The 72,089-nt window shown below is 37.6% G+C and overlaps 1 protein-coding gene and 3 pseudogenes across 1 annotated transcript; 1 reads left to right on the forward strand and 3 right to left on the reverse strand.

Annotated features, from left to right (window-relative positions):
- Nucleotides 1-3,657: 3,657 nt before the first annotated feature.
- LOC147486848 (26S proteasome non-ATPase regulatory subunit 13 homolog B-like) lies at nt 3,658-11,019 on the reverse strand (annotated as a pseudogene).
- Nucleotides 11,020-23,131: 12,112 nt separating this feature from the next.
- LOC147486849 (26S proteasome non-ATPase regulatory subunit 13 homolog B pseudogene) lies at nt 23,132-23,813 on the reverse strand (annotated as a pseudogene).
- A 7,817-nt stretch (nt 23,814-31,630) lies between these two features.
- On the reverse strand, nt 31,631-33,510 carry LOC147486850 (S-locus-specific glycoprotein S6 pseudogene; annotated as a pseudogene).
- Nucleotides 33,511-58,457: 24,947 nt separating this feature from the next.
- On the forward strand, nt 58,458-59,060 carry LOC147486851 (uncharacterized). The gene has a single exon (XM_086573869.1). It carries the CDS (start codon nt 58,458-58,460, stop codon nt 59,058-59,060), a length of 603 nt encoding a protein of 200 aa, XP_086429995.1.
- Nucleotides 59,061-72,089: the final 13,029 nt, after the last annotated feature.

Genomic DNA, 72,089 nt, shown 5'->3' on the forward strand with positions numbered 1-72,089 from the left:
ATATCACCGAGCTATTTGCTCGGGTTAGGACATTCCATGTCTTGCACAGTAAATCCCCTAACTTGCATAGCTGAAGCTCTATCTGTCTAGATTAGATTCACCACAAAGCTGACACGAAAGTTGCCTAAGATTATCTGTTATGATTTGTTTTCAAGTAGTACCATCTAGAATCACAGCTTTTGAGTACGCGTTTCTTAAAATATCTCTCCATAGTTTTCAAAACCAGAAGATATAAAAATAAAAGTTATACACCGGAGTAACCAAAATGATATCGGATTAACGTATAATTTTATCTTCTTGGCAAAACCTTAATATGGATAGAGATATATTTTGAATGAGAAAACTAACTAAAAAAAATATGAGGTGTCTCCAAATGAGAATTAAACAAATAGAGTAACCCAAAGTGATACTATTCTCTATTCAATTCTATCTTTTTGCCTCCACCTCTCTATTTTGTCTCGAGAATCTGACGTTAAAATACTTAAAAAATTTCAATATTTTCAAAAAAAATCTTTCTTAAAAAAAATTCCCCTCTCGTTTAAATCTTTTCCTCTTCTAGATCTCTCTCATTTCTGAAAAACTTTTCAAAAATGTCTTCTGTAGCAAACAAAAACCCTCTACCTAACAAAACAAGATGGATCAGTTTCAATGATTGTGTGTAAGCATTTCTTAGAGAACTGCAGCTTAAGATACACACACATATACCGAAAATCATTCCTGGTTTAGGTAAGAGTTCATACGCACGTAAGAGACGAGCTAAGAGAGAAGGCTAATGCTTGAATTGTCAAACACCAACTTGCCCCGGTCTTCAACCTCATAATAATTATGTTTATAAAGTCTACATGTGTTATCCCCCAGTGCATTACGCTTGGTCTAACAGAGTAATCCAGCCATCTGGTTGGGATTAACTCGAGTTTTCAAAAACTTCCATGTCTTTGGGATTTGACTTATAATAACCCACCATTTTAAAATTTCTGTCAAACTTATTCAAAACCCAAAAAAAATTAATTAAAATTTTCTTTCTATTATCTGTACTAATTTCCATAAAGTTCCTGTACAATTCTTTCCATCAACTATTTTTCATCCACTGTTGGATGGGAGTGTACCCTATACCGTTACATTGCAATTTCGATGCTGATCGTTTTGGTACCTCACGGGTCAAGATCGGACCAGTAACGAAGCGCAGATCGTCTCTTGAAGTTGGCAAAGCATTGAGGACAAGATTGGAATTTCCTAATTTCATTTGGGCTTGGGCCAAAAATTCATTTTCTTTACAGAGGAAAGTGCAAGGAACAGGCCATCAAACCATTAAGCCCACACAACCGCCCACTTCCCTTCTTCTCCATCATGAAATCCCCAGCCCTAGCCGCCCCTCTCGACTCGCGACTGCCCTATCCAACTCGCAACCGCCCGTAAATCTCAACACACCTCCATCCAATTTTTTTTACTACCTACCCCATTTTCATCCCCCATTCCAACAATAAACCCCAATTTCATCAATTCCTACTCTAAATGGCTCGAGTTCTTAAAATTGTGCCGGAGCAAAATTTTCAAGACCTCTTCTATTCCGATCTGTTTGAAGTGCACTTCAGGGCTGAGATTAGAAGAAGAGGGTGAGAACCCTTGGTTTTGTTGGAGGGTGTGGCTTATTCTCCCTCTCTTACTCTTTCATTTTATAACTACATATTTAGAGGGGAGGATGACCGCATTACGATTGTTAAGGATGGCCGCTCACTAGAGCTCACCAAGGAGGTGGTGAGTGGAGTTCTGGGGATTTTTCTGAAGGTTTATGTTCAAACATAACAGTCCCCAATGGTAAGACCATTAACGTGATGATGGTAGAGACACTTCTCGAGGGGGTTAAAAACCCCAAGTCTCACTGCGCTTTTCAGAGTTAGTTATGAAGGAATTAGTTAGCAGTATCTCAGTGGATAGCCTACAACCTGCTAGGCTCGGCCAAACCTTCGGATATAGGTAAGGCGATGCTTCAACTTTTATGGATTCTTCAAGAGTAGAAGAATAGCTTCTGCATCGTCTATTTTATCTTCGAGCAACTCTGTAAACCAAAGAAGTCAGCCGCTCCTCTACTAGTGCTGGTCACCAAGATCATGCAGCATTGGGGGTTCCAAGCCACAGACGCCCTAGTGAAGGTCAAGGACGCTACCACATGTCCTATATATGCCCATTGCGTCCAGAAGTTATGGCTTCCACCTGCCGCTAAAGCCGCTGAGCAAGCACACCCGACCAAGAAGGTGGATTACTTCGTTGAAGATGTTACTCGACAGTTCACTCAGCCCATGGATGGAATTCACTTCCTCCAAGGAGGCTAGAGGATTCTGCATTCGTATCTCCACTAGCTCAGGGAAACCCAAGGGAACATTATAGCGGAACAGCAGACTATCAGAGGGGAACATCATACCCTCATAGAGGAGTAGTAGACATTCCAGCAGGATCGGAGCAGGTACATTTTCAACACAGCTAGTGTCACTAGAACACTGCAGAGCATCAGAGACGCGCTCTTGCATAGTGATAGGCATGCCAGGCCTCGACGTCAGCAAGGAGAAAGATCTTCTAGACGTCGAGACGAGTCACGCACGGATTCTAACTAGGATTCCTAGTGTCCGTATAATTGGATCTATTTCTTTTTCTATTTCTTTTTCATGTATATGACGTAGTATAAGTTTAACTTTATGCTTAATATTATCTGCTTGTTTTATTTTGTTTTGTTTTTCTTGTGGAATTTGGTTTATGAGTAAAAGGTAAAACAGATACATCATGCCAAAATGTTCCATTTTTTTTTCTTTCATGCATTTCATATATGTTTTCAAAAATAAAAAAACCCAAAAAGATTTTATTGTAGAATAAATATCTCTAGTATAATAAACCATGTATTTCTCATTCTATATCAAACAACCCATGCCCCAAACTTATTTGGGGGTGTCGTATTTTCATCATGAAGAATAGAATATAGGTGTATCGCCGTTTTTGCTCATGTTTCTATGGTAATCTCTTTCCTTATATTTTCATACTTTGACGACAAAGCATAGTTCTATTTGGGGGTGGTATAGTAATATTTTACAAAAACTAGGCATTTTCTATATAGTAGATATAATAGTATATTTCTTCCTTTCTAAAAAAATTTTCGAAAAAAGACCAAAAATGTTTTTTCCATTTAGTATTAAAAAGTCTTGTTTCTTTTTTCTATGATGAATAAAAAGTTTAGAAGTCTCACTATAGCAATAGAGTAAAGACTTCTTCTTCGTACTTAGATTAATATACGTACAATAGTTTTTGCATCTTTTCATGAATGTCATGCATAAGCATTTGTTTGTATATAGCAGTGAGTTTCTGAAGCCAAGGTTAGAACAATTAAGTTTCATATCCTGTGATAATCTAGCAAAAAGCTTCATCTGAATGATTATTGAGTGATGACACAAAGGATGTCCGGATAGAAAGATCACACGTCCACTTGCTTGATCACCACACCATATCCTAAAAGAGAATTTAGGCCCTTTTTGGATCGATATAGCCAAATAAACGTTAAAAACCTAAAAAGGTAGTTTTCATTTAGTTACCCCTCTTGAGCCTTCACCCTTTCTAAAAACTTTTTTATTCTTCACTAAAAATTCTAATCCGTTACAACACACAATAAAAAGGTTATCCAACTGATGAGTTGAGAACTGGATGGATATTAGAAAAAGAGAAGAGAAGACCTTGTACAAAAATAGAATAGTTATTTGCTTCAAAAAGAAAAAGAAAAGAAAGACCCATAAAAAACCAAAACTCCAAAAAACTCAAAAGAGTCAAAAAAATCGAATCTCCCAAAAGTTCAAAATAAAAAAGAGACGATATCAGAAACAAAAAGAATCAAAAGCAAAGTTAGAACTCCCAAAATTCAAAATCATATAGAGTCACAAAGCCAAAGGGCTAAAAGAATGTATCACAATTCGGAAGCAAAATAACAAAACAGCAAGGTTCTCTTTGGTTACAAGTATCTTGAAGACCTAATTTCTCGACTTATCAGATTTTGTTTTTCTCTTCCTTGTTTTTTCTAAACCATCACCCTTACCCCGTAACTCATAATAAAATACCTCTAGCTCGATTAGGAATAGGATGGTGTGATAGTAAGTGGCAAGCGTGATCAATCAACCACAGTTTCTTTGGACGTCATTTGAGTATGCGAAGAATATAAGTGCCTGATGCACTTGAGAGAATGAATCTTGAGTGAATCTATCAAAGAGTTGTGATTGCAACACACCTCTGTGAGAACCCACCTTAAGGAAGCTCTCCAAAAGCCTCGGAAACAACTCTGCTTTTGCATTTCTTTGCTCATGTTTTGTACATTTATCTTTAGATGATTAAATTACTGTATATATGTTATTCTAAGTTCAAATGAGCTTGTCCTTATTCACCGCTAATGAGATGTATGAATTTCTGAGAATAAATAAGGAAACAAGACCCTTTGTACTAAATAGAAGAAGTTTGTGAGTACCTTCACTGGAAAACTCTCACGAGGCTTAAAGCTCATCCACTAGGGAATTCCTAGTGGTTTAAGGCTTTGTTGCATAAGTCAATGAAATCGCACTCTACAAAACGAGATTAGTATAACTTATAAATCACTCATTTGTGATCTTAGTTTTTTCTCTCATCCTTGCTTGAGGACAAACAAGATGCTATTTGGGGGTGGTGATCAGCTCCCAAATGTGCATTTTATTACCTGTATATTGTTGTATTACAGTCCCTCTTATGCTTAATGAAAAAATAATTCATAGTTTTATTTTTTTTCAGGTTAAGAAGTATTTCAGACCACTTATCATAAAAGATGCGTCTTGGCACCAAAAGGAGCCTTAATCACACTTATTATGAAGACCGGTAGCTGCTAGCTATGGAAAAGTGGTGAAAAAGTCAAAGTCAACCGGTCAAAGTCAACGGTCTAAGACTAAAGTCAAAGCCCTCAAATTAAAAGACTAAAGATGGAGGCATTATCTCAAAATATGATGACTTTCTCCCTAAACCTACCTTGGTCAAGAAGAAACCAAAAAGCAAAAGTGAAGTATGAGGTGTCTAGTTTGTAATGGAGAAGAGCAAATCTGTAAAGGGCAAAAGTAGGGGTATATAAACTAAAAGCAAGGGAGAGAGAAACCATCCATTGTCTTAGGATCCAAACCAATTGGTTTATTTAATTTCTTGTCTAGTTTTTCAATTTATATTTTTATTTTCTTGTTATTTTATTTTGTTTCAATCAACTTGTTATTTACTTGTTCTTGCTTCAATCTTATTTACTTGTTCTTGTTTCAAGTTTCAATCTTCAATCTTGTTCACTTGTTCTTGTTTCAAATTTTAATCAATCTTTACTTCCATATTGGGTTATTTAGACTTTGGTCCTACTATTAATAACGAAATTAGGCTTTGGTCCTACTTTTAAAATTTATTAGGCTTTGGTCCTACTTCTGTTTGTTGAATGTGAGTCAAAATAGTTGACCTTGGTCAATCTGCTTCAATCTGTTTGTATTTTTAAAATGGCAATATTACCCTTCAGTGTAGGACCAAAGCCTAATTTCGCTATTAATAGTAGTACCAAAGCCTAAATAACCCTAACTTTTTGGGTTTATTCGCTTTTGGCCCCACTTTTAATAGGGTATTCAGCGTTTATTTGGCTCCTGTGAGTTGCTTAATTCGTTTTTGGCCCTAGTTCTGTCAGTTGACTGAGTCAACTTTAACTGTACCGTATCATATTTTCAAAATGGTAATTTTACCCTCACGTGACTTGCACATGGAATTTGTAAATATCAGTTTCGATTTATTTCGATTTTGAATTCCAGTACAATTTCATTTCATTGATTTCAATTTAAATGACCATCTAAATTAAAAAAATTGATGGCTTGGATGTTAGTTTTTACATATCACGAGAAGTCAAGAAGGAGTTAGTTTATAATTAGAGTACTAAAATGACTAATTAACAATTACCCTAACAATTACGGTTTAAGGTTACTTACAAAATGTGGGGTTTTTTTTTCCAATTATAATTTATTTGTCAAATTGAACAAAAATTGGCCAAAATTATACTATATAAATTGGGGCTTTTGTCAAATTAGACATCTATTGTGCATATTGTACATAAATTGGCCCCAATTACATGTACACAAATAGGGGCATTTGTCAAATTAGAGTTATATGGTGTATATTATTGAATATAAATTGGCCCTAATTACACGTAACAAATTAGGGGTTTTATCCAATTAGGGTTCTATTTTGCAAATTGAACACTATGATGAAGTCTATTGGATTGTGGGATTTTAGTATATTTAAAAAAAAAACCATTTAAATATATTTTTATTTTTGGCCCCTCTTTTAACAAAACTTTTAAGATTTTAGCCCCTCCTCTATTAAGGACTATGGGAGCAACATTCAAAACTCCAACGGCTAGTAGCTAATGGCCCTTGGATGCCAACCGTATGATTTCGACACATGTCATTTTGTTTTGTTTCAAAAAAAAAGTCACGTGTGGCACATGTGAGAGGTATGTAGACCATTTTGAAATTATGAAGAGCAAAACATACTGTACCATTAAAGTTAACTCAGTCAACTGAAATGGGGCAAAAAATGAATTAAGCAACTTACAGGAGCCAAACGCTGAATACCCTATTAAAAGTAGGGCCAAAATCGAATAAACCCTAACTTTTTTAGTCTATTATTGACAAGATGTTATTCAATCTATCTTCAGATTCAGAAAACCTTCATCTTTCTCATTTTTTTTTTATTGTACAAATCTTGTTCAAAAATCTTCTGACACAATCAATTTAATCGAATTACATAATGTAAATACAAACATAACAACTTAGCAGACTTCAACACCGAATTGTCCCATATTTTTTTTTGTAGGAAATTGTCCCATATTTATAGCACACATTTAATCATCAATCAATAACCCATAATCTACTAGTTGAAACAAAAGAAGGATGGGTGGTAACCGAAAGACAAGTTACTCAGCGAATTCAAATGATTACAAATTATTAGAAGAGGTTGGATACGGTGACAGTGCTGCTACTGTTTTCAGAACGATCTATATCCCTTCTAATCAACTCGTTGATGTCAAGTGCTTGGACCTCGAACGATGTCGCACCAATATGGTCTCCTTTTACTCTCACCCATTTATTACTAAATTTTTAATATCAAACGCTGTCAATCAAGTGCCTGTTTGATTTGATCATTGACTGAGGGGTTATTTAGGCTTTGGTCCTACTATTAATAGCAAAATTAGGCTTTGGTCCTACTTTTCAAATTTACCCTCCTTATTCACTAACTCCTCGAGATGCGCACAACAACAAATTGACGGTCTAATTTTTTAGTTCTCTATAACCAAACACTATATCGATAGGTGGCGAACTAAAAATGTCAACATAAAAACACGTGACATGCACAAGGAGGGGTATTCTGGCCATTTTGAAATAACAAGCAACTTGACCACGGTCAACTATATTGACTCACAGTCAAGGAAAAAAAATGACCAAAGCCTAATAAATTTGAAAAGTAGGACCAAAGTCTAATTTCGCTATTAATAGTAGGACCAAAGCCTAAATAACCCTTCCATATTTTCAAGTCATTTCAATACAACAATTAAAGCTTTCAAGTTTTCATTAGATTAGAACCATTCCAATCCATACAAGAGTCAACCTTTCTTCTTGACATCTCCCTCACTCAAACTCTAAACAATTTAGGATGAACCTCACAAAATAACTTTTTGAAGTTACACACCACTATCTAAAGTAACAAGAAACAACCCTGTTCTACGGCAGTTGGATAGGTGCTCTAGCTATTCAATATCTACAAGTGCTCCCCCCTCCCCCTCCCCCAGTTTTAAGTTGTATATAAAATATAGGTGAAACTTGAGCTTTGTTGTAATATCGACTTTTCGATATTTCTTCAATTTTCTTCAAGGACAAATCTTTGACCATGTCTTTAATTTGCTTGTTGGTGTAGGCAAGTTAGGTTGTGCTAACATTTTACACGATATTGAAAAACTTTCAGACGTTGATTACTTGTGGTCGCCTCCAGATCTGCATTATTGTCAGATTGCTAGTTTCGAGGCAAGGCTATCGACTAGTCCTTGTAAAAATCAGTCAATCGTAATAGTTGATTTTAGTGATATTCAATACGAGTATTTGATAACTAATAACGTCCTTTGAGACTTGAGCACTTGTTAAGAATCCATTGCGTGTTCACCATAGTTGGTAATTGAAACTTTCTTCTTAGATATGAGATATGAATGTATTGGCCGAGAAAAAAAGAATGAAAGTTTTGTTGATGTTGTCCAGCATCTTTACTTACTGCTACGTCTCTAGCATTTTTCAGCTACATCAATATTATTCACTATTTTCTTTAATGATGTATTTAGTCTGCTGCTTAATATAAGTTATTTTTGCATCTGCCTGGCGCCTGACGACTTGGTGGAACTTCTTGACTTTATGTCACATGTTGTGCTCGCCCCCAGTTGTTGCTTAGATTTGGAATTTTTTGGTGACTGCACGATCTGTGACGGTAATCCAGATTATGTTCACACACTGGTGAATAAATTTTATGACAATGTGACAAATAAATTTTATGACGACATTGCACTCAGTACTTGTTTTCAAGATATCTTTTGTATCGACCCTTTGCATTCAAGCCACGTGTCATCTTCCTCCATTATACGTCATTATTCCTATGCAATAGGTAGTCTAGACATTATGACGTGCATAAAATCTAAATGCTCTCTGTGTTGTCCATCTTCTTCGTCGTCATTTTTATTGTTGCTTATGAAAAGTGCTTGTTTGTCGTAGCGCCTCTTTGTTAGGTAGTTAACTTCTTCCTCTACGAGTTGCTTTGAGACTGTAAACTTTTGTTTCTGGAATGACGTGGATAGTAATTTGCTTGAGTAAGCATTATTCCATCGCTAAAGCCTAAGGATAAAAAACTAAAAAACAAAACAAAAAAATAAATAAAAGAAATGGAACTTAAGACTGTAAAAGTCTAGATATGCATTGCGACGCCGGAGGATGTAAAAGTTGTGTCTCTTAACTTATAGTCTCTTGATCCAACGAGTTATTAGGTTAGACTTATAAACTCTAGTTTGCCTGTTTGTCTGAGATCGAGTAACAACCATTGATTGAACTTGAAAGCTGTAGATCAGTTGGGAGAGAAATAAATACCCTTTCCTTAAATTACGTAAAGTCTTAATATGGAACCCTTCGCCACTCTATTCATATTAAAATCCCCCTTATCACCTCATCTCCTCTTCAAGTTATAATTCCTCTCCATTAAACAAATATTTTCAATACTGTCAAAAAAATAGAATAGTATCAAATTAACCCTTCTCTCAAAAGCAAAGATGAATTTCTTTGCAGAATTATAAGATCTACACATGGTTTACGGTCTCGCGATCACTTACTGAGATCCAAATCCTAATATACATTCCTTAAAAACAACAAAACCTTACTGTACACATTGCAACATATTTTTTTGTGATAAGACTGAATAAAACAATAAAAGGTGTGAACGTGGATAGAAACATACCTTACTGCACAAGTAAAACAAGAACATGAAGAAGAAAATTGGAACTTTTATTTCTTCTCTTCTCAAACCTAACTATTTCTATCTTTTAAGTCTGATAATTATTCTGCTACCACAAGTTCTCCTTTTATAGATATTCTAACTCCAGAGTCGTAAACCAATAGGACTAGATTTTCAATACTGACCCAACAATCAGTTTTCTAATTCGCTTATATAACAATCATATATATTAGTTTTCTAATTCGCTTAAGCTTCGCGTTCTATTAGTTTATCTTCAATTGACCTTGCTATATATGTTACCTTTTTTAGATCTTTTCATTCTATCCGCTACTAATTTGAACCAAGTTCCCAATCTATTCTAATGTGTCCAACCCAATCAATTAACAACCCAACAATAATATAGCATTTTGCCGACCCTATTCAACAATAAATGACAAGAAAATCTGTTCTAGCCTTTGAATTACCGATGGAAAGAAATGCCACTCACGTTACCGATCATTTGAATTGCTACTCGAGTTGCCGATCGCAATCACATAAATGTCGCTCGCATTGCCGAGCCCATAAATGCCGCATCGCTCGCATTGCTAATCCCAAAAAAATCGCTCGCATTGTCGAGCCCATAAAAGTCGCTCGCATCACTTGCATTGCCGATCCCATAATGTCGCTCGCATCGCTCGCATTGACAATCCCAAAAATTCCACTCGCATTGCCGATCCCATAATGCCGCTCGCATGGCTCGCATTGCCGATCCCATAAATGCCAATCCAATTGTCGATCCTTCTCTATCCAACTAAACCAAATTAAATCTTTGACTTAATCTGTGTTTTTCTTTATCTCCCAGTAAAGTAGAAAGAGATAAATCAAATGCCAAGTCCAGCTTAAATGTTTCTAAAAGAGAATCCACTGACATGTACGCCAAATAAAGAAGTGCACTCCATAAGAATTCAGAAAATTCTCGACGACATTTATGGTATTGAGATGAAACCCAGTAGTAGCTTGCATAAACAGATGGATCAATATCAGTCATGCTATCAAGGGTAGTCTTCCCATCATCCAAGAGGTTTTTGCAGTCTTTTTGGTCCCCTTTCTCAAGTCGAAACGCAGTTTCTGCAACTTGGAGTACAGTATTGGCTCCTGAATTCGTAGTTCCTTTGTATCTTGAAACTTTTCAATAACAGCTTTAAGAAAAGTAATAACTTCTAGTCTTTCAGGAAACCGGCGAGACACTAAGACAGCAAAGTGCGAGAGCTTAAGCGGATTGATCTTACTCTCAAATTCCGTAATGAAGTTGTTATAAAGGTCAATCAAAGCATTCCCAACCTAAAAGACGGGGAGTGAGATGAACTGATCGAGCTTAAGAGCGAGTTGATGCCAGAGCTTCCTTTCATACAAATCAGCTAACTCGGTGTACCATTCCGCTAGTTCTGGGTGCGATTCACGCTACGAATCTAAATATTGCAAACCCGCCATGCTTTTTTAAGTTTAAGTTTGATCCCCATAACACCTATCAAAAGCCCGTGGGCTATAAGTCTATAACCTTTCATCTTTAACCATTTTAAGTGTATTTACCAAACTGCCATTACATATTTTTACCATTATACAATAAATTCAACTATATCAAACTCCAAATTAATACCGAACTCAATATAAATTATATCAAGAAAGAAATTTCTATTTGCCTTTAACTCCCATCATTTTAATTTTTACTGATTTACAAACCTACCAAGTACCTTAAAAATTATTACTTCTTTGCCACACGGGCCTTGGCCATCTAACAAAGAGAGGGTGATGTTCCGGCCTCCACAAATGTGGCCCAATAAAAGCTCAATTTAGTACAAAGTCACACTCATAGCTTATTTATAATAAAGCCCATGCTCAGAGCTTATCTACAAAAAAGCCCACCCTCAGAGCCCACGCTCAGAGCTTATCTACAAAAAAGCCCACGCTCAGAGCCCATGCTCAGAGCTTATCTACAATAAAACCACCCACACTTAGAGCCCATGTTTAAAGCCTATGCTCAAAGCCTACATACATACACGTAAAATCAATATCAATTGCGCACATGTTTTGTGAGTCAAACAACTTCTACAACTTCATCCACAACTTCGTCCACATTCAAGATTCACTTCCATTAATTTCATATCGTGTGACAATTCTCCCGCCAGTTCTCCAACTTCATCCCACAGTTTGACAGTTCTCCCACCCAGTTCTCCACTTCATCCCACGATTAGACAGTTCTCCTGCAAGTTCTCTAACTTTATCCCACGATTGGACAGTTCTCCTGCCAGTTCTCCAACTTCATCCCACAATTGGACAGTTCTCCCGCCAATTCTCCAACTTCATCCCACAATTGGAATATTGGAGAATGAGGAAGTAACTATCACCAATCCTACTTATAAAATCCAACCTTCGTCATTTTTACAGAACTACGCAATTGAGACTTGATCTCAAGCAATATCTTTGGGTACGTAGGCAACTTCAAAACCGAAGTCCAGCATCAACTCTCCCCAACAACCATCTCCTTCGCAATCTCCTCCGAAAAAGACCACTTCCGACCCAACTGGTGTGTTTTGGCAAATCTTGCTGAAACATATTTGGCACCGTTTATGCTCCTACCCTTAACCACAAAACAAAAGTTACATCAATGGCTTCTCGAAAAACAAACAATGGTGAAAATTTCCCTCTTGCAACACAAGTTCAGCATTCACCTTCTGCTGGGAATTCACTTTCCAAGTTCGATGGTCCTCTGCCATCTACAACTGAGAGAGTGGGTATTCATGTATCCGATCCATCAACTCAGGTCGACCGTCGTCTCCGACAATTAGAGAGCAAGAATAACAATCTGAAGAAATAGCTGCGTCAACTTCTCGAAGATGATTCAGGGTCCACTACAAAAAGTGTTTGGGATCATTTGAACACTGAAGCATTTCTATCAAAGACTCTAAGTACAAACTCCCACACCAAGAGAAACCATGCGAGTCACTTACGAAAGGCTTCGCGCAAACAAAATGTGCAACGCCGAAAAGCCAACACTTTCCAGTGTAATTGTAAGTAAATCTACAAACTCCTCTACCGACCTTGATGTCGGCCACCCTGTGAGGGATCACCAACTCACAAAAGATCTCATGATGAAAACTAGTTTAGTCGATTTGAACCGTACTAAGGGAGATCTGCAAAATATCCATATAGGTCACCAACATGGATTGGTCGACGAGAACTCACTCCACCTCCTCCGAAGAAATCTTGGCCAAAACGTCCACAGTTCAGCCGTGACCATCGTCGAGAGAATGTTCCATTTTCTAAACGACGTCTCCATGAGATGATACTAAAGGCTATTAATGATAAGGAGTCACGAGAAAACAAAATTTGAAATCTCACTATAGAGAGTGGTATTGATTCTCCCTTCTCTCTCTGAATCCACCCAACCGTTCATCACAAGGACTTCAAGCAGCTAGAATTCGAGAAGTATGATGAGATTGATGGAGATCCTTTGATGCATCTTGTTAATTACAGAAACAAGATGATCTTATGGACTTTTGACGATGCTCTTCTTTGCAAGTTATTCCCATCCACACTCATTGGAATTGAGTCGATGAGATGGTTTAACATGCTTCCAGAAAGATCCATCCACAATTTTACTGATCTTGCTTACAAGTTTGCCGAGTATTTTCGTCACAACTGGAAAGAACCGAAAAATATTGATTCTCTATTCAGTATTAAACAACAAAAGGACGAAAAGCTCAGTAAGTTTGTTGCAAGATTTCGGAAAGCGGCTGTTGAAATTCCAGATGTATCTGATATTCTTGTCATTTATGCTTTCAAGGAAGGCATTAATTATGATAGGGACGGCGTTTACAACTCTATAGTAAAAGACGTCCCAACAACTCGTTATGAACTTTTTGCTCGAACTCAACAGTTTATTCGAGTTGAAGATGATGCATCGGCACGAGTTCACAGAGATAGGGATCAAATAAGCAAGCCGCAGGAACAAAGTCAAAAATCAAAGTTTCAACAAATAACCGATCAAAAGTCCAAGAGTGATGGTAGGCCACAACAATGGAATGGCAAAGAACAAAAGAAACTTCCCAAGTTAAAGCTTACCACCCTCAACGAGAAGTATGTTGTTATCTATAAGAAGATTAAGGAAAAGAATATCTTATCTCCACCTTTTCCTCTCTCCAAAGATACCAAGGCTACACGTGACAAATCACTGTGGTACAAATTCCAGGATGATTTTGGTCATGAAACTGAACAATGCCGATCTCTAAGGGGTAGAATCCAAGGTTTGATCGAGAAGGGTATACTCCAGGATTACGTGCTGGGTAAAACGAAACAAGCTTTAGTCGTGACCGCACACAATGTAATTAAAGTCGGTTATGCCAAAGTTTATTCAATGTCTAACACCCAGCGCAAGAATTTCAATCACTCCAAGATCACTGATCTCAGCCACCACTATGTTTATAGTGGATACAATTTTCTCCACGGTATGGGTACTGAGACTTATGAAGAAGGACCTCTCTGTTGAATTGACAATGATCTGATAGGAGTGCATCATCCTCATTATGATGTTGTTGTAATACAAGCTTTTGTTGGAATTCATCGTGTGCAGAAAATCATGATCGATACAGGTAGTTCGGCAAGTGTGATCTACAAGCATTGTTACAAAGGACTCAATCTCCCTGAGAAAATGATAGTTCCCGATCCAAATCATATTATTGGCTTCGATGGGACAGCAGCAAAATCAATTGGTAGATGCTCTCTTCCGGTGACATTAATGAACAAGGAAGTTACAATTGATTTTCTTCTCATGGATTGTAACTCCTCCTACAATGTCATTCTAGGAAGAGATTGGATCCACTCAATGGGAGTTGTCATTTCTACTTTCCATCAGGCTATCAAGTTCTGGTGTGATGGTATGGTATGCAAAGTTTGAAGTGATCAGATAGCAGCTTTGAAGTGCCATGAGTCTATACTCGAAGATTATAAAGATTCAGAAGTCAAGGGCAACACCATCCTAAATGTCGATGGGGTAAAATAGCAATTACAGAATTCCATTGACCGGGCAAATGCTATGGAGCAGCATTTAGGTGGCCCCCCGACAATCGACAGGCTCCTCGAAGTACAGATCAGGAACAAGAAAGAAGAAACCACATTTATTTCTGCAGAAATTTTCGAGAAGGAATAGGATGAACTCATTGAGCTTTTGAAGAAAAATTGCACAGTGTTTGCGTGGACGGTTAAACAAATGTCTGGAATTGATCCTTCACTTGCATGTCACATGCTAGATATCGACAAAACACAAAAGCCAGTACGTCAGAAGCCTCGCCGAATGGCTCCCAATCGAAAACTCAAAATGAAAGAAGAGATCGACAAACTTCTAAATGTTAATTTTATTAGGCATGTACTATATCTGAAATGGATATCCAATGTAGTAGCAGTCCCTAAGAAAAATGGGAAACTTAGAATCTGTGTTGATTTTACTGATGTCAATAAAAAATGTCCTGTTCACCCGTATCCCTTGCCTCGTATTTCTAAAATGGTTATTGCCACTTCAGGGTTTAAACGAATTTCTTTTATGGATGCCTCAATGGGATTTTATCAAATTGCATTAGCCAAAGATGAACAAGAACTTACAACTTCCATAACAGACCAAGGCTTATTTTGCTATAAGGTAATGTCTTCCGGTCTAAAAAATGCATCGACAACATATCAGAAATTCATAAATACATCATTTTCATATTCTTAGGCAAGTTTATGAAAGCTTATATTGATGATAAGGTCATCAAGTCGCATGAAGAGTCTTCACACCTTCATCACTTGCAAAAATATTTTGATCGGCTGGTGCATATTTGAATGCGTCTAAATCCATCAAAATGCACATTTAGGTTAGCATCGGGTAAATTTCTTAGATATCGTATGACCAAACGAGGCATTGAAGCTAATCCTGATCAAATCCGTGCAATTACCGAAATACCCTCGCCAAAAACCAAGAAGCAAATCCAGTAACTTACGGGTAGGATAGCTGCTTTGGGTAGATTTATCTCAAAATATTCAGATCGACTCCACCCCTTTTTTCAAGCCATTAAGGGATTCCCACAATGGACAGATGAGTGTGACGTAACTTTTCAAAAAATGAAAGAATACCTAGTACAGCCGTCAATTCTTGCTAGTCTGACTACTGGACAAACAATTGGCATCTATTTGGTAGCATCAGAAATAGCTGTGAGTGCCATCTTATTCATTGATGATGAAAATGAACAACCAATTTTCTTCATAAGTAAGACCCTTACAGCTCCAGAAGCAAGGTATTCACAGATTGAGAAAATAGCTCTCTCACTTGTCCATAGTGCACGAAGATTGAAGTCTTATTTCCAAGGGCGTATCATCAATGTCTACACTAAATACCCTTGAGAAAAGTTCTTCGAAATGCTGATTTGAGCCGATTCGCAGAATGGGAAACATATTTGAGTGCCTACGAAATTATCTACAAAGCCCGATCATCTGAGAAAGACCACGCAATGGCATCATTTATGGCCGATTTCCTCGTCGATGACATGCTGACCATGAAAGAGTAGTTTGAGGAACCTCCTCTTAATCCACAACAAGGATTGGTCGATCCTTCCACAAGTTCCGACCCTTCTTTATGGATTTTACACACGGACGGTTCCAAGAACAAATCAGGTTCAGGCCTTGGTTGTGTTTTGATCCGACCTGATGGCGAGAAAATTGAAAAATTTGTTCACCTCGAATTTTGTGCATCAAACAATGAAGCTGAATATGAAGCGGTTCTTTGTGCAATGCGAACAACACTTGACCTGGGGGCGACAAAGATCGATTTATTCACTGACTCAAAGCTTGTTGCGAATTAATTTGGCAGATCTTTTGTTGCTCGAAATGATAGGATGGCTGCATATGTCCAAAAAATGCATGAGCTATCCATTCATTTCAAATCCATTGCAGTTCACCAGCACTCTCGCAATGATAATCGTCACGCTGATGCCTCAGTCTCTCTCTACCGCAGTTGATGTTAACAAGGAAAGAAAAATCTATATTGATTTCCAACCTTTTCCAAGCATAACTGTCATAGAAGAACATGTTCAAAACTTATATATTGCTCATCTATGCTATTTCCAGATGACATCTCGAAATTGCGAATTTGAGCAAGTCAATGTAACAACAAGGAAAAGAAAGAGAGAAGAGCTAGCTCAATCGGCGGGCACAAGTTCAGAATCTCACTCAGAGGAAGCAGCTCAAGAAGATTTAGCCGACCATCAAGGTTTGGCCGATCATCGTGTTGAGAGTGATTCTCCACTCACACATGATGCCGACCAAAGCAATGTTGATATGGAAGATGAGTCCCACGAAGCAGATAATTCTCCAGAAGTACCACATTTGGATCTCCAATCTATCGACGGTGATTCTTCACCAGATGATTGGAGACTTACTTATTTAGAATTTCTGCAACATGGAACTCTACCTGAGGATTCGTCGATTTCCTACAAAATTAAGAGAGATGCCTGGAAATTTGTCATAATTCCAAATTCTAAAGGAAATCTCCTACTTTATAGGAAAGCAAATAATTTCAATCCTCTTCTCAGATGTTTTTCCAAATATCAAGGTCATCTAGTTCTCGAAGAGATACACTCCGGACTTTGTGGAAACCATTCTGGGGGACATAGTCTTGCACATAAAGCCATGACTCAAGGATATTGGTGGCCTAGCATGCAAAGACACTCAGCAGAAGTTGCCCAAAAATGCATACCATGTCAAAAACATGCAAATATGGGCAACTTCCAGCAACGGAACTCCACCCAATTCTAAGCCATTAGCCTTTTGCGAAATGGGGCTTGGATATTGTGGGACCCCTACCAAAGGCTCCTAGAAGTGTACGATTCTTATTGGTTACGACTGATTATTTCACTAAATAGATAGAAGCTCAACCGCTTGTCAACATCTCAGCAACAGATGTACGCCGTTTCTTATGGAAAGACATTGTTTGTCGCTTTGGAATTCCATCTAACATCGTCTCTGACAACGGTAAACAATTTGATGCGGACGAAATTCACAAATTTTGCACAGCACTAAAAATTCAGCATAATTTTTCCGCACCATATTATCCACAGGCAAATGGACAAGCAGAAGCAACCAATAAGACGATTCTCTCAACTTTGAAGAAGAAGCTTCATGAAGCAAAAGGAAATTGGGTTAAAGAGTTGCCAGCAGTGTTTTGGGCTTATCGCACCACTCCAAAGCATTCTACCAATCTTTCCCCTTTCAACCTAGCCTATGGCATGGATGTTGTCTTCCCGACAGAATTAATTGCACCAACTACAAGGACAGAAGCAGTACAAACTGGAAACAATGATGCTGCTCTAACTTTGGTGACATACTCAATTGATAAAACTAGAGAAGAAGCTTTACTGTGTCTAATCAAATATCAGGCAGACATTAAACGCAAATATGATAGAAAGCTTTGCCTCAAGAGTTTTGAACCAGAAGATTGGGTACTTAGCCGCAAACAGAGTCCATAGAATCTGGGAAGCTGTAAGAGAATTGGGAAGGACCGTTCATTATTGATAAACCAGCATCTAAAGGGTTTTATTTCCTTCGTCGAATCACCAGAGAAAAATTTGCTAAGCCATGGAATGCTTTTCATTTGAAAAAGTTTTATCGTTGAATGTTTGTTTTTCATTCATTGTAATCATTTCATAATTCAATAAAATTCGATCCATCTTTCGTTTTAACTAGGGATCAAATATCCCAAATTTTATTTTTATTACACTATGGGGGCGGCGACACCCCAAATTTCATTACGTTATCATTACACTTTGGGGGCGGCAACACCCCAAATTTTATTATGTTATCATTACACTATGGGGGCAGCAACACCCCAAATTTCATTACGTTATTATTACATTATGGGGGCGGCGACACCCCATATTTCATTATGTTATCATTAAACTATGGGGGCAGCGACACCCCAAATTTGATTACGTTATCATTACACTTTGGGAGCGGCGACATCCCAAATTTCATTACGTTATCATTACACTTTGGGGGTGGCGACACCCCAAATTTCATTATGTTATCATTACACTTTGGGGGCGGTGACACCCCAAATTTCATTATGTTATCATTAAACTATGGGGGCGGCGACACCCCAAATTTTATCATGTTATCATTACACTTTGGGGGCGGCAACACCCCAAATTTCATTACGTTATCATTATATTATAGGGGCGGCGACACCCCAATTATGTTATCGTTAATAATTATATTTATTTTGCTGGCCTACCTCAAGGCTAGATTACCCAACTCTTATATATTTTGACCGACCCCTTATATTTCGATCTACTCTGATTACCAATCTAATAAAAAATAGATAAAATCCAAATATCATGAATATAGTGGAAAAAATAAACATAATCAAGAAAGAAAAAACCGTAACCTAACCTCACATCATCCTAACAATAAAAAACAAAAACTTCACTCAAGAAGTTGCGGCATAATGCTATCCTCCACTAGAACTGGAACACCTTTTAGATCCGATGGTGATACATCTTTCAACTTCCTATAACACATAGTATAATAATCTGACAGCTGTTGCAATTTTTCTCGTTTCTCAGAATCTCTCGATTCCAAAGTTCAACACTTGCCGATGCTTCACGCAACAACGCCCCAGATTTCTTAGTTTCAACTGCATGCTTCTCAATCATATCATCCTTCTCTTCACACCCAACCCTAAAATATTCCACCCTCTCATGATATTCATCTAACTCCTTCTTCAAAAATGCATTCTCTTCCAATAGTACCTTGTAGTCTCCTCTAATTCCCTCGGCCTCGCAAACTCGTTTAGCCAATTCCAATTTCTCACATTTTTAAATCTCAACTTCATCACTCAAAACCTTCTGCTCCCTGAGAACAACAACTTCTTGATTCTATTTTAACAATTCAGCTTTCATGATATTCATTTTCATCTCATAGTCGTGCAAAACTACTTCATTTCTCATAAGTACTCCTCTCATACGTTCATTCTCCTGAAAGATGAGCTCTCTCTCCTTCCAAATATTTCTCAATCTCGCATATTCACTGGTTTTAATCTTATAATTTTCTTTTGCTTCTAAGATTTTTTTAGCACAATCCCCAAGCTTTGACGCCTATGAGAACAAAAATAATGTGTTTACTAAAAAAAATTAAAAAAAAAAAAAAAAAAAAAAAAAAAAAAACACACACAAACACACACACACAAAATTTTGAATTTGAATTCAACATATTAACGGTTTTTACAAAATCTACACTTCGTTGCTAATCCAAACACAATAACTCTGGATCTAAAATATTAGGCAAAATGATTTAAAATAATAATATATAATAATAAGTAAATACTATAAAATAACTATTTAACATCTAACCTTCAATTGCCGAGGCCTGCATGTCTGAAGTGATGAGCACAGGCGTTGCAGAACTGCCGATCATCCCTGGCTGCAATGAAGAAAGTACAGTTGAGCCAACAATGATGTTGGTACTAACCACATTTGACACTTACGACACACACCCGCGATCGTGTCAACAATGAAGTCAACAATCCAGCATTAGTGCCAACAATAGTAGACACTTCAGAATTTGTACCAACAATCGTTGACACTTCTGTTGACACACCTGTATCAGTGTCAACAGTAGAAGTCGGTAATCCAGCATTAGTGCCAACAATAGTAGACACTTCAGAATTTGTACCAACAATCGTTGACGCTTCTGTTAAAACACCTGCATCGGTGTCAACAGCAGAAGTCGGCAATCCAGCATTAGTGCCAACAATAGTAGACATTTCGGAATTTGTACCAACAATCGTTGACACACCTGCATCGGTGTCAACAGCAGAAGTCGGCAATCCAGCATTAGTGCAAACAATAGTTGATACTAAACTCGACACACCAGCAATGGTGCCATCGGCAGAAGTTGCTACACCAGCATTGGTGCCAACAACAGGTGTTGGAACTCCAAAACTACTTCCACCAAAAGGAGTTGGCACTCCAAAATTGATCCTGACAACAGAAGTTGAACCCATTATATCTCCACCATCGTCAACTTTTTCCATCTACATTACAAAAAGAACCATTAAACAATCAATAACAAATATAAATCTAAATTACAGAAACAAGATCAACACTAACATCAAGTTCAGATATACTGTTAGTCATCGCTTCCCCACCGATACCATCATCATCATCAATATCATGCACATCAGTAGTTTTATTTGCATGAAGACAAAAAACCTGTCATAATGAAACGTCATTCCAAATATATTATAGGTATTATATGATATTTTAAAAGAAATATTATATATATAACATAACATTTCTCGACTCTCAATCCATTCCTCAATTTTACTTGAGTTATCCCCTGTTTTTTTTCCCTTCTTTTTTGGACGTACGCTTCTTTTCTTCTTTCTAATATTTTCTTGTCCACTATCCTCAGAGTCATCTCCTTCTACTTCTTCGTCTTCTTCACTACTATCATCTATAATAACATTTTTTCTCTTCTTTGAGCCACAATAAAGTGCTAATTCCCTAGTCTCATTAAGCAGCCCAGTTTCTATATCATGATAATAATCAACAATATCGTCTGGAAACGGCAGATCATAGACATCTGCATTATGACTAAACAATCTAACAAATTTCTTTTTTATCTTCTCACTGCTAAACAATGATATATTTGGAAACTTCATAATATCCCCTGTAAAAAAAGAACAAGATAATCATAATGTGATGCTAACTATTTAAAATAATAATTATAAGAATATTGAGTTAACATCTTACCTGATATATTGTAAGGATAATCAATATTTTCGAACCTCCGATTTCCTTTGATCTTAGAACCATACAATTTCGCATTCTTGTAGTTCGAAGGCATCAAATAAAACCGATAATTTTGGTTGTGATGGTTATGATATCCCAACGCATAACTTTTAAAAGAAGCCTTGTTTTGCTACAGAGGGTTCAATAACTCAAACAAAAGGTCTGAAGACATACTCCTTTGATAAACCTTATAAATCCTCGCTACACGGGCAAAGATAGCCCAATAGCCAGGAGATAATTGTAAAGGATGTAATCTCCATTGAGCTATTAACTCGGAAACTGATTTTCGAAATGGAACACTACAACCAAGCCAAAAATGTGAAAACAATAAAATTATCTCATCATTTTCACACTTTTGGTCGATATCGCTTCCAACATACTCAATAGAAACATCATCTCCAATATCATACTTCGCTCTCAAACTATCTGCATCAATACCCTTCGCCACTCTATTCATATTAAAATCCCCCTTATCACCTCATCTCCTCTTCAAGTTATAATTCCTCTCCATTAAACAAATATTTTCAATACTGTCAAAAAAATATAATAGTATCAAATTAACCCTTCTCTCAAAAGCAAAGATGAATTTCTTTGCAAAATTATAAGATCTAAACATGGTTTACTGTCTCGCGATCACTTACTGAGATCCAAATCCTAATATACATTCCTCAAAAACAACAAAACCTTACTGTACACATTGCAACATATTTTTTGTGATAAGAATGAATAAAACAATAAAAGGTGTGAATGTGGATAGAAACATACCTTACTACACAAGTAAAACAAGAACATAAAGAAGATAATTGGAACTTTTATTTCTTCTCTTCTCAAACCTAACTATTTCTATCTTTTAAGTTTGATAATTATTCTGCTACCGCAAGTTCTCCTTTTATAGATATTCTAACTCCAGAGTCGTAAACCAATAGGACTAGATTTTCAATACTGACCCAACAATAAGTTTTCTAATTCGCTTATATATCAATTATATATATTATTTTTCTAATTCGCTTAAGCTTCGTAAACAATCAGTTTTCTAATTCGCTTAAGCTTTGCCTTCTATTAGTTTATCTTCAATTGATCTTATTATATATGTTACCTTTTTTAGATCTTTTCATTCTATCCACTACTAATTTGAACCAAGTTCCCAATCTATTCTAATGTGTCCAACCCAATCAATTAACAACCCAACAATAATAATATAGCATTTTGCCGACCCTATTCAACAATAAAAGAATAAGAAAATCTGTTCTAACCTTTGAATTACCGCTGGAAAGAAATGCCGCTCAAGTTGATGATCATTTGAATTGCCGCCGAGTTGTCGATCGCAATCACATAATTGCCGCTTGCATTGCTGATCCCATAATGCCGCTTGCATTGCCGAGCCCATAAAAGCCGCTTGCATCGCTTGCATTGCCGATCCCATAATACCACTCGCATCGCTCGCATTGCCGAGCCCATAAATGCCGCTCACATCGCTCACATTGCCAATCCCAAAAATGTCGCTCGCATTGTCGAGCCCATAAAAGCCGCTCGCATCGCTTGCATAGCCGATCCCATAATGCCACTCGCATCGCTCACATTGCCAAGCCCATAAATGCCGCTCGCATCGCTCGCATTTGCCAATCCCAAAAATGCCGCTCGCATTGCCGATCCCATAATGTCGCTCGCATGGCTCGCATTGCCGATCCCATAAATGCCAATCCAATTGTCGATCCTTCTCTATCCAACTAAACCAAATTAAATCTTTGACTTAATCTGTGTTTTTCTTTATCTCCCAGTAAAGCAGAAAGAGATAAATCAAATGCCAAGTCTAGCTTAAATGTTTCTGAAAGAGAATCCACTGACGTGTACACCAAATAAAGAAGTGCACTCCATAAGAATTCAGAAAATTCTCGACGACATTTATGGTATTGAGATGAAACCCAGTAGTAGCTTGCATAAACAAATGGATCAATATCAGTCATGCTATCAAGGGTAGTCTTCCCATCATCCAAGAGGTTTTTGCAGTCTTTTTGGTCACCTTTCTCAAGTCGAAAAGCAATTTCTGCAATTTGGAGTAGAGTATTGGCTCCTGAATTCGCAATTCCTTTGTATCTTGAAGCTTTTCAATAACAGCTTTAAGAAAAGTAATAGCTTCTAGTCTTTCAGGAAATTGGCGAGACACTAAGACAGCAAAGTGCGGGAGCTAAAGTAGATTGATCTTACTCTCAAATTCCGTAATGAAGTTGTTATAAAGGTCAATCAAAACATTCCCAGCCTGAAAGATGGGGAGTGAGATTAATTGATCGAGCTTAAGAGCGAGTTGATGCCAGAGCTTCCTTTCATACAAATCAGCTAACTCAGTGTACCATTCCGCTAGTTCTGGGTGTGATTCACGCTGCGAATCTAAATATTGCAAACCCGCCATGCTTTTTTAAGTTTAAGTTTGATCCCCATAACACCTATCAAAAAGCCCGTGGGCTATAAGTCTATAACCTTTCATCTTTAACCATTTTAAGTGTATTTACCAAACTGCCATTACATATTTTTACCATTATACAATAAATTCAACTATATCAAACTCCAAATTTATATCGAACTCAATATAAATTATATCAAGAAAGAAATTTATATTTGCCTTCAACTCCCATCATTTTTATTTTTACTGATTTACAAACCTACCAAGTACCTTAAAAATTATTACTTCTTTGCCACACGGGCCTTGCCCATGTAACAAAGAGAGGGCGATGTTCCAGCCCCTACAAATGTGGCCCAATAAAAGCTCAATTCAGTACAAACTCACACTTAGAGCTTATTTATAATAAAGCTCATGCTCAGAGCTTATCTACAAAAAAAGCCCACGCTCAGAGCCCATGCTCAGAGCTTATCTACCAAAAAGCCCACGCTCAGAGCTTATCTACAATAAAACCACCCACACTCAGAGCCCATGTTCAAAGCCTATACTCAAAGCCTACATACTTACATGTAAAATCAATATCAATTGTGCACATGTTTTGTGAGTCAAACAACTTCCACAACTTCATCCACAACTTCTACAACTTCATCCACATTCAAGATTCACTTCCATCAACTTCATATCATGTGACAGTTCTCCCGCCAGTTCTCTAACTTCATCACACAGTTGGACAGTTCTCCCACCCAGTTCTCCAACTTCATCCAACGATTGGATAGTTCTCCCGCCAGTTCTCTAACTTCATCCCACAATTGGATAGTTCTCCCGCCAGTTCTCCAACTTCATCCCATGATTGAACAGTTCTCCCACCAGTTCTCTAACTTCATCCCACGATTGGACAGTTCTCATGACAGTTCTCAAACTTCATCCCACGATTGGAATATTGGAGAATGAGGAAGTAACAATCAACCAATCCTACGCAATCGAGGCTTGATCCCAAGCAATATCTTTGGGTACGTAGGCAAGTTCAAAACCGAAGTCCAATCTCAACTCTCCCCAACAACCATCTCCTTCGCAATCTCCTCCGAAAAAGACCACTTCCGACCCAACTGGTGTGTTTTGGCAAATCTTGCTGAAACAAAAATCACTCACAAAACCAGTGTTTTTTTTAAGTCACTCTCAAGGACAATTTTCGGGTGTAAATAACCCTGAAAACTAATTTTCGAGTGAAAATAACTCGTAAGGACAAATAGTCCGGATTTAAAATAATTATTTTTTGATTTTACCCTTTCAGTCGTTTTGCTATGAACAATAAGTGTTCATACCTTATGTTGATGTATGAACATTGATTGTTCATACCTAAATAGGTTAACGTACCTCATGCAATATGTTGAGGTATGAACAATGATTGTTCATAACTCATGTTGAGGTATAAACAATAATTGTTCATACTCCAATATGTGTTCTTATTGATCATACATTATGTTGAGGTATAAACATTGATTGTTCATATCCCAAATAGGTATGAACAATGATTGTTCATATCCCAAATAAGTATAAACAATGATTATCCATATATACTTCAATAGGTATTCTTACTGATCATATATTACGTTGAGGTGTGAACAGTGATTGTTCATACTCCAATAAGTGTTCTTACATTATATTGAAGTATGAACATTAATTGTTCATACCCCAAATAGGTATGAACAATGAGTGTTCATAGCTCATGTTAAGGTATGAACAATGATTATTCATACTCCAATAAGTCTTTATACTGTTCATACATCACATAATGTATAATCAGTGAGAATAATGATTGTTCGTATGAACAATGAGTGTTCATAGCTCATGTTGGGATATGAACTCAAATAGGTGTTCTTTTTAATCATACATTATATTGAGGTATGAACATTGATTGTTCATACCCCAAATAGATATGAACAATAAGTGTTCATAGCTCATATTAAGGTATGAACAGTGATTGTTCATATCCCAAATATGTATGAACAATGAATGTTCATACTCCAATAAGTGTTCTTACTGATCATACATTATTTTGAGGTATGAACAGTATGAACAATAATTGTTCATACTTCAATAGGTGTTCTTACTGATCATATATTATATTGAGGTATGAACATTGATTGTTCATACCCCAAATAGGTATGAACAATGAGTGTTCATAGCTCATGTTGAGATATGAACAATGATGATTCATACTCTAATAAGTGTTCTTACTGATCATACATTATGTTGAGGTATAAACAGTATGAACAATAATTGTTCATACTCCAATAGGTGTTCTTACTGATCATATATTATATTGAGGTATGAACATTGATTGTTTATACCCCAAATAGATATGAACAATGAGTGTTCATAGCTCATGTTGAGATATGAACAATGATTGTTCATACCCCTAAATAGATATGAACAATAATTGTTCATACTCCAATAGGTATTCTTACTGATCATACATTATATTGAGATATAAACATTGATTGTTCATACCCCAAATAGATATGAACAATGAGTGTTCATAGCTTATATTGAGGTATGAACAGTGATTATTCATACTCCAATAGGTGTTCTTACTGATCATACATTATATTGAGGTGATTGTTCATACTCCAATAGGTGTTATTATTGATCATACATTATATTGAGGTATGAACAGTGATTGTTCAAACCCCAAATAGGTATGAATAATGATTGTTCATATCTCATGATGAGGTATGAACAATGATTGTTTACTTGTATACCGGGTCCATTGTCCATTGTCACCAAATTCGGTGTTTTTTTTGAAAAAAAACGCGTTTAAAACCCGAGATATTGGCAAGGCGTCTTGTTCCAGTTTAAAACCCGGGTTTAAAAAAAACGCGTTTTAAACTTAAATACCATTTAAAACCCGAGATTTTGAAAATCTCTGGTTCATTTTTATTTTTATTTTAAATAATAATCTAAAAGAAAACTCGAGAAGAAAAAAGGGTTTTGGAGTTTACCTTTTTGAAGAGTGGGCTAACGATTGACTTATTGAGATAGTTCTATTTTGCTTTGGACTATTAATAATTGGAAATTTTAAGGTTATTAACTTATTTGTAGTACTTGATTATGCCATTATGGTTGGTAATTAGTAGTATCTTCTTCAGAGTCATGTTTTGGTACTGAATCTAAAACTTCTAGTATTTGGATGAGTAATTATAATTTGATACTTTCATGTATTTGAATTTTCTTTCATTTGTATTATTATTATTTTTATTTTATGTGCCTAATTTTTTTTCCACTCTTATAAAAAATCAAACTCCTTGTCTATTATATTCTTTATCATCAGTTTTTACCGATTCTTTTACGTATTATACGTTTTAAACCCGTTTTACCATTTTAAACACGTTTTATGCCTTACGTGTTTTTACGTTTTTTTTTCCCGTTTTTTCCCCGATACGTTCCGTTTAAAACACGAACTAAGTTTTTTTCAAATACACCATTTTAAACCCGTACTGTACTTGGTGACAATGGTTGGGTCGGGCCGTTTATTATTTCGTTTTAGGGGTATACTTGACGTTTCATCTACCCGAGCCGTTTTTAATTTCGTGTCAAGAGTATACTTGACCTTTCATCTACCCCACCATGTGAGTGATTAAAAAAAATGGTGTCGTCCTTACGAGTTACTTTCTCCCCAAATCTGTCCTAGAGAGTTTCTCCCTGGAGTTTCAAAGTATGAATTAATTTTAAAGAGTAATGACTAGTATTTGAGAATGAAAAAGAAATAAAACAAGTGAAAGAATCACATAGATTAGAACTAGAGCACATACCAAGTTCTGATGCCGCCACTCTCACATAGACCTCTTGGCTGCCTCCAGTGAACTCTCTAAGATCAATCAAGTCACCAATTCAAACAATGCAACCACTTCCTCCATTTATCATAGGATTTGCATAAGCTGTACATGAACAATTTTTTTCACACACTTTCTTACATTCCTTGAGATTCATACTGGTATCGACAAACGTTTTCGAAGTATCGGGCAGTTTCATACCCTTCAATTTTAAAAACCCATCGTATTTCCCACATACGAAATTCTTTTTTCGAACACATCCACCAGATCCATCTCTCAAATTCCACTCCCTTAGATTCCTAGGCTGAAAACCCTGTGTACATTTACAAATTGGTGACTCGGTTGCATCACATATACCATAAACGCCACAATTCTTATACTTGTCACATTGGTCTTTTGGCGTACCCCAATATCGTTTCCAACCTTCTTTATCGCCTAACCATGTTAGGGGCCATTTGTTTTTGCCTCTTATAAGACCTTGAGGTCTTATAACCTCTTATAAGATGTGGCCCAGTGATTTTGGACATTTTTTTGGTTTGTTTTTTGCCTCTTATAAGAGGCATTCTACTAGAAATGTCTTATAAGAGGCATGATTTCTGTAAGTACTAAAATTGGATCTACTACAATTTTGTAGGTCTTGTAAACTGGAAAAAGACACAAACGCCCCAAAGCTCTCGTTCTCTCTTCTGCCTTCTCTAAAAACTCATTTCTTCCCAACCAAAGCCGCCACACCCATTGCCTCCATTTTTGCTCCACCGTCGCGGCGTCTTCTTTGCTGCTCCACCCACTCGCATCTTGCTCTTCTTCATTCCACCACGTCTTGTGGCTTCTGCCGCCACCAATCACGAGCTCATTTCTGTTGTTGCTGCCACCGTAAGTATCTCTAGATCACCACTTGTTTTCTTTTCGTGGTGTTAAGATTAATTTTAATCTTCAAATAAGATTAATTTTTGTCTAATAATTTGTACTCTATTATATTGGAGATGGGAGCATTCTTTACATCTTGCTGAATATTTCATGTTTATGAAATCGAAACTAAAATGTTTAATCATCAATAAAGTGGGAACCATGGAAGTTCATAAAAAATGCAAATAGTAAAAGTGAAGAAGTTCATCGTGAAAGAGATGTGAAAAGAACAATCCCAGGTACATTGGTATCAAAACTTTGAAACAAGACATACTGATAAAAAAAATGTAAACTTTCTTTGTAACTATTGTTTGTATGTGTACAACCACTAATCAATGGAAAAAAAATACAAAGAATGAATAGGAAAAACATACATGAATGACAGCCGTGGGGTATCAGCCTCCCCATCATGTAGTATGTAGGATAACCCACCCATCATAATCAGAATGTACTCACCGTGTAGTTGTGTTCTGCCAAAACCATTTCCCGTTATTCATCTTGCTATATATCTCAGCTTTTGCAAGTTAAATCAAGAACAACCCCGCAAAAAATATTGCAAGAATAAGCATCACAAAGACACTGTTCCATCCCCCGCTTGATATATACCCGGTTAATAGGGGAACCCAAAGCGGCTCCTACGGACCCAAAGTTACCATCTATAATTGCTGTAATAAAGAGCCAAAGCTCTAGAATTCCCTTTGATCACACTCGTGTACCAAGATCTGCTTTTTTAATGACCATTGTAATAAGTGAGTAAGGACCATTCACAAACAATCCAGAAAGAAGAGTTGAAACATGATGCTTTTGGTTGAAACAAAATGCGCTGTGTTGAAATAGTATGAGTTTATCCACTTCAGTGAGGTTGGGTTTTGGTTCTTTTTGGAAATGGTAATTTGGGTACTATTTATTTGATGTGTATTGAAGATAAATAATTGTTGGCTTGCATTAAATGTGTCCTGTAAGTTTCTGCAATTGTTGGCTTGCATTGGTGTACTCATTTTCCTACATTCTGTTATCCAGTCATAGCCATTTTTTTAACAGGGAGGAACAACAATATTTCGGTTTGATTTCATGAGTCATCTTATCTTCTCAAATGTGTAGAGAAGTTTGAACTTTGAACTACTTAAGACCTATTCACAGATAAAAAGCTTAAGCCTGCAACATTTTACTGATATAAACAGACAATAGCTTTGTAGCTTTAGCATCATTTTGACTTGAGAAGTCCCTGATGAACTGATTGTTTATCCTAAGTGCCTTTACCCTAAGAAGCTGGTTTAGGGAATGATAGATATTGAGTTGAATATTCCTCAAATTATTGCCTAGCCAAATTATGCCATTATCCTAGACGTGTACTTCTTTTGCTACTGCGTGAATTGGACATTTGACAAATACTTATCTACTTATCTTCACATTTGACAAATACTTATCTACTTATCTTCACATTTGACAAATACTTAGCTAATTACTTGTGTAATTGAGTGTCTGTGTAATTTTTCACTATTGGTTTTGTTGTGGAAAAGTATAATGTTAAGGAAATGACTTGTATAGTTTTTATGTGATGGATACATTGAAATGGTTATTCTTTTTATATGTAGGTCTATATGGATTCTTTTAAGTTATCATTGTTGGTGAGTCTTATAGCATTAGTGCTATTGCTCAAACGTGCAAGAAGAAATACACTCCCTAGGAGAGTCCGTCAAAAGATGTGCATTTCCAAACGTAGTGGAGAAAATTAGTTAGGGAGACTTTGAATGGTCCATCAAAACAAATTTTCCAATCTTTTAGGATGGAAAAAGAATCTTTTCAAGCATTGTGTAGTCATTTTCGAGAGAGGGTACTTGGCCAATAGTAAACACCTACTTTTGGAAGAGAAGATGATGATGTTCTTGTTAACACTTAGTCATAACACTCGTATGGCACATGTAAGTTGGTTATTTCAACATTCTGGAGAAACAATTCACAAGTACTTTCATGAAGTCTTGAAAGCTATGATTTTGTTTTCCAAAGAGATGATTGTACCACCATCTTGGGATGCCCCAGTTGGAGAACTTAGAAGTTATAAGGAACTTAGAGAAGGAGCATTCAAAGGGGCTGTTGGAGCATTAGATGGCACTCTCATTCATGCAGTTATTCCTCCTAGTAAACAGACCCCTTACAAAGGAAGAGGTGGAAAAGATTGTTGGCAAAATGTGTTGGCAATTTGTGACTTTGACATGAAATTCATATATGCTGTGGCTGGATGGGAGGGGACTGCCCATGATGCTAGGGTGTTAACTACTTCAGTGCGGAATCCAGCTTTCAGGTTTCCATTACCTCCTCGAGGTAAATGTGTAGTCTTTGTTTTATTGTAATGTTATCTACAAAGTTATTACTTGTATATGTGTACTAAATTGTCATCTATTTTTATTGTATAGATAAGTATTATCTATGTGACGCGGCTTACACGCATACCAGGGGCTTTATGGCTCCATATCGTGGTGTACGATATTGGCTTGCTGACTACAGACGTCCTGGGAGTCGTGCTAGGACTAAGGAGGAGAAGTTTAACCATAGCCATTCAAAACTAAGGAATGTGATTGAGAGGAGCTTTGGAGTTTTGAAAGCTAGGTTCCCTATTTTGAGCAAGATGCCAGGGTATAAGTTTCCAATTCAGAGGAACATAGTCATTGCTTGTATGGCTCTTCATAACTTCCTTCATAGAGTTGCCCTCAACGATGTGCTATTCCAAGCATATGGTAATGAGGAACTTCTTGTGAATAATCAGATTCCTGTAGACCCAGAAACAAATGATGGTGTTGAGCAAGTTTTCAGGCCACAAGATCAAGCTTATATAGTTAATTTACGATCTCAAGTTGCAGATATCCTTATGGCTAGGCCTAATAACCCCGAGTGATGTTCTTGTTAGTCGTGTTTTATGATGTTTAATTTCTTGTAAACTCTTGTTTGATTTGCTATATTTATGACTTGTAAACTTTATTTTTCTGACATATCGTTGATATGAGAATGTTTAGACTTTTTTGCTTGGCGTTTGAGTTTATTATATTGTGACATGTAAACAGGTTGATTAACATGAGATATATATGACTTTGAAATTATTGTTGATATTTATAAGCAGGTAAGATGGCATCAAAAGGAGATAAAGATGTTCTTTGTATCTGTGGTGGTATGTAAAACAGGGTTATATTTGTCAAATAACCATCTATAAGATGTTGTGTATTTGTTTTTTCTTTTTTTATAAGTGCTTATAAGAGGAACTTAAAATGAAAAACAAACCAGTTTATAAGACCCACTTATAAGACCCTCTTATAAGACCATGTCTTATAAGACCCTTTTATAACTTAAACCCAAAAAACAAATAGGCCCTTAGTCTTTGAAGCTTACTAACCTCATCGATCACTAACCTTGAAATGATAGATTCATCAGTTACTTCAAATGAGTAATATTTTTGTTGTTTTTGGTTGAATACAAAATTAAACTTGAATCCACCATTTGTATTCATTTCTGGAACACCACTAAATTGAATTCCATTCCAAGGACCACTTCTATAAATTGGAATCTGCTCTCGTAGTATATAAGCTTCAGGGCAACCATCAGGTCCTATAACAAAAGAATGATCACCTATAGAAGGATCTTCAGCACTTTTCCATGATACCAAAGAATTATTTAGACCAGTATTCAAATCCCATCCGAGCATCATACCTGGTAATAATGTATCTGTAGCATGATCAAAACTCTGCCATCTATAATTCCCTGTATCATCATCGTTATCACTTTCTTCAGTAACAACAAGGTTTCCCGAGTTCAATAGCTTTGCAATAGGTTTATTGGCACTCGGGTTCCCTTGTTTCGATTCATTCGATGACCATATAACACTTTGGTCTTGATTGAGCAATATAAGTTTTCCATTATCATCAATCGTGAAAACTCCTGATGAATTAGTAACTGGGGTGTTTCTGTTTGCAATCCAAACTACTGTTAAAGGTGATATATTCTTGTACCAAATTGCCAAGTATCTGTTGTTTGAATTTGTTGAACTGAAGAATCCAAGTTCGAAACGTTGTCCTTCGGAAACAAGAGTCTGATTATCCTTCGAGATTGCTTTGGAACAAGGGGTGTTGGCTGAAATTGAAAATTTTGAAAAGACAGAGAAAGCAAAATGATTGAAATGAGTAGAAATGAGTCGAGACAAGGGATGTTGCTCATTGGGCTATGTGCTCTGAAAAACTGTATGAGGAAATGAGTTTGCTAGATTTCTTTTCATATGGCTATTTTTGTTTGATCATTTAAAGATGTGTGAACACAAAAGTAGCCTAGGCTGCCTAGTAGGGAAAAGAAGGAAGTGTTGATGACTTTGATGTCGATAGTCTTATGGTGTCAAGGAAATAGTGTAAGTTTACCAAACCGCCAGTTTAAAAGTGGAAGAGAATTGCTAGCGTCCTGCCCCTGCCCCTGCCCCGTTAAAGGGGTACGACCATCCTAACCCGATAAAGACGAAAAAAAATCACTTGTTGACCTATTCTAAGTATTCCACCGATTATTTTTTATGGGTGTTGTATTGGGCGCCACTCAAATTAGATCGGGCAGCTTCCAGCCCCAGCCCAAACAACAAAGCCCAATACACCCCCCCCCCCCACCAAATCGAAACCGGAAAAACCTACCCTTACCGGTCATCTCTTTCGCCCAAACCCTTCAAAACCCTAACAAAAAAACCCCAAATTCGAATTTCAATTCGTGCAAACCTTCGAGTGCCCGATTGAATTACCACAAATCTCCAACAATTCGAGTTTCTCACCGTTAAAAAACCCCAAATTGAAAGTTGAAAGTTGCCATTGAAAACTAGATTCGAAGTTTCAATTGCTCGAAGTTCAATTCGAAGTTTCTCACCTCTAAATTGAAAACTCCCAACAATTTTACCAGGTGATTTAGTAGCTAGAATTGTGGCTGTCAATGGAGTATTGAATTTCCTGAGCATCTACAACACGCTAATTGTCAGGCTTGTTTTGACTTGGTTCCCTAACTCTCCAAATGCCATTGTTAGCCCCACCGAGGTAGCCCTTTTGAATTTTGATCACAATATTTTAGTGGTTTTGAATTTCCGAGCATCTACAAATGGACTTCGCAATCATGTTTGTTTTTGTGTTTTGTGTGTTTCTTTTTTAGATTAGTATGTTTGGAACTATCAAAAAATCTTGAGTTCTTAGTCTGTTAAGTTCTTGGTATATATTGCAAGTTGTGGGTGTGTATGCAAGTTCGAGTTGCGAGTATGTATTACGAGTCACAATACATATCGTTTGAGTGTATTGCGAGTTTTATCATTGCACCTTGAATACATTGTGATAAATGCATTTTTAACAATATCAAATCCATCAAAACATCTATGAATAGCATAACCGTGAATCTCTCTCCCCATTGTAATAAAACCAGTTTCAGAGCAAGCACCCAGACCAATTGTTAAAACCTTTTGATGGTATACACTGTCCACTCTAATTTTCTTAGGGTACCTCCAGACCCACTATAATTCCCCCTCAAATTTAAGAACATATTTTGGTATGTACCTGTAGTTGAAGTGGGGAGTTGGAAGGCTTGTAATGTACATGTTTTAGTACAAATTAATTATTGTGTATCTCCGTGTGCATATATTTTGTAACCAGTTACAATGTATTTTTAGTCTCTTTGTGCATGTAGTTTCTGATTGTAGGTGTGAGAACATATTTTGGGCTTTTTGGCATTATGTGGAAAGTTGGAAGACTGTAATCTTTATGTTTTATTCCGTTTGAAGTTCAACGATAGTGATAACTAATAGTTTATTTGTCATTTTGTTTTGTTTTATGTGTTTTAATTCTTAACTAACTCTCTGTTGGGGGTTACGGTCTTGAACAAAATTTCTTACTCTCTCTGTTGGAATTCTGGTCCGGAACAAATTTCTTGGTTCTTGGTTACATGAATTAAGAAAGCAGTGTAAAAACAATGAGAACAACTGTTTTTGAGATATTCTGACTTCACCGGAAAAAAAATTGTTGAAACATGTTTCAATTTGTCAGAGCACTGCACTGACATAGCAGGAACTGTCGTTAGAGTTGTGTTTTTTGGCTGAAATTGCAGCACTAGCTAGTCGAGCACTGCACTAGACTGGAAAATTATATCACAAATATCAACACTAGCATATCGCCGTAAAAATATAATATTACATACTATGGCTGGAGGCATCACAAAGACGCACACCATACCAAGTTTTCAAAATGATACAAGTCTAGTGCAAGTTTCTTTATAAGTTGCTAGCTATTGTGCTAGGCTGTTGTTGGGGGTAAATGTAAGAAAAGTTGATTGGTTCTATCCCCTGAGATAGAGAAGAATAGAGGTGCATGTGGGTCCTGGTAATCGGTGGCAAGGCTCATTGGTTCTCTTGCTCTTATTTAGTTTTTTGGTGGAAATGGTAACATATATATAATTAGGATAGAAGAAAGAACTAGGTAGGGACTTCACAACAATCCTTGCCTAGCAATCCTAGCATTTTAGTTCCTGAAAGACCCTTTCATCGCCTTCAACAGCATAAAGCTTGTAACTAGCAATCCTTTTCTTCCTTTGTATCTCAGGATCATTGAAACTCCAATTTTTAGAAGATGACCCACCACCCTTACCTTTCTTAAACTTCATCTCTCTGTTATCCATCTGAACTTGTGGCATAGAAGATGCATAAGAAGTATTGTAACTTCTAAAACCATGAACACCGTGAGAAGTTTGTCTTTCTCATGTATAACTCTCTATCTGCATCTTATCATCACCACATGACTTGGATCTAAAATCTTCCATGACTACGTATTTATCTTGCAAGACTTGTTGGGACAAAAAAGAAAATAGTAAAGAGAAAAGAGCAAGAAAATTAAAACTTGGGTTGGTTGGTTTTTCTGTAGGGCTGTACTACTGTTTGTGAATTAAAAGGATTGGAAAACAACTGAAAGTGGTGCATATTTAATGATTCCTTGTATGGTTTTGGTGCGGCATTTAGCATATTTTGATGATTGGTGGCTAAGTGTCTGTGTCATTTTAGTTCTACCTCAATCTTTTGATTCAATAGCCCTAGCAATCTTAGCATTCTACCGCAACGACTTAAACTTTCATAGTGCTCATCTTTCATACCTAGTATTTTCCTTTAGGGCCTGATGTTATAAGAGAAGATACTTTTACCATTTTATGATTAGTGTTTACGTACATTCATACTACTCACCTTTCATAATTTGCTTATGTTCTTGAGTCTTGACTAATGAGTAATGACCTTGATCACATGCAGCTTTTACGAGTACTTGCTTAAGGTTTGGATACAGGGGAACAAAACTGAAGCGGTAAAGCATTATAGGTGAGAAGCTCTTTCTTTGGTTATCAAATTTACTGAATGTACAATCAAGGTAGTTTTTTTAGGTGGTTTCCCCTATGCTTGACGAGGGACAGAGTCAAGTTCATTTTATTGTAGAGAGAGTCCAGTTATTTTGTTGTAATACTTGATGTACATAAATGACGGTTCATACAGAAACAGTCTTGTATATATATACATTTTCACTGTCGTGTAAAAATTAGGTTATATGTACATATGGTTGTTCAATCTCACATGTCAGTAAAGAATCAGTTGTTCGATCTTTGACATCTGTTAATAGTTTCTTGTAACTTGTAGTGGTTGTCCTTTCTTAATACTGTTAATATTGTTAACAAGTTACAAGACATATAACCATGGTGTTTTGAAAGAACAAAAACTTTTCTTTTGGAAGTCTATCATTTCCTTCTACTTGCGTCCACCTATTATGCGGCTAGAAATTGTATTGTGGGTTGAATATTTTATAGGGTGTTATGTACATATGGTTGTTGGAAGGATGTCATTATTGATTTCCAGGTTATGACAGGTTTAAGTATACGAAATGTTGACTAAACAAAGGAAATTCTGCCCAAAATTCGATAGAATTTGGATAGTGTAACGCCTCATTCTATTTCTTCATATATACTTGGAGTTATCATAGCAAGCTTATAAGTATATTAGTTTTACGACTGGGATGATCTCTTTTTTCTAGTGATTTTCTTTGTACATTGTTTATTTAAATATGGTTTACTAATACTTGTTTTATTTTTCTTTGTAGCGATGGGTCCTCGATCAAAGAATGTGAAGAATGTAGTGAAAACTACATTCAAGGGTGTTTAGAAATTGTTTGGTGGCGGTTCCTCTAGCGGTGATGCAGTTGGAAGAAAAAGACAAAGGGCAGACGGCTTAACGGCATCAGCGCGTAGAGGGGACCATTTGGAAAAAGAGGTTCCTGAGGCTCCTGAGATTCCTGAGGTTGATTCGTCTAGTGAAGATAGTGTAGATAGTGATACTAATGTAGGTTTAGATGTAAATATAGACAAAGGGAAGAGTATAGTAGAAGAGGAGAGTGAGGAGAGTGAGGAGGGTGAGGAGGAGGATGAGCAGGATGATGATGTGGAAGAATATGTGGTAGAAGATGTACCACCAGTGGAAGAAGCACCTCCGGTATTGGATTTCGTAAGAAAATCCAATGATGATTTGGAGTTTCAAAGAGGTGTGTATAGGGGAGGCCCGTATGAGTCAGAGTTGTTGTATGACTATGCGGTACATGTCGCTCGCGATGTTTGGGAGAGAAGGGCAATATTTTGTTTTTCTTGTGTACTTTGATTTTCTTTTACAAAATCTTTTGTTTCTATTCATATATATCTAATGCGTGCTCGGTTGTTTCAGGAGGATCGCGGAGCGTTGAAGTGTGTTTCACACTTAGCAAAGTTATCCCAATGGGATTTCAAAAATGAATGTGAAAGGTCTCTAAGATTTGCCGTGCAGTTGAGAAGGACTGGGTTGTTTGATCTCGTGGAAGGTTATCACGAGCATATGGATCCACCATTGATCTCTGCGTTTGTGGAGAGATGGCATCCGGAGACCAACACCTTCCATATGCCAGTTGGGGAGATGACTGTGACTTTGGACGATGTTGTCCAAATCTGTGGAGTCACAATTAGAGGAAGAGCGGTGCAAGGGGGACAAATGAGTGAACTTACAACAATCGATAAATCTCCTACATCTTGGTCCGGGGGCTCCCTATTGATTTGATTAGGGAGATGGAAGCTAGCGGTTCACTTCAAAAGTAAGGCTAGAATTCATCCGGAAGCATTTTGCGAACAAGGTTCATGATAGCCCTATATGTGACGCTGCTGGGAAGGTGGTGGAGAAGGCCTCGAGTTTCTAGGATGTTCAACGGACTGTTAGAGCTTTTATCCTGTTTTTCTTTAGATGTGCCGTTTTTACTGACAAGTTTGGGACTGGAGTGCCTATATGTTATCTGAGGCCGTTGTTGAAATTCACTGAGATAGAAGAGTATGCATGGGGTGCAGCAATTTTAGCATTTTTATATAGAGGTCTCGGGGCTGCCACATGTGCGAAGGTGAAAGGGGTTACAGCTATATGACTCTTCTACGTAAAACTTGAGTATTTTAGAGTTTATTTTTTTTAATGTTAATTTTATTACTCTATCAATATGTTAACTATTTGTGTATATCTAGGCATGGATCTATGAGTATTTTCCGGTATTCATGATAGTCCCAAACTTCAACTATATCTCGTTCAGCCCGCGTGCTCATAGACACATCCCAGTCGCTCCACACTATTACGATATAACGTATGCATTGCAGTTTTATCGAGCGATAATTGATGATTTGAATGAGTTCAATGTAAGTATTAAATTCAATGACAATTTGGTATTTAAGTTTGTTTATATTTTTTTTTAGTAATTGATCATTGGAGTTGTTAATGACACATTTGATTTTGTTTCAGGTTGTTTGGCATCCCTACAAAAATATCAGAGATACAAACCCGATCGATGACATTGCATTTTTTGAGGGATTGCTATGTTTTTTCAACATTGTCGAGCTTTATGCCGCCGCAAGGGTGGTGCGTCCGGTTACGTCCGCGCAGCTTGTACCTAAAGATCCTCCAATACCAAATTGGAGAACAAGAACTATGGCAGGATGCGGGTATGAGCTGTGCTGGACCAATATTGGGCCACTTTACTGGGAGTCGTGGCAGAATCACGTGATCCAACCCTGCAACCGAGGACCTATTTCGTCTTATCCATGGGAGTGTCATCAAAACTACATGACTTGGTATGCGAGGAATTCTCATGTAGTTTTGGTGAACCCTGAGCTTCTTCCTATTCATCCCTCCCTGGAGACACTGCCTAACTGTTCACCAATTGTAAGTATTGTGATTTTTAATTGAATTTCTCTAACTGTGATTTTTTTGCATTCGATTGGTAACTTATCTTGATTTTCCTTTTTTAGACAGAACGACATCATCGATGAAACCAATCGTTTGCTAGAGAGAGGTCTGCAATTGGCTGGGAATGATATGCCAGAGGAAGCAAGCTCCTCCTTCGAACAGGCGTACAACTTGACTAGGTGCAAGTACATTGGTGGGCGCTATAGCTGATTTGTTTCAGTTTAGGGTTTGTAACTTTGTAATTTGTTTGATTGATGGATTATTTGAAACTTTGTTAACTTTGTTTCAGTTTTAGTTTGATGGATGTAATTTGTTTCAGTTTAGGGTTTGTAATTTTGTTAACTTCAAATGAATAGATGGATATGATGTTTGAATGAATGTTGGATGTTTGAATGGATGAATGATGTTTAATGTTTGAATGGAATTTGATGAATATGAATGGATGAATTTGATGAATGAGTGTTTGATATTTGATGAATGAGTGTTTGATATTTGATGTTTGAATGGAAAAGTGGAATTTGATGAATATGAAAGTGTTGTAAAAACAAAATGAATTTTGAATTTTTTTTTTTTTTTTTCAACGCTCCACCAAGATCGTTTGGCATAAAGGCCAAACGACCTCATCAGATTGTTTTCCCTTTATACCGAACGACTTCGGCAGATCGTTCTCTTTTAATCCCAAACGACCCATCCACATCGTTTGGCCTTTATACCAAACGACATGGCCACATCGTTTGGTATAAAGGCCAAACGACTTCGCCAGATCGTTTGACTTTTATACCAAACGACATGGTCACATCGTTTGGTATAAAATACAAACGACTTGTTCATGTCGTTTGTCTTTAATCCCAAACGATGTGGCTGGGTCATTTGGGATTAAAGCCAAACGACTTGACTGTGTAGTTTCGGTCATTATTGACAACATACGAACATTATTTCAAATCACTCGATTGCCGTCCGAATCAACTAGTCGATCACTCGATTGTCATCCGAATCAACTTAGTCGATCATTCAATTTCCAAATCACTCGATTGCCGTCCGAATCAACTTAGTCAATCGCTCTATTTCCAAATCACTCGATTGCCGTCCGAATCAACTTAGTCGATCACTCGATTTCCAAATCAAATCAAATAAAAGCCCTAACATTATTTCCAAATAACATAAAAATAAAATCAAATTACACTTGTTCCAAATTACATCAAAATATCAAATTACATCAATAAATCACTTAGTCGATCGCTCGATTTCCAAATCACTTGATTGCCGTCCGAATCAACTTAGTCGATTACTCGATTTCCAAATCAAATCAAATAAAAGCCCTAACATTGATAACATAAAAATCAAATCAAATTACACTTGTTCTAAATTACATCAAAATATCATATCGACAACATACAAACAACTTAGTCGATAACATGTACTGTTGGGTCTTCAACGAGCTCCTTTTCCCATATTAAATTGGGAATGTTCATTGCCATAAATTGCAATTGCCTTCTGTCAAGGCCAAATTTCAACTTTCAGCAATATCATATCGAGCTCTAAGCCATTGGCGCATTACTGGAGGAACCGGACAATCTTCAACAAGTTCAACATTGACAAAATGATTTCCACCAACATGTGCGCTACCCAACACTTGAGTCACTCTCTCAGGATTTGTTTGGGTTCTCAGCAGCATGAGAAGGAAGCACTAACGAGCTCCTAAATGCATAAGGACAACATTAAATCTTGAAGCAAATAAGTATCCAGCAAAAGGCATGCTCATCTACTTATTTAAGGGTGCGTAACCTTCTTCATGTAGGATTTCCTTCATCGAATAAAAAACCTCACTTTGATTGTACAAAGTACAATAAAGGGGGAGGTTGTCAGTAAGCTCTTCGTACAACTCCCTTCTCATCTGTGGCCATTCTTCTTGACTTCTTCCTAATGCAATGCAGAAAGCTCTATAACCGCAGTTGCCATCGCCAACAGGGTCATGGACTCTAACAATGTATTTATGCATTTCTTCAGGAATATCCAACCCGCAATCCTTATGACCCCTCGTCTTTCCAAAGTCTAAGCCATCTCACACATTTCGTGGTGTGACTATTTTTGGAGAAGGCTTATTTCTTGGTGTGGTTGTTTTTGGTGTTTTGGGAGAAGGTTTATTTCTTGGTGTGGTTGTTTTTGGTGTTTTTGGAGAAGGCTTATTTGTTGGTGTGGTGTGGATGTTTTGGGTTGGTAGTTTTGGAGAAGACTTCTTTCTTGGTGTGGTGTGGGTGTTTTGGGTGGGCGTAGTGTTTGGTTGTGACGAGACCCACTCTTCATGGTCACGTTGAGAATGTTCAAAATGAGATGGATCTCGCTTTGAAGAGTTATCATCTCCAGTTCGAAGCTTTCTGCTGCAGCTACCTTTCGGCCGACCTTTGGTTTTTGCTTCCTCACAAGGCGGTACTAGCCATGTACTTCCTGGTACGGCAATCTCCATAAGCTTCCTAATCATAACCCTCTCGCTTTCTTCGAAAACGATTGCAAACCTATTCATGAACAAGTCCATCGAAGGTGCAACATCGGGACCAACACCCACTGACATATTGGGAGAAGCAGACAATGTTTTCCAAAAGGGGTCGATAGCAGTCAAAGGGATGGACCGCTCTTGCTCTTCAAACTCAATTAATTCATGAGCACATGGTAGTCCATGGCTCGTGCGCAAATAACACCAACACCTTATCTCTCCATCTTTAACACGCTTTACGCGGGTATCTATTTCTTCAAATAACAAGTCCAAACACTTGCGTGAGACAAGGCCTCTGAGTTTATGAAACAAAGGAATCCGGTGGTGGTGTTGAGTTACAATCACACTTCTCTCGAAGGTAGCTCTAATCTCGGACATCTGGATCTCTAGAATCGGGTGGATTAAGCTAAACATACTCAAAAAATCATGACAGTTTGCATTTCCTAGTACACGCTTCACCTGAGCATGAGACCCTTAAACTCTATTGGTCGTTGTACTCCCAAAGTGAATGTGTTGGTCAGTCCAACAACATACGAATCGATCCCTGTGAGGAAACCAAGTCTCTGGCAAATAACAAACAAAATTGGAGTACTCAACCCTGTAATATTTTTCCAAAGCATCCCATCTTCGCTGGAAAATAACCTCTGTCTTCGATTTGACTACCGTGTTCCACGAGAACTGGGCCTTCTCTACAAGTTCTGTAGTTGGAAAAATATCGTAACATTTTGAAAGGACGCACGTAGCGATATGACATCTATATAGATGCTTGTGTGCGTTAGGAAAACTCGTCGGTGGCACTTATCGGGGGGGGAAGTCCTGTCGGAACCACGATCCGCGGATGGGCTTATGTCACCAAGCAAGCCACTAAAATGATGCAGGGCCCACTCATAGTCAACTATTATTTCAGACTGAAGCAGCACCTGACACACGGTGAAAGATTTCCACGTTGAAGTCACCCCAACAAACTGTACGAAAGGCCACCGATACCTGTTAGTTTTGTAGGTAGCGTCTAACATGAAAACTGTTGGAAAAGTCCGAGCCAACTTAACACCTTCGGATGGGCCCATAACAATCCCGTTATCTCCTCGGTATTCTCATCCTGTCTCAACTCCTCAAAATAATGTTCTTTTGCTAACAACTCACGTAATCTCTGCAATTGTGTGAGACCGTTCATATCCAATTTCCTCACCTTCTGCCTTGCGGTGTAGACTTAAGGATATACTAGAGATGTTATCATGATACCTATTCTTGATGGAATCCAATATTTGTTTAAGTTTTATTCCACACTTACTCATCTCGACAAATACTCGAACTCGAACGGAGCGGTTAGTCGAGTAGCAAATGCATGTCCTTCAAGGGTCTTCGCCAATGGATGGTTGTGAACACCATTAAGAACGACAATTTTCCAACTATCGACAGTGCCGCGTTGGAAAACACCTTTTAACTTAAATGGACATCCCGATTTCTTGGTTCCCGACCTTCTCTTATTAGCCCTCTCTTCGCCTTCCTTCTTGTGTGACCGATACACACCCGAGCACTCGCAAACCAAATTCAATCTTGCTACTCGGTTTCCTTTGGCACACTCCGACTTTTCAATGACCACAACAACATTAACTTGTCTTCCTCTAGCGGTTGCCCAACCGATTGCCTCGCTACGTGTATGAAAGACCTAAACACATAAAAAACAACAACTATTATTAATACACTAATAAAATTATATTTAGAAAATTTAAAAAAATATATGCCTACTCAATCATACCTCTTCCGTAGTAAAAATTTCTGTTGTATCACTTAAAATCGGTTGACAATCCACATCATTCGAGTTTGCAGAGGATCGGTTCCCGGATAACGGCAAAGTATTCTATATATAGAAGAATAAAACAAGAGTCTCAAACAATTTGCATTTAGTTTCAAAGTCACAAAAAAAAAACTTTTAATTAAATTTAGTCCAAACGACCCAGCCATGTAGTTTCATAGAGGGTCCAAACGACCCGGCCATGTAGTTCTATAGTGTCCCCAAACGACCCGGAGAAGTCGTTTTATAGTTTTACCAAATGACCCAGCCATGTAGTCCTATAGTGTAATCAAACGACCCGGACATGTCGTTCTGTAGTGTTCTCAAACTACACCGCCATGTCGTTCTGTAGTGTTCTCAAACTACACCGCCATGTCGTTCTGTAGTGTTCTCAAACTACACCGCCATGTCGTTCGATAGTGTTCTCAAACTACATCGCCATGTAGTTCTATAGTGTTCCCAAACGACCCAACCATGTCGTTTGGGCTCGGGTTTTGCATTCATTCATTTTGCATCCATTCATTCATTCATTCAATCAATCAAGTGTTTTGTATTCATTTTAATCAAGTGTTACCTCATTATTTAGGTTTGCACTTTGTCGTCAACTATTTCTCGGCATTTCATTTGCTCGACTTATCGCATCTTCAAATTCTTCACCTTGACCTTCAACATTTTGTTCCACTTCTTCACTTTCAACATATCTTCTATTTTCTCCTTCTCTAATTTGTTGTTCTTCTCTAATTTGTTGTTGTACCTCAAACATTACCTCAAATACTTCTTCTTCATCTTCATGTTCCATTTAGAGAAACTTAAGTATTATAATATGTAGAGAAACTTGAGTATTCTATGTAAACCCTAAACTCTAAACTGAGTGAATGAGTATTCTATATATATTTGAAATTTTGATATATTTCAAATAATTGAGTGAAATATATTTGTAAACCCTAAACTCTAAACCCCCCCAAACTAGTTTATTATTTACAATTGAATAAAAAAAAAATGGAAAATAACAAGTTTAGATATAAAACAAATTATTATTTTAGATTTGGATAATTGAGTGAAATATGTTTGAAATTAAATTTTTTTTTATGTCGGTACGAAATTTGTAAACCCTAAACCCTAAACCCAAACCCCAAACCCCCAAACTAGTTTATGATTCAAAATTTGAAAAAGAAAATAAAAAATAATAAGTTTATAAATAAAACAAATTATTATTTTGAATAATTAAATAAAATATGTTAGTACGAAATTTGTAAACAACTCTAAACCCTAAACCCTAAACCCTAAATCCCAACCTAGTTTATGATTCACAATTTTAAAAATAAAATAAAAAATAACAAGTTTAGATATAAAACAAATTATTATTTCAAATAATTAAGTGAAATATGTTGGTACAAAATTTCTAAACCCTGAACTCTGAACTCCAAACCCCAAACTAGTTTATGATTCACAATTGAAAAAATAATAATAATAACAAGTTTAGATATAAAACAAATTATTATTTTAGATTTTAGCATGTTTGATTACATGTTTTAACTTGGTTATAAAGATACTATGTCATAACAGATAAAAGCGGATAAAAGAGTCTTGAGTGCATGTAGTTTTATTGATGTAATTGTGTTGTTTCTAACCCAATTTTTTAAATCGGATTTCAATTTTTCTAATTCAATTGAAATCGTTTGAGTGCGTTTGGAATCGTTTGAGTGCATATCCACGTCGTTTGAGTCTACACTCAAACACGTGACCAAGTCGTTTGAGTGTATACTCAAACTACATGTCCAAGTCGTTTGAGTGTTGAGTAATAACACTCAAACTACGCGGCCATATAGTTTGAGTGTATACTCAAACTACGCGGCCATATCGTTTGAGTATACTCAAACTACATGACCACGTCGTTTGAGTGTATACTCAAACTACATGGACAAGTCGTTCAAGTGTTACTCACACTAACACTCAAACTACGTGGCCATATCGTTTGAGTGTATACTCAAACGACTTGGTCATGTAGTTTGAGTGTACACTCAAATGACGTGGTCATGTAGTTTGAGTATACACTCAAACGACATGGCCGCGTAGTTTAAGTGTACACTAAAACAATATGGCCGCGTAGTTTGAGTGTTAGTGTGAGTAACACTCAAACGACTTGTCCATATCGTTTGAGTATACACTCAAACGACTTGGTCATGTAGTTTGAGTGTAACTCAAACTCAAACTAACACTCAAACGACATGGTCATGTCGTTTGAGTGTACACTCAAACAACTTGGCCAAGTCGTTTGAGTTTACACTCAAACGATGTGATCGCGCAGTTTGAGTGTGCACTCAAACGACATGGTCATGTCGTTTGAGTATAAACAGAAACGACTTGGCCAAGTCGTTTGAGTGTAAAAGCGAAAACGATAGATAGCTTTTTGAGGGGTTCGTTTTGGCGATACCGGTTGAATAGGTTGCTGGGCTTGGGCTTTGATGGCAAACTTGTAATATGGCAAATTTGTAAAATTTCTTTTTTTTTAGGGGTTGCCCAATCCAATTTGATGAGTGCCCGATGGAATCACCTTTTTTATTTAACAACTATGACGATCGTCAAATTGCTTTTGAGCATGGTCCGATCTACATGGCAAGCAGATTATTTGTGGTTGAAACATGGTCGAGAGAAGTTGAAGACCATAAAAACATGATGCAAACTTTACCCATTTGGGTTGAAGTCTCAAAAACCCAGAAAGAGATGTGGACAGTTAATGGGATAGGATATACTGCTAGCTTGATTGGTGAACCTAAATGCACTGACGATGCTACTACAAAGAAGAAAAGACTGGAATTTGCTAAGCTATGTGTACATATATACCTTTATCTTTCTCCTTTCCAAATACCATATCCCTAGATATTGGGACTAGAGTGGTTGTTCTCAAATTGAACCACCCATGCATAAAGGCCTTTTGCTTGTTCTGAATGCAAATGATTTGGCCATAAGGTGACCAAATGTCCGGAAAAAAGTACCACTCAAGGGACGTCGACTACTCAAAATGCTCCTGACCAGTTACCCTCTCTTAGAGCTGAAACAGGACAGTCTAGTTGTGTTAGGAATGTTGATGGTTGTCATTGTACCTGAACCCATTGTAGGTACTATAATTGCCTGCGATACAATGAGTGGGGTAGTAACTGATATAGTGCCTTTTGTGCAAGAAGCTGATTCTATTGTTGAGAAAATTGACCTCTCAATAAATTAACAAATTAGATTAGACGATTTTATTCAAGGAGGAAATCCTGATGATGAACGACTCTCTAACCATTGTTGAGGAGGATACTCAGGTTGAAGGGGATGATGATATTGGGAGTCTTCCAGGACATGTACCTAGCAGATCAAAGCAACACGTCGATGCCTGAAAGCAAACAAGAAAACTTTAATTCGAACTTGATTGTTCAAATGGAGACAAAAACTCAATCAATAATGGTAGCTTTTTTAGCGTCTCAGCAACGCTGGTTGAAGCTGAAACCCTTCCAGTGATAGATAGCTTTCTTGGAGGGTAGCAGGAAAGAGGATCAAAGAGAATTCACTCCAATTTTGAGCAAAACGAAAGCAAATAAAGCCAAAAGAACTAGTGGGTGGATCGGAAGCAAGCTCATGCTTCTCCACCAAATACTAGATCGAAGTTACAACCTAACTAGGTTAGTAACTAAGAGAAGATGTTCTAGATACTAGAACCTTATGGTGTATGAAAGGTGATCACATTTGATAAATGAGAGACTTTTATTTTGTGTATTATAGTAGCTTTAATTAGCTTATTTTCAAGGTGGTATTGCATAATACATAATGCAATTACCCCTTGTTTAACTTGAAATTTGATTAGTGTTCTATGTGTTTCTTTGCATATGAATACGCTAACACTTTTTTGTAACACCTTTTCCTTTCTTTTCTTATTTCTTAATACAAAAGTTAGCTCCCTTAGAAAAAAAAATCAAAGAAAAACCTCAAGGAAGCATAGTAAAACAAATCCAAAAGGAATTTCAGTTTTAGCACCTTAAAAATATGGTGATTTTGGAAGGGTTAAAAGATTGGGGATGAGGATGGTGGTGGATCAGTTGTGCTTGAAGTACTTGGCGGGTGGAGAAGATGGAAGACTTGTACTGTTTTTAGTTTCTTAAAATTTTATTAGTTTGTGAAGTAGCTTGTACTACTATTACTAGAATGGTGTACGTGCTATGCACGTTTTTTTTTTCCTCTCTTCATCCAACCATATCTTTCTCTCTTTTATGCCTAACAACTGTTCTCTCTCTCTTTTAAATAGGATAAATTAGGTAAATATCAAAAAATAGATGGGCAAATAACAAATGACCAAGTAACCAAGAGATACATTAAAAAAATAATAAAATACTATTGCCCCACTGTAGATAAGAGGCGTAATCTTTAAAGTATTTTAGATTTGGTCACTTTATTTTGTCACGTAGGAGGTAGAAACCGTAGAACAGTCCTATCTCTTTAAAGGACAGGACGCTAGCAATTTTCAAAGTTGAAAACTTGGTACTTGGAACCGAGTCGACTCAAGATTTTGTAAAGCAAGAAATGAGGCTCAGACCCTTGGTTCTAACTCAGTTGAGTATAAACTTTCTCCCATCGACCAATATCACATAACCTCCCTATTATTTAGGTCTCGTTAAATAACCTTCCTGTTTTCCAAAAAAGAGATAAAATCTGATCTGTTTTTATTTCCCATTTTATCTTATTTCTTTTTTTACCCTTTTGGAATTGAAAATTTTCCGATTATATGTAAATGTATTTTTTACATATATATATATATATATATATATATATATATATATATATATATATATATATATATATATATATATATATATATATGCATAGTTATTAGAGCTATAAAAACTTAAATTTACATAGTAACTTTTGGGATTGAAAATTTCCCCCGACACCTGACAGAATATATGTAAATGTATTTTTATATAGTCATATATATGTAAAACTATATTTATATAGTCATTGGAGTTATGCAAACTTAAATTTACATAATAACTTTTGGAATTGAAAATTTTCCGACACCTGACAAAATATATGTAAATGTATTTTTACATAATCATATATATACAAAATATATGTAAATGTATATTTACATAATCATATATATGTAAAACTATATTTACATAGTCACTGGAACTATGAAAACTTATATTTACATAGTAACTTGATCTATGAAAATTTAAATTTAGAATAGTGTGTTTACAAGTTTGCAAAAAAAATAAAAAATTATGCATGATAAATTGTTTTCACATAGCATTTCTTTGAAATTGACCAATTTAACATCTGACATAACGAACTCATGTAATTTTATATGACCTATTAAAATATATTTTTACACAGTAGATTACTACAATTAATATCCGACAGAACTGATCTATGTAAATTTAAATTTACACAGTAACTTAACCTATGAAAATATAAATTTTCATAAAGAAAACAGGTCGATCATAACTTATGCAAAATTATTTGAAATGAAAAACACCCCAAAAAGATTTCATCTTTGAATTGAAAAAATACTTGACTTTCATATTCAAAATATTCAAAGAGATTTCATCTTTGAATTGAAAAAGTAGACAATTCTCATATCCGGTTTTGAGTGGAAGAAACAAAATTTCCAAGTCTTGATATTGTTTCTCAAATCTGATTTATTTGGTTGGAGAACAACAAATTTCAAGAGAAATTGATTGAGAGAAAGAAAAGAAGAATTTCGTATTTGAAAAAAATGAAAGAATGAGATAAAGTGAGAAAGGAAGAAGAAAGAGGGTAGTGGTGTAAGAAAGAGGGTAATGAAAGAATTTCGTATTTGTTGTTGTAATTTTTAGATTTGTAAAGAAAAAGGAAGTTTTGATCAGAACTTAAAAAAAAAATAGAGAAAGAGGAGAAGAATAAGAGTTTGTTTTCTGCCATTAAAAGTAGTTTCGAAGGCATTTTCGTACATATTGTGGGGTTTTAAAAAACAGAGAGTTTTAGTGGGTTGGTCAGTTGAGAGGGAGGTTTTATGGATCGAAAATTGAATCAGGGAGATTTTTCCCAAAACCTGTTTTGTAAAGTACGGTGTTATGCCAAGGCGGTGGACTGTCCACAAATGCCTAGGCTCGGTGCCTAAGTGATGCCTAGGTCCCATGGGATTGGGTTTTCAGAGATCCTATGTTCTATAAACTTGAAAAAAAAAAAACACGTACACCGTATTATATGGAATTCAATAAACCTTACTAGTATACTGCAAAGGGGAGAAGGAGAAAGAGGATTTTTTGGGGAGGGGGCGCTTACATTTTTCTCATTTTTTAAGCAAACGTTAACTCTTAAAAAGTATGGAGGCATTCCCTAGAACAGCGAGGCAGCTTGCCAGAAAAAATAGTGCTTAGGCTAAGTGCGCCTAGGCTGACATAACCAAGAAACTATGGCTGTGTTTGATAGCCCCATTTGCTATGGCAAATGCAAAAATGCAAATAAAATGCACTATTCATTTGTTTGCCGGCCAGTGTTTGATGTATTTTTTGAGCCCTGACAAATTTTTTTTGGATTTGCCACAAGTTGTCATTTGCCATGATTTTGGTGTCAAAATTACTCCAGGGGAGCTGAGTAAATTTTGCCACAAGAAATTTGTACACAAATTTTACCACCAAAATAAGTGGATTTGCCACCAAAAAAAAACTACTATTATTCACTGGAGCGCTCAACCAGGTTGGTCTTCTTCCCATTTTCTCTCATTCCCTCCTTTACTCTCATTAGTTTCTCTCCTATTTGCCATTAACCTCTTTTTCTCTCACACTCTCATTAATTTCTCTCCTCACATAGTTGTGTACTGTATCGATACGGAGACAAACAACATAATCATTGAGTTGGACAACTCGACTGAGGAGGCTCTCTCTCTCTCTCTCTCTCTCTCTCTCTCTCATGTGTGTGTATGTTAATGTTGTGGATAAAATAACTACGGAAACAACGTTATCCACTCTCAATAGATCAACCCTACACAAGAATTGATCATTCTCTCTAGACAAGACTTCAACACCCTACAAGTACTATCCCAACGCTTCTCATTAACAATTAACAAACATATAAAGTAAAGATAATAATGCAAAAGAGAACCAACCATAAGACACGGATATAATGTGGTTCAGCAATATGCCTACGTCCACCGATGAGTTACAAGCTTTACTTGATGTCCAGAGTAACAGATTACAAGAGCTCTCAATTCACTCACAAAGAATGAACACTCAACTCACTAAGAATTTCTCTCTTACAATCTCTCTCATTCTTGGTTTTGGTTAGGTTACAGTTTTACAAAAAAAAGCTTTTGTTTTGTACTAGACCGAAATGGTCGAAGGCTCTACAAATGCGGTGGAGCACGATCGTGCCTTAGGCCAGGCATACTTTGAGTGCGTGCACGCCTGACGACCTGTTAGCCAAAGAGAGAAAAAAAAAACTTTTTTCCTTTTTTTCTACATTCTCCACCTTGGTGAGGTTTTAACACATAAAACCAAGCCGAACACATTCAACAAAAACCACTAGTCCCGGAACTCGCCGTCAACTGCCCCGAAGGGCCATGCCCACAAATGGCTCTAATCAAACATGTAGGATTTAGAACAAGGCCAAACAGTGTTGGAACTTAACTCCGGTTACAACCTTAGTCAGCATGTCAGCAAGATTGTCATGGGTGTCCACTTTCTCAAGTACTACATCACCATCCCCAACGACATCCCGTACAAAGTGATAACGGACATCAATATGCTTGGTCCGAGCATGAAGAACCTGGTTCTTCACCAAATGAATAACACTTTGACTATCACAATACAAAGCAATACTGTTATGCTCAATACCCATATCATCCAGAAGACCTCGAAGCCATAATGCCTCTTTCACTGCATCTGCCACTGCCATATACTCTACATCTGTAGTAGATAGAGCAACTGTAACCTATAGCATAGACCTCCAACTAACCGGTGCACCATGCATCATAAGCACATAACCAGTAGTCGATCGTCATCTATCTAGATCACCAGCATAATCTGAATCCACATAACCAGTAACATAACAAGTACCTCCACCATAAACTAATCCCACATCCAAGGTACCCTTCAAGTACCTCAATACCCATTTCACTGCCTCCCAATGCTGCTGTGTGTACCCTACATCATATTTTCGGTCCAGAACATACTCGAACCATGGACCAGGAGTGGGACCAGCGGCGGATTAGTCGGGTGGCTGTTAAATAAACACTTTTTGATCATCTGGACCTCTAATCTGTCAGAGTGCACAACAGGTTCAAGGCCCATCCGGGTGGCCCAAGTTCATGGGTCCAATCCATCCGGATGATTCTGATCCAATAACCCGATCCGCGGAGGCGAGGAATCCTAGTGCAATCCGATAAGATCCTGCACAAGGACAGAATGAAATCTTGGGGAATGATCTTATTTTAGATAGGATTATACTAGGATTCATTAAGAAATTAAAGGCAATCTCTGATAATCACTTTTTTGGCCGCCAAGGTAGGAGATTGCTATATATATGTAGGCTTCTGCAGCCTCCAGAACTACATTTTAAGAGACTTGATCCCAGATTTCTTACTGGGTACATAGGCAACCAGAACGTTGGTGCAGTCTCTCTTTTTCCAAAATACCTAATCCCCTCTCTTTCAAGCTTTTAGAAGCACCATTACATCAGGAGTGTCGGGTTAACTTTTTGCCCCGACATTCCTTGGCGCTATCTGTGGGGACCGAACCCACGACCAAGAGCACACGGTGTTCATCACAAACCACGGCCTGTATTATTTTACAGTCATGCCATTTGGTTTGAAAAATGTAGGCGCCACCTATTAGAGGATGATGAATACAATGTTTGCCGACCTGATTGGGCGTATCATGGAAGTTTACATAGATGACATGGTAGTCAAATCCAAAGAAACACCCGACCACCTTCAGCATTTACAAGAGGTTTTCGATAGGCTCGTAAGATACAAACTGAAGTTGAACCCTTTGAAATGTTCCTTTGGGTTAGCATCTGGAAAGTTCTTAAGATTTCGGATGACTCGACGGGGTATTGAGGCAAACCCTGACCAGATTCGGGCCATTCTCGAAATGCCCCCACCATCGAATAAAAAAGAAATTCAGCGGCTCGTTGGTCATTTAGCAGCCCTGAATAGATTCATATCAAAGTATTCGGATCGATGCAAGCCATCCTTTCAAACGTTGAAAGGTGCCTCAGTTTGGAAGGAAGACTGTGATAGGGCTTTTAAAAGAATATTTCTCTGACCATATTTCCTCAGAGGATGGCTCAAAGATAGCTGGAATGCTTGCATCTCCACCAGTTATTAGGGTCACTGTCAAAACTAAAAAACTCACAGTCCATTTAGAGCTCTCAGATGCAACAAATTGGCAGAAAACAAGAAAGAATAAGAGGTTAAAGACACAGTCCAAGGGGGCAAAGAAAAGTTGCTCCTAGTCTACTCATATGATGATGAATAAGATAGCAGTATAGAATGTTAGGGGAATAAACATGCCTCAGAAAGCTAAGGAGGTCAATAAGGTGAGGAAAGAATCTAACTTATGTCTTTTTGGGTTCATTGAAACTAAAGTTAAGAAAGACAATTTTGATCACATTAGCAATCTATGTTGTCCTGGATGGAGTATTAGTGCCAACTATAATAGTGACCCGAGTGGAAGAATTTGGATATGTTGGGATTCAAACTATTTGGAGGTAAAGAAAATGGCAGAGAGTAAGCAACACATTCATGTCACTGTAAAACTTCTTTCTACAGCCCAAATGTTTGAGCTAACCGTGATATATGCCAGTAATGAACTCACTGAAAGGAAAGCTTTGTGGAATATTATAAAAGGGATGCAAAACTATTTCTCAAAGCCTTGGTGTCTAATGGGTGATTTTCACAATGTATTGTTTACAAATGAAAGAGAGGGTTGTGATGCTGTTCATCCTAAAGAAGTTGAAGATTTCATGGATTGTGTTATCTCATCCGGGCTTTCTGACATGAAGTACACGGGCTTCTTTTTCACCTGGTCAAACAATGTTCAAAGAGTCCTCAGAAAGATGTCAAAGATAGACCGAGTTCTTGTCAATGCAAGCTGGAACAATTGTTTCTTAACTGAAGCCACTTTTACACCCCCAGGAATCTTTAATCATTCTCTTATGATGGTGACTTGGTATGACTCTAAAAAAATTCATTTTCCTTTTAGATTTTGCAACATTTGGTTCTTACATTCTAACTTTCATAAAGTGCTCACCTCTGTGTGGGAAAAACAATTTTATGGCACCCCAATTTTTGTGTTATATTCTAAACTTGGAGAACTTAAAAAAGTCCTCAAAGGATGGTCGAAAGAGAAATTTTCAAAGTTCTATGAGAGAGTCAAAGCAGCTAGAGAAAACATGTACAAGTTGCAGCACCAACTGCAATCAGATCCACATAATATAACACTAGCTCTACATGAGAAGCAAGCCCGAAGCCTATATATTGAGCTTTCAAAGATGGAGCAGGTGGACTTGAAGCAAAAAGCAGACTGTGACTGGTTGCAGTTTGGCGAGAGATGCAATGCCTATTTTTTTAATGCCATCAAGGATATATGGACTGTAGTGAATGAGCAAGGAGAAACTCTAAATGACTCTAGCACCATCTCTGCAGCTTTTCTGGATTATTATAAGAGTTTATTAGGGCAGCAAGGTGATAACATTGTAGAAGAAAGTTTCTTCCGTGAGATTGCAGTCACTGGTGTACTGCAACAACATCAGCGGAATGAGCTAGATTTGGATGTGACTAAAGAAGAAATCAAAGCTGCTCTTTTTGAGCAAGATGATAACAAATCCCCTGGTCCGGATGGATATAATGCATTTTTCTTCAAAAAATGCTGGAATGTGATAGGTGAAGACTACACAAAGGCTGTCAAGTACATTTTTCTTCACTCTTTTATTCCAAAGTGCAGAAACTCCACCTTTATTTGCTTAGTACCTAAAGTGAATAATCCATCTCAAGTAGGAGATTACAGGCCTATTTCTTGTACCAATGTCATATATAAATGCATTTCAAAGGTTATCACTAATAGGATAAAGCATTTTGTACATGACTTGGTGGCTCCTAGCCAATCTACTTTTGTCCCAGGGAGATTAATACAAGACAATCTCTTGCTTGCGCATGAAATGCTCAAAAACTACTCAAGACAATGACACCCCCAGATGTACTATCAAGGTGGATCTTAAAAAATCATTTGACTCTATGAGTTGGCAGACCATCTCTCTTATGTTGGACAGATATGGCATCCCAACTAAGCTAAAAAAATGGATTGAAGTTTGCCACACCACCCCATTCTACTCCCTTATCTTTAATGGAGAACCTCGAGGTTTTTTCAAAGGCATGAGAGGGCTAAGGCAAGGTGATCCAATGTCACCATATCTCGTTGTCATGGTCATGGAGCTGCTAAATTCTTTGTTGTTGAGGGGGCTGCACTAAAGAGATTTCCAACCTCACCCAACTTGCAAAAGAATGCAAGTTACACATTTGTGCTTTGCAGATGATGTTCTCATATTCATTAGAGGAAAATAAGACTCAATCTTGGCTTTGAAAGGTATTTTGGAAGTCTTCTCATTGGCAACTGGATTGAATTTGAACCTTAACAAGTCTTCTTTGTTGGCTGGAGGTTTATCACGTGAAGATAGCACTCATCTAGCTCAAATACTAGGTGTGCAGTATATTGCTCCTCCTATAAAATACTTGGGGCTGCCTCTAGTATCAGCCAAAATAAGTGTAAAAGATTGTCTCCCCTTGGTGGAACGAACTACCTCAAAGATTGACAACTGGAAAAATAGGTTCTTGAGCCACGCAGGTAGACTGCAGCTTATTATTTCTATCTTGACAACATTTCACATTTATTGGGCCAAGACCTTCATACTCCCAAAAAGTGTACTTGCAATGATATCTAAGACATGTGTTAAATTCCTTTGGAGTGGACCAGAAATGGGAAATAAGATGCATCATTCAAGCAGGGAAAACCTTCTTTTTCCGAAGCATGAGGGAGAGCTAGGTATACAAGATCCTGTTATATGGAACAAAGCCTCTTATTGTGGCTTATCTACAAAATTGCATGCAAAGATCCTAGCCTTTAGGTTGCATGGACATGGTCTGAGCACATTAAAAACCATTTCTTTTTAACTATGCCGACTCCGAAGGATTGCTCATGGACATGGAGGTGTGTATTGAAGCATAGAAAAACAGCCATAAAGTTTCTCAAGTACATCATATCTACAGGAGAACAAACTTTCCTATGGCATGATCCTTGGTGTTTTCCTGGCTCATTAATTCACTGCCAAGATGCCAACCTCTTGCCTCTTCCTTTAGATGCCAAGGTCAGCTCTCTTATTACAGATGGTAAATGGAATATGTTGGTTAATAATCCTCCTGATGGTGAGGTTAAGAACCATATTATGACCACTGAAATAAACACACATTTCAGAGGACAGAGTGGTTTGGTTGTCTTCTCCCTCGGGTGTTTTCTGTTCTAAAGTAGCCTATCATGACCTTAGACCGAAAAGAGAAACTCAGAACTGGTGTAGGATGGTTTGGGGGAAACTAATGCTGCCAAAACATTCTTTTAATGGATGGCAGTTATTTTCAGGCAGCCTACCTACTCAAGATAGGCTCATGCACAAGAAAATCTTAAGCACCTCCATTTGCTGCTTCTGTAATTGCTCACGAGAGAACTCTAAGCATTTGTATTTTGATTGCCAATACTCCGCAAATGTTTGGTCAAGAGTAAAGTAGGCTTTAGGACTGGGACACGAATTGAAAAACTCAATGAAGAATGGTGCAACATCATCAATCGCTGTAGGAAAAATTCCCCCTCTGCTGAAGTTTATAAAGCCTATGTATGTACAATTGGTTATATATGTTCTGAAAGAAATGGGAGGAGGTTCAAAAATCGATCTACAACTTGGCAGCACCTTGCCAACTTAATCTTGAAGGACATGAAACTATACATCAGCATCAAAATTGATTATGTACTTGATACTGCTGACATCAAGGCCTTACTCACAAGGCTAGATATACAGGTTCAATACAAGATATTTTCTGCAGATGGAAACTACCACCTAGTGGATTTTTCAAACTCAACACGGATGGGTCTGTTGCTGATCAAAGAGTTGGTTTTGGAGGCTTAACAATAGACCAGGAAGGAAATGTTCTATTTACATACTCAGGAGGTGGGTCTAGGAGGTCAGTTTTGTTTCAAGAACTTAAAGCTATTGAGGTAGGTCTAACCCTATGTCTAGAGAATGATCTTAAGTACATTCAAGTATGCTCAGACTCTCTTTGAGCCATCAAGATTCTAAAGGGAAAAGAAATCGCACCATGGTACTGTATGAACCTAGTAGAAGCCATAACTAAGATAGTTGCTAATCTTGTTGATGTTAAACTTTGCCATGTATATAGAGAAGTTAATAGGAGTGCAGACTATCTAGCTAGTTTGTCACACTCAACTGATGATCAGTATGTTCAGAATTGTCCACCTCTTTAATTCTCAGATAGCGAGATTACTACTACAGATGTCAGAGGAACGGTTTATGTTAGAATCTAATGCAAGTCTAAGGGTCAACCTAACCCTTTTATCTTCTTTTCAAAAAAAAAAAAAAAAAAAAAAAAAAAAAAAAAACTTGGTATCACCCCCCATCCTGGTCAGTCCACAAACTGCCAAGACATTGGAATTTATTTGGCAGCTTCTGAGATCGCAGTAAGCACAGTATTGTTCGTGGAAAACCCGGAAGAGCACCCAATATACTTCATTAGCAAAATGTTAACTGGATCAGAGAGTAGATATTCTAAAATCGAGAAAATTGCACTCACCCTGGTGCATGCAGCACGCAGGCTTAAGCCATATTTTCAGGGACGTATTGTTAAAGTATATACATAATATCCCCTTCGCAAGGAACTCGGACGAGCCGAAGAGTCTGGCCGCCTCGCTGATTGGTCTAGTTATCTAAGTGCTCACCACATCTTATATGAGCCTCGCACTACAGAAAAAGGTCATGAATTAGCTTCTCTGATGGCGGATTTCCCGATAGAAGATATCACGGTTTCTCCCGAGTTATTCGAGGAAGAACAACTACAAGATTTTCCAAACCCCCAAGCTGACTCCGTTGAAGAGAATGTCACCGGAGGTGAGGCGTGGGTTGTGTATGCTGATGGTTCTAGTAATAGGAAGGGGTCTGGGATCGGTTGTGTGATAGTCAACCCAAACGGTAGTCGAATCGAACGGTCCGTCCGACTTTGCTTTCCTGCTTCCAACAATGAATCCGAATATGAAGCGGCAATATTTTGAATGAAAGCAGCGCTCGAAATGGGGTCAAAGGAAATCAATATGGTAACGGATTCTAAGCTAGTTGCTTGTCAGTTTGGAGGGTCATATCAAGCACGAGATGAACAAATGGAAGCTTATTTAGATGTTATACGCGATCTCTCTGCAAAGTCTGAGTGCATCTCAATTTCGCAAAGACCAAGGAATGATGTTCGGCATGTCAATGCATTAGCCTATCTTTCAGCAGCAGTTGATTCAATTGAACCGCAAAGTATCAGGGTAGAAGTCCAGTTAATGCCTAGCATCGACCTCCCATTGCCAAATATGGCTGACATCTATGCTGCCGAATGCAAGGCATTCACGCAGATTTATGCAGTCACGACGCGCAACAAAGTGCGAGACGAGCACCAAAAGCATCCCATTCAGGATTCTCCTTGCAGCCATGACAAGGACACTGACATCTCCCCCACAATGGATACTGATTTGGCAGTAGCAGAAATTGAGGTTGTACAGGAGGAAGATTCTGCAGCTGATTTCGGAACAGATCTTGTTGACAATACTCTGGAAATACCAGAAGACGTTTTCCGACATCGAGTCAATGGAACTTCTACTTCCCGATTGGCGTCGGAATCTGGTTGAATTCTTACAGACTAGAGAACTCCCTGTAGACAAGGCTTTATCTGACAAAGTCAAACGGGATGCATGGTAGTTTGTGTTGTTACCTACCTCAGAGGAGGGATCCCGCCTTTACAGAAAACCCATAGGTTCGTGCCCACTCCTCCGGTGCCTTACTCCTGAACAGGGACAACGGATTTTCAAAGAAATTCATGAAGGCATCTGTGGAAATCATTTGGGTGGTCGGACTCTCGCTCACAAAGCTCTCACCCAAGGCTACTGGTGGCCATATATGCAGAAGGATGCCAAACGGTTTTTCTAGATCTATGTTCCATGCCAGAAACATGCTCGGATCATTAAGCTTCATGCGAATGAGCTTCATCCCATACTTAGCCCTTTGCCATTTGCTAAGTGAGGACTCGACATTATGGGTCCTTTACCTAAGGCTCCAGGTAACGTAAGGTTTCTCTTGGTCGCAACTGATTACTTCACGAAGTGGGTTGAAGCCGTATCCTTAAGGCAGATTCAATCTTCAGATGTCAAACAGTTCATCGACGTCCCAACTGAGATGGGATCGGACAGCGGACGACAATTTGATTCTACTGAGATCCACATCTTCTACAAATCCCTAAAGATACGGCATAACTTCTCTATGCCCTACTATCCCAAGGGAAATGGACAGGCAGAAGCAACAAACCGCATCATTCTTGACACGTTGAAGAAAAGGCTTCAATCAGCCAAAGGAAACTGGGCAAAACAATTACCGGGGGTGCTTTGGGCTTATAGGACAACCGCCCATCGTTCAACAAGAATGTCACCCTTTTCATTGGCATATGGAATGGAAGCAGTACTCCCAATTGAAATAATCACTCCAACAGCAAGAACACAGGCCATCTCCACAGACATTAATGCTGACATCTTGGCTCGTGAAAAAGCCATGGCGGAGGAGCTTAGAGATGAAGCCCTGCAGAATCTCAGGACTTACCAGGACTCTATGAAGCGCAGTTATGACAAGAAGTTGCGCACATGAGCATTCAAACCAGGCGATTAGGTCTTATGTACAAGGCAAAGGAGCAATGAAGAACCTAACAGCGGGAAACTCGGTGAGAACTAGGAGGGCCCTTTTATCATTGAAAGGCTCGCATGCAAAGGTTCTTATTTTCTCAAGAACTTGACTGGCGATGTCCTAACCAAACCCTGGAACGCATATCATTTGCGTTTATTTCACAAGTAAGTTACTTATCGTTAGTTCCACCAATAAATTTCACATACATTGTACTTTCCTTCCATTTTTCATCAATAAAATTCATTTTCATTTACGTTGCGTTTTAATTTCAAATAGGTTGCTTAGTTTTACACTTATTAAACCCGGGTAGCGAAGGCCATCCTGCACTTCAGTTTGGGCTTGCGTAGTGCAATGGGCCTATGCCTAGTATCATGATTAGACAATGCAAACCCAAGAACGATAATGTATCGTTTTTGGTCTGGGTGCGATTGCTTAGGTTACATCATGTGTCTACCCTTGGTGGCAAAATCTAAGCTACACTCAGATTAACCAAACTAGTGAGGCACTTCTGGTTGTCCTTTGGTCTCCACAAGGATCATCTCATGGAGAATCTTTGCAATAGAACTACGCTTGTTCAGCAAGTGACTTAGTTGCATTGATATAGTCGTGGCAATGGTAAACCACCGTCTAATAGTTAATGAGGATGGTTACACATTCAACATATCCAACTTCTTGACAGAGTTTTTCTCTCTCCGATCCATTTTTCAAACAAGCTACTTCATGCAAACATACATGAACACCAAATCTGCACTGGAACTAGTGGCAGCTGACCCAAAAGTCTGAACAGTATGGAGTGGTGTTTCTTCCAACTACACACTCTTCCCTCGATCATTTCTGGGGGCATCTAGTTCTTCCTCGTCCTCGAGCTACTGGCAATTAGATTCCTCTTTTGCGACAGTCCAGGCACTGTTCTAAACAAGCAGAATTAAAGTCAGCTTTTATTTCCGAGTGGCAAAGTCAGCTGTTCCGAAAACAAACGACTTCACCGAAATTCAAGACACATAAAGCCCAGTCGTTCAAGACAAAGGCCCATTCAAAAAAAAAAAAAAAAAAAAACAAACAAACATAACAACAACAGTACCAAAAACCAACGACTTCACCGAAACTCAACAGTCCCATATGCTCACCCTCCAACAAAAAAACCAACAAAAAACCAAACGACCCATCCAAGAAGCCAATCAGGCCAGATGTTGACCCTCCACCACCGGTGACCGGCACCTACACCTGCACCGGCGACCGGCATTTTTTTGGGCCGGTTTAGCATTATTTTTGGCCGGTTCAAGATTTCAACCGGTCCAAGCATTTTTTTGGTCGGTTTAGCATTTTTTGGCCGGTTTAGGCGTTTTTTCACTCGGTTTCATGCAATTTATAGCTGGTAAAGGCTATTTCCAGCCGATTCAGGCGGTTTTCAGGCTGGGTCAGCATTTTTCTCGTCGGTTTCGCATGTTTTCTTACCGGGTCCAAAGTTTTTAAGTGGGATAAACCTCTTCCATGACCATATCACTCATCCCCACCCAATTATTACACATTTTTCACCACCCTACCAACCTTTTTACTTTTATCTTTTTAACTTGGTCCCTCTTTGTCATATTTTTTCACTTAAATCCCTTTTTCGCGTTTTCTTAATTCTTCAGCATACCACCTTCATCTTCGTTTGCTCCTTTGTGAAGAAGGGGCAATGTGTGTACCCTACATCATATTTTTGGTCCAGAACGTACTCGGACCATGGACCGGGAGTGGGACCAGCGACAGATTAGTCGAGTGGCTATCAAATAAACACTTTTGGATCATCCAGACCTCTAATCGATCAGAGTTCACAACAGGTCCAAGGCCCATCCGGGTGGCCCAAGTTCATGGGTCCAATCCGTCTAGATGATTTTGATCCAATAAACCGATCCGCGGAGGCGAGGAATCCTAGTGCAATCTGATAAGATCTTGCACAAGGATAGAATGAAATCTTGGGGAATGATCTTATTTTAGATAGGATTATACTAGGATTCATCAAGAAAGGCAATCTCCGAGAATCACTTTCTTGGCCGCCAAGGAAAGAGATTGCTATATATACGGAGGCTTCTGCAGCCTCCAGAACTAAGTTTTAAGAGACTTGATCCCGGATTCCTTACTAGGTATGTAGGCAACCAGAACGTTGGTGTAGTCTCTCTTCTTCAAAAATACCTAATCCCCTCTCTTTCAAGCTTTCGGAAGCACCATTACATTGGGAGTGTCGGGTTAACTTTTTGCCCCGACAGCTGCTTCCCAGGATTTGCCATATACCTGCTTACAACACTAACTTCCTGTGAAATATCTGGGAGTGTGCACACCATATCATACATCAAACTGCCCACTGCACTAGCATAAGGAACATGAGCCATATGCTTTTGTTCCTTCACCAAACTAGGAGAGAACTTAGCTGAAAGCCTAAAATGCCTAGCCAAAGGAGTATAAACCGAGTTTGCATTCTCCATACTAAAACGAGAAACTACTTAATGAAGGTATTTCTTCTGAGATACAACTATCCGTTGTTTTTTTCTATCTTTGTCAATCTCCATGCCTAATATCTTATTGGCTCCACCTAAGTCTTTCATCTCAAACTCAGAGCTAAGTTAAGATTTCAACTTGTCTATCTCCACCATGCTTTTGGAAGCAATAAGCATGTCATCCACATAAAGCAGAAGATATATGAAGTCATTACCACGAAGCCTACAAAAGTAAACACAACAGTCATACTTACTTCGGGTATACTCATGTTGCATCATGAACGTATCAAAGCACTTGTACCATTGCCTTGGTGATTGCTTTAAACCATACAGTGACCGATTCAACTTGCACACATGATCTTCTTTCTTAGCAACAACAAAACCTTCATGTTGTCTCATATAGATCTCTTCCTCCAAGTCTCCATGCAAAAAAGCAGTTTTCACATCAAGTTGCTCTAACTCCAAGTCGAAGTGAGCAACTAAACTCAATAACACACGAATGGAAGTATGTTTGACCACCGGGAAAAACACCTAATTATAGTCGACTCCTTCCTTCTGTGAGAAACCCTTTGCTACCACTCTTGCCTTGTACCCAGTACTGTCAGACTCAGGAATGACCTCTTTCTTTCTGAACACCCATTTACTGTCGATAGTCTTTTTGCCCTTTGGCAATAAAACAAGGTCTCATGTGTGATTTTTATCAAGAGATTCCATCTCTTTCTGTATAACAACAAACCAATCTCTATAATGAGCATCTCTAACAGTTTCCTTGAAGCTATCTGGCTCATCATCTTCAATATTCAGTGCATATACCACTAAATCCACCTAACCATAGTGTTTCACCGGCTTATCATGCCCATACTTGTGTACTTCCTTAACTTGTCTCTTTGGCCTAGGGTCAGCCATTACAAGTTACGGATGCTCATGCTCTTCTTCCTGTTGTTGCGTGGTTCCATGATTTAGTACCTCATCATGAACCAACCAGTCATCTGCTGCATCAAACAACTCAAGCTCAGTAGCTTGAACTTCTATAGACTCACCATTCTGCCCAGTTTTTTTCGGCTTACTGAAAGATAACACGGAAGTCTCATCAAAGGTAACATCTCTGCTGACCAAGAACTTGTGGTCTTCTAGGCACCACAATCTATATCCCTTTACCCCATTTGCGAAACCCAAGAATATTGTCTTCTTAGCTCTAGGATCTAGCTTGTTTTCTCTCACATGGTAGTAAGTAGACGATCCAAACACTTGCAAAATACTATAATCAGCTGGGTTACCTGACCACCCCTCATAAGGCGTCTTGCAATCTATAGCTAAAACTGGAGACCTATTGTACAGGTAACACGTCATGGACACTGCATCTGCCCAATACTCTTTGCCTAGACTGGCATTAGACAACAAACATCTCGCTCTTTCAAGTAAGGTTCTATTCATCCTCTCTGATGAGGCATGCCCCTGACTGTCCAGTGTCTGGCAATTCCCTGTTGTGCACAAAACTCTTGGAAAGGCTCATAGGTATACTCAGTACCATTGTTAGACCTTAGTGTATTTATCTTCCTATATGTGTGATTCTCAACCCTTGCCTTCCACTTCTTAAATATCTCAAACACTTCATCTTTCATCAAAGTATACAAGGTTCCATGTCTTTGACCCTTCATAACAACTAAAGAGACACTAACAATCTTTAGGACTCCACCTTCCCCCACAAACTTGTGGCCTTTGGAATCTAAGGTACCAAAAGAAATAAGGTTTTTCTTTAGCTCAGGAACATGCTTCATATCGGTTAAAGTCCTCACTACACAATCATATATCTTGACCTGTATAGTTCCAATTCCTACCGTCTTACAAGCAACGTCATCACCCATCAAAATGGAACCACCATCAATGCTCTTATAAGAAGTAAACCACTTTCTATTCTGGCACATATGGTAGGAACATCCAGAATCAAGAATCCACCTTTCGGCCATATAGTCTTGTGTAGACACACAGAGACTCACATTGTCCCTGTAACGCCCGTATTTAAAATACGTATTTATTTATTAATTAATTGACTAATTTATTTAAAATCTGTGGGATTGGATTTGGGATATGTGGGCCTGGTTTCTGGGCCCAAGTCTGTATTGGGCTTAGGTTTCAACCTCAAGTATATATTCATATTTTTCTTAATAATAGGGTTTTTAAATAAAAAAATAATAATAAAAATGGAGGCAAAGATAGAAGCTGGATTGCTAGAGTGTTGGAGCGCGACAATTCGAACTATGATGAATTCGTGGAGCTTTTAATACAGGTGAGTAGATAGTTTTTCTATTTTACGGAATCCAGAGTTTTACTGGAATACAGATAAAATTCTACTGCCAAATGTTTCCGTTCATTTTCTGTTTGTTCGGCTGTAGTTATTCAGCGATATTGTCGAATTGTTAAACTAGGTAAGGTTATTATATCGTTTTGCTTAGTTATTGAACTGTTGAGGCTTATTGGGCTGTCAATGGAGGCGCGATCCCCAATCCTCGTCTTGTCCTAGATACTTTATGAACCGTGGTACTATTGTGTTGTGGTGTTGGGATTATATGATTTTGAAACTGTTGGAACGGTTCAAACTCTAGAGCTTTGTTAATGGAGGCACCAGCCCCATGAATTATACTGCCCTTTAATTATGTTGTTTGTTTTGGTGGGCTAGGATGGGTGATAGTGGGGTGATTGAATGTTGGGTTGGATAGGGCGGTTGAAGCTTGGAATCTGGCATCAATGGCGTCGCCTATCCGTTTTTATTTTGAACCCTTGTGGTTATGTTGATTTTTACTTTGTTGGTTTGTGGGTTGGTTGTGTTAGGATTAGGTTGTGTAGTGAGATGTGGGCTGTTGAAGCTCCGGAGGGGACGTTAATGGCGGTGAGAAATTTCCAGATCTAGTTTTGGTGAAGATTGTGAATTCAAGAAATCTAATTTTTGTTTTGGGCCGAAATCTAATTTTGTTTTGGGCCGAAAACTAATTAGTTGTGTTGGGCCAGTTCATTTCTTTGTTTGGGCCAGTTCTATTTTTGGTTGGACCGGTCCATATGACTTAAAAATGGGTCTAATGGGTCTTTCAACATTTAGACATTTGGGTTCTAAGGTTTGGGTTTGGGCTTGGCTAGTTGGGTCCGAACCATTACCTTAGTCATGAGGCCATGAGTCATGCACCTTGACCTTAGCCATGAACCATGGCTATGACCCTGAACCTGTTGAACATGGAAACGACAGTTTGACTTTGACAATGACAGGTTGACTTTGACATTGATCGTTGACCGTTGACTATGGAATGTTGACTTTTCCAGATTTTCACATATTTAAGAATATGGACAAATGTAGTAATAAAAGAATGTCGAAAATTATATAACTTTCTTTGTCATTATCTAATTAAGATTTGACGTGAGTAGTGTGTAAAGAATATAAATATTGGCACGTAACAAGAGGGAAATTCTTATAAGACTTAGATATATACGTTTTTATGAGAATTAAATTATATACGGACTTAGATTCATGGACTTTAGTTTTGGGTTTTTTTTATGGTTGATTAGTTTGACCTAACTTGTGATTTGGACTCGAATAATTATGCATGCTTTGAGGGTGACTTGAGTTCATATAAATATATGGAACGAATACATTACAGGATTGATTACTATTATGAGTTGCTACTTAAATGAATTGTAGTATTTATGAAGGCTTGAGATATTCCATATGGTGTAGTGCAATATATAATTGGCACGTGAAATAATAAGTTTCGAGATTTGATATAGAGATATTTTTAGATATATCGTGGCAATGAATAGTATTGGCACGTGATAATGTGGATTGTATTATAACGAAAACGTTGAGCTTCAAAGAGACAATTAAATTATACCGGGCATGAGATAGAATAAGAATTATTCTGAGATATAAAGGTATGACACTTGAATAAATTACGTAACGAAAATCCTAGAACCTAGCTACCACAACTCATGTGATTTGGCCCTTCTAGCATTTCAGTGAATCTGAATGGCCCTTCGGCATAAGTAATTTCATTGGCCCTTCTAGCGTTTCAGTGAATCTGAATGGCCCTTCTGGCGTAGCTGAATGGTGGCTTGATTATTCCGTTTGTAAATTTAAAACGAGACGCACGATATTTTTATGCCGTATAATGGCAATACTCACATAATGACTTTCGTGTGAGGGTTACCTGGTGTGCAGCATCCCGCTCAGGGTAGTTACGCACGGAGTGGTTTATTATGTGAGGGGAGGCATGTGGATGTACATGTTTAGCATTGGGAAACGATTGTAGTAGCCAGGGAAACTACGTAAGACATAGATACGACATGATTTTAGGGACACGCAAAGACTTAATTACTATAATTATGGTAATATGTTAGTTAATGATATATCTTTAGATGGATGGTTGTATATAGTTTTGCAGAAGGGTGGGTCAAACTAATTACTTGTGCAAGGATGACCCACTCTGTAATTAAGCATGAAATGCGGTAAGTATAGAATATGCTTGGCTGGTTATTAGTTTAGTTAGAACCTAAGGCACCTCGTGGAAGAACTAAATGCCTTTTTATTATGCATATGGTTTGTTATGTGGTTAGTGAGAAGTTAAGGCGCCTCAGTGGAGGAACTACCTGCCTTACTTATTGTACTTAAGTATGTTATATTAGTCTTTGGAAGTTAAGGCGCCTCGGTGGAGGAACTAACTGCCTTATTTATTGGGTATATATATGTATTAGTATGATTTATATTTTAGGGCTACTCACACCAGCATTGTTTATAATGCTGACCCGATTTGCATGTTTGCTTATCGGGTGTGTTCATTAAATGAACGTAGTTGATAAGTCTTGACAGGTTTAGTGTTGAAGAAGGTTAGTTGCTTTGCTTGTGGTTTTGCGTTAAGCGTCGTCGCATTTCAAGATAGGTTTTGTTTTCCCTTGAGGTGATATAGATTTTCAGTTGAGACAATGTTATTTGTATTTTCATTTGTAATTTTAAATAAAGAGTTATTGAAAAGAGATTTGTAACCTAATCTTATTTGTGAATTTTTGTAATGAAGAGGACTTTTGTTTAATTGAAATTTTTTATTGGTTTTTAATTATCCGCATATTTAAACTGTTTATGGGTTTTTGGGAGTTGAGAGTGCGTCACACCTCGAAGATCGAAGAGTCGGGAACAAATATTGTTTTTCCGAATTCTGTCAAAATTCTGGGTGTGACAGTCCCCTTTAAAACCGGATGCAAAACTTGCCTCAACTGTAGCCTTACCTTTATTCTTACCATTGTTCTTGTTATCTTTCTTCGGGTGAGGATAATTACTTGCGTAATGTCCCTTTTCATCACAATTGTATCACTTCACATGTGTCAAAGGCTTCTTTGACTTAAACCTAGACTTCTCATTGCTTGTAGAAGCCTTTTCATACGACCTTCCTCTTGCCACTAGCCCTTGTCCTACATCAATGTTATTCTCACTCATGTCTTCTTCATCAACTCATAAGAAAGAAGTACCCTTTGAACTTCATCAAGATCAACATCTTCTCTGTTCATAAATGTAGTCATTAGATGCTCATAGCTTTCGGGCAAAGAGAATATTAAACATGCCGCTTGATCCTTATCATCTATCTTCATACCAACATTCAAATAATCTGCTAGGCGTCGACGGAACTCACTAACGTGCTCTTGCATCATTGAACCATCCACCATCATGTACCGATAAAGATGCTTCTTAAGGTACATCTTGTTCGTCATGCTCTTGGTCATATACATAAATTCTAGCTTGAGCCAAATACTGGCAACGGTATTTTCTCCCATCACATTATATATGACCTCATTAGCAAGACACAACCGAATTGATGAACAAGCCTATAGATTGAACTCTTCCCAATTATCATCACTTATACTTGCCGCCTTTGATCTAATCCCCTTTAAAGCCTTGTGCAAACCTTGTTGGATGAGGATGTCCTTTACTTGGACTTGCCAAATCCCAAAGTTATTCTTCCCATTAAATTTCTCTACTTCAAATCTAGCATTTGACATCTTGTGAGCCATTTTTTAAGTCACACACAATAATCTAAAAAATATCTCACTTAGGAATTTTATCGAACACCTTGTCTACGAAAATTCCGAGCACTATGGTTCTTCACCAAAACTCAAAATCCTAGGTTGTATACCTGGCTCTGATACCAATTGTTGTGGATAAAATAACTACAGAAACAATGTTATACACTCTCAATAGATCAACCCTACATAAGGATTGATCTTTCTCTTTACACAAGACTTTAACACCTTCAAAGTACTATCCCAACGCTTCTCATTAATAATTAACAAGCATGTAAAGTAAAGATAATAATGCAAAAGAGAACCAACCACAAGACACGGATATAACATGGTTCGACAATGTGCCTAAATCCATCAACGAGTTCCAAGCTTTACTTGATATCCAGAGTAACAGATTACAAGAGCTCTCAATTCACTCACAAAGAATGAACACTCAACTCACTAAGAATTTTTCTCTTACAATCTCTCTCTTTCTTGGTTTTGGTTAGGTTAAGTTTTTACAAAAAAAAACTTTTGTTTTGTACTGGACCAAAACGGTCGAAGGCTCTGCAGATGCAGTGGAGCGCAAGCGCACCTTAGGCCAGGCATACTTTGAGCGCATGCGCTGACGACTTGTTCACCAAAAAAAAACTCCTTTTTCCTTTTTCTTTACAGTTAATTTTCATCCTCTCATTCTTTTATCTTAAGGTTAAGGTTCAAGTATATACAATGATTTCAAATTTATTTTTTTGTTTATTTAGATTGTTAATTCAGTGCAAGATTGTTGAGTATTTCGCTATGTTTTTATTTATTCTGAAAAAGAAATGAAAAATAGATCGTAAAATATACTGGATTAAAATTTTGTATGGTACAATGTTACTGTGAACTACTGAACACTCTGAATTGTGATTTCTGAAATAAGATGAAGGGTTGCTAACTATGGGAATTAATTCCTGTACAAAGTACAAACTCAAAGATATTGAGCACAAGCCTTTACCAAACAATTTCTAGAACAACCAGTTTTTCCAAAAGCTAGGTATACTGTTCGATCTTTTGGTATTAGGAGGAATGAGAAGATTGCTTGTTATGTTACTGTTAGAGGTGATAAGGCTATGCAGTTATTGGAAAGTGGGTTGAAGGTTAAGGAGTATGAGCTTTTGAGGAGGAACTTTACTGAGACTGGTTGCTTTGGGCTTGGTATTCAGGAGCATATTGATCTTGGAATTAAGTACGATCCCTCAACAGGTATCTTTGGTATGGATTTATATGTTGTTCATGAACGCCCTGGATACCGTGTCGGTCGTCGTCGCAGGTGTAAGTCTCGCATTGGAATTCAGCATAGGGTGACAAAGGACGATGCGATGAAATGGTTCCAAGTGCAGTATGAGGGTGTGATCCTAAACAAGTCCCAGAACATCACTAGGTAGTTGAGTTATTTTGGCATCAGTCAATCCACCCTATCTAATTTTAAGTGTTCAAATCAATAATCGTGAGAGTGTGAGTGTGCTGACTATGTATGAGTTGTGTGATGTGGGTGGGCGTTGCAGTGGTGTGGTGTGAGTGGTGCAGGTGGTGCAATGGTGTGGGTGATGTTGCTGCTGTTGCTGGCAAGTGCTGCTGCTGCTGCTGAATGGCAATTGTTGTTGTGCTACTGCTGGATGGCAAGTGTTGCTGCTGCTAGTGAGTGGTGCTACGGTGTTGCAGGTGCTAGTGGGTGGTGATAGGTGTTGCAAATAGTGAGTGAGTGGTACTAGTGCAATGTTTTGAAAAAACAAAGGAACTAGATCGTGTTTTTGAGTTCCATTACTAAAGTGGTTTTGACTTGAGTGTGGTTAGATTTGTTAACATATTCATGCTACTTCTTCTTGTTGGCTGGTGAAGTTGTAGTTCTTTTTTATTAATAAATGGAATCATCGATCTTGTGAAGTAGTTTCTTATTTTTTACTATTCGTCTTGTAGTTGTACTAATCTAATATGTTTGTGGAGTCTTCTAAATTTATATTTATGTAGCTGTAACGACATTTCGACCAAGTTCATATTATTAATTATACTAATGTACTTTCATAACTTGTTATTGCTATTTTAAGTATATTAACTTGATTTGTATGCATAATTGGATATGGCAAGGCGTTGGACAAATGAGATGAAAAGTGTTCTTATTGATACATTTCATAGCGAGCTACTTCTAAGAATGAGAACGGATTTCTTCCAATATCACAAGAGCGTGCAAGGGAAACACTCCATAACACATTTGGTATCGACTTGACTATTATTGGTCATGTAACTATGCGAATGAAGATCACCTTATGATGGATAGCACGCGATATTGATAGAATAACTACTACGCATAGGTTTTAATGGAGTTATGAAGAACAAAAGATCATAGCTAACAACGAGATTTGAGATCAAGCAATAGCACAAGATCCGAGTATGGTAAACTACATAAATCAAATCTATCCAAAGCACAATGACATTTTATGTGTTTGGATAACAATGGTTGTTACGGTCCATTGCACTTTGACATTTTTTTATGGTTGTTTGAGAAGACGACATACTATGGGGTACTATTAAAATTGAGTTGTATTGTCTTTAATTTTCGTTATTTTGTATTTTGTACTTTATTTTTTCTTTTTATACACTTCATTGAGTTTGAAAACCAAAAAAAAAAAAGTAAACAAACACAACCTAATGCTATATGCCTTAGCTATATGCCTTCCAACATGCATAACCAGATTCGTGACTTGAACATGCCACACAACACACATACACTGGAGGGACCAAATCATCAAATGTAGGCTTCAACCAAATTGAGATTTTGGTACATTTTATGTTTTTGTGGCAAGTATTTATACTCTTTTTTTTAGTGTGATATAGGTGAAACCATATACAAATAAAATAAATTTACAAATAAGAGTAGCTATAATTTTTAAATTTAAATATTTTGAAAGCACAAAAAATGAAAAAATGAAATATTTGCCGCGGCAAATTTGAACAATCAAACAGCAGCAAATTGTTGCAAATCAAGGCAAATGATATTTACCAAAGTATCATCAAACAGTCACAAATTTAAATTTGCCACAAGTTATTTGCAATTGTCACATAGCAAAATTGTCAGTGGTAAATGGTGACAAAATTTGCATTTGCCACAGCTCCTATCAAACAATGTTTTGTTTTGGGATCTCAGTTGCAAAGCCTTAGTAACTTCGAACATTCATAGCTAATTACTAGTACGTACTAGTACTGTAGTGTAGTTTGTAATACTTAGCCTTTTGTAATACCTGTGGAGCATGACTTTAGGAGAGGTATGATGGAAAAACGTCTAGCCCGGTATTGGGTGGCGGTTGTCGTGGGCCAATATCGTCAACCCGATATTCCAGCCTATATATCATAAATAATTTGAAATATCGACATAAATGTCGATATCTCGCACGTAAGTTCATATGTTGCAGGTTAAAAGCGGGAAAAGGAGGAAGAAAAAGAGAAGGGACACGTGGCAGGAAATGATTGGGCAAGACTACAACTAAAACACTATATAAAGACCAGAAAGATAAAGATCAAGATAATTCCATTCATTCCAAAAAAAACTATAGAACTAGAGCGAAATAGAAAGAGAAAGAGAAACCTTATAACCGCCATTGTTGATCAATACCAAAGCTTATTTCATTGTCATTTCAATCTTTAATCTTCATTAGTTCATTAGTTCATTCTTATTGATCTTAGATAGTTTTCCATAACACTACATTGGCGCCGTCTGTGTTTCGAAGACAAGAAAAGATTGTTTTTTTTTCTTTTCTTCTTTCTTTGAAGATCAAGTCCATTTATTAGAAGTTTTGAGATAAATAGTAACTGTTTGTATTCAAGAAACTTCGGTAAGATTAGTGAAGTGTTGAAGAAGGTGTTCATTTTTTCTTGTCAAGATGCCTCCAAAGCGTGTTACAGCAGTAAAGCGGTGATGGTTAATGAAGGAAGTACTTCTCAAGCAGCATCTAAGAATGAAGAACGAAGAACAAGGCGATCAGCAAGTAGACTGATAGAAGAAGTAGAGGAGATACATGAAGAAGAGGTGCCGTTAAAAGCCTTGTTGAAAAGGTTGGAGGATTTGGAAAAGCAGAACAAAATTTTAATGGCTGAAAATAAAGCTGTGAGATAAGATAATGAGAAGCGTGCAGAAGACGCTATGTATGAGAAAGATGGAGAGGCGTCAAGTTCAAGCACTCCAGTGGTAAGGAAGAGTCATTTTGAGGAAGTGAGAAAAAACCACCATGAAGAGGTGCAGCCGGTAGCTAAATCAACTCCAAAGACAGTACAAGAGGAAGAGGAAAAAGCACCAATCACGATGGAAATGGTGCAGGAGATGATGCAGAGGTAGTTTGGGGACCAGCTCCTGGAAAAGGTATCAGCCTCAATTCGTAAACAAGCAGACGAAGTAGGTAGAAACCCATTGAAAAAGGAATTGGAAAGGGTGACATTACCTCCAAAGTTC

The sequence above is a fragment of the Coptis chinensis genome, chromosome 7 (genome assembly GCF_015680905.1).
Source record: "Coptis chinensis isolate HL-2020 chromosome 7, ASM1568090v1, whole genome shotgun sequence".
Lineage (NCBI taxonomy): Eukaryota > Viridiplantae > Streptophyta > Magnoliopsida > Ranunculales > Ranunculaceae > Coptis > Coptis chinensis.

Coding starts and splice junctions, on each gene's coding strand:
- LOC147486851 (XM_086573869.1), top strand. CDS start 58,458: ATGGGTCCTTTACCTAAGGCTCCAGGTAACGTAAGGTTTCTCTTGGTC.